Source organism: Pagrus major, chromosome 16 (genome assembly GCF_040436345.1).
Source record: "Pagrus major chromosome 16, Pma_NU_1.0".
Lineage (NCBI taxonomy): Eukaryota > Metazoa > Chordata > Actinopteri > Spariformes > Sparidae > Pagrus > Pagrus major.
The window spans coordinates 15616291-15677238 of record NC_133230.1 but is presented as its reverse complement, the minus strand read 5'-3'; the positions used below and the strand labels follow the sequence as shown (position 1 = coordinate 15677238).

Here is a 60948-nt window from a genome sequence, read left to right as displayed (position 1 = left end):
TTACTGCTGACGGCAAGATTTATTTTGTCAAAGAGCTCAGTCGAAAATAACAATGCCCTTATCATGTTCAAGTATCTGCCAATCTCAGGAGCAATTATTTACTTTTTATACTTTATTTTGTCCTAAATAATGCAGCTGTATCATACTAAAGGAATGTGAATTAACTAGACATGAAAACATGGGGATTGAACTCCTGCTCTTGCATGACACACGACTTACATTTTTAATTGTTTAATAAAAAAAGATCCTGGTCTTGCTTTTGGAATGAAAATAATAATGGCATTGCTTTTGCAATTCAGCTAAATACACCATTTGCATGTGATGCTGCCTCTGAGTTAGTTTAACTTGTACTATTGATACTTAAGTAGCCTAAATGTATTGCCAGAAAATAACTTTTCATACTGAAGTACATGTAATATCAGATGGCCTACTTTAAGACTTTTACTCAAGTATGACTTTTGGGTACTTTTTACAACACTGAAAGTTCACAATATATAAGAAGAAGAAGAAGAAGCAGGATAACTGAACTAAAATAAGGAGAAATTGATGGTATATCTGTTTATCTAGTATTGGTCTATATAAAACTATATATTTAACAGTCAAAGGCAGCGTTTGGTAACATCACAAGATGTGACTTTTGTGACCAAGAGGAGACGGTGGAACGTGTTATACTTTATTGTACAAAATATGATGCTGAAGGAAGGGAACTTATCCATTTTTATTTTATTCATTTTTTTCATTTTTATTATTATTGCTATTATTATTGTTTATTTATTTATTTATTTATTTTTTCCTTTGATTATCAGAATTAGTAAATGTAAATTAAAGTCCTGATCCACACTCCACACCACTTGGTGGCGGTAATGTGCCAACATGTTGGCCAACCGCAATAAAAGGACAAGAAGAAGAAGAAAACCCGGAAGTTAAAATGGAGGAAGACCCGTTTATGCAAATGTAGTAGAAGACGTAGCAGGACAAAACTGCAAGTAATTGTGCACAATTAGTAACAGTCGTGATAACAAAACAAGATAGCGGTTTAACTGTGTGCCTCTTAAACCTTTGGCATTTTTCAGTGCTAACTTCTGAGCTAGTAGTGGGGGCTAGCGCCGCTAACCAAACAGCTAGTTTCAGTGACGACACGCTTAAAAATTATTGACCGTAGCTGAATGAGCGCTACATTGTGGTGAGCAGACTTTTGTCGCTTTGAAGCGGATAATCAGGACACAACAACAGGTAAGCTGTCAGTCTTGGTACAAGTATTAACGCTACGTTTCCAGGTTTTAAATTATAGCTACTAAACTTTCTAAAATGTACAAACGAGCTAGCTTATGTCAAGTGATGTTAATAAAGCAATAAGTCAATACGTTAAACACACTTCTGTATCTTGGTCCTCTCATGCGATGATGACCTGGTGGTCTGTGTCCTTACAGCTGGCTCATCCACTCGTACAGTATGTTATGGGGTGAAATCTCCTGGATTTCAAACCCTTATGTTATGTTGCAGGGATTATGGAGGTGACTGAGATGGAGACGAGAATCTCTCAGGTCCACAACAAGAGAAAGACAGACTCTACAGAGGAAAGAGATGATGATGGTAAGTGTATGTAATTGTGTTAACTGGAAAATAAACATTGTAGTTTTTTAAGTAATTTCAAGCTCAACCTCAATATCCAAAAAGTACATTCTTGGCAAACTGACTTATCAATTAAGTACTTGTCAAATGTCAAAAAAGTAGTGGAAAAAACACAAAGTGATGTCCTTAAGTCATAAATAAAAATATTCACTTTACTTTATATTGATTTTCTGGGACAAACAAGCTCAAAATCCATATATGTTAGTAGCTATAAGCAGCAACTATTTAGAATTTTAGCTTAAAACATGTCTTAAACAAATTCATCCATTAGCAAATTAATTGCAGATTAATTTTCGAGTAGAACACAATCATCTCTGCTGAAGGTTTTTGTTTGTTGCAAGTTCCAACAATGTTTTTTTCTTTGCAGAAAACATGTCTGGGTCCCAATTTGAGTCCATTCCCTCCACAAGTGCCACTCCAAGCAACAAAACACAAATGGAGGACAGTTCTGACTCTCTCAGTGTAACAAAAGAAGCGGTGGTGGTCTTGACCAGACTCCCCGATTACAAGATCAGCGCCCTTCGACCACCAACTCCTCCGCAGTTCTACAGTGAAGACGAATCTCTCAGCAGCTCTGATTCTGATATGCAGTGTGAACCAGAGGGTGAAAATTCTTCCCTTGACCTCTATGATGGTGCATACATGTTTATTTTCCTGAAAATACTCATGACAAGCTATGCGTATTTTCCAATCCCTCAAGCTCATTAGTTTTAATGAAAACATTTTGTTTTTCCGCAGTGTCAGAACCAGCCCCTGTCATAGTATCATCAGCTTTTTCCCATTCTTCGAGTGAAACCACAAAGATCCGGCCTAACTTGCCAGAAGAAGAGGTCAACGTGGACATGATTGTCCTGGCGAAGAGGGGGCCCATGAGATGGCAACGGGGAAAGATTGTGGACATGATAACAAAAGGTAAGAAAATTGTTTAGGGGTAGGAAATTGATCACAATCATATGTAACACAGTTTCAGGCAGTGCAGGAGCAGTGTTTTCTGTGGGACAGAGTAGCTCCCTTTGGCATGGACTTTGGGCTTATTCACTTCGCAGACCTTTACATGCACAAAAATGCAACATAACACAATAAAGGAAAGGAAAAATCCCCAAAAGCATAATATTACCTCTTTAAGTCTGCGTTCAGTGTAATATAAGTGCATTCAAGGCAATTTGATGCAAATAATGATGCAATGTTGATTTTACCAGTTTCACTCATTGACATTTCTTCATTTGCAGAAGACGGACGATTAAAGTACAAAGTTAGTTTTGAAGAAAAGGGGAGGAGCCTTGTGTCTGGCCACCACATTGCCTTTGACACCACACCAAGGTTGGAGCAGCTGTATGTCGGTGCTCGCATGGTAGTCAAGTGTCAAGACAACAATTCCCTGTTCCGGCCTGGTATTTTGGCAGAGCTGCCCAGCAGAAAGAACCGCCTAAGGTGAGCATTTATCCCTTTGTAGCAAGAATTCTTGTAGCAGTGTTCCTTTAAAATGTAAAACATTGTGTGTTCTTGACCTGGAGGTCATGTGAGCAAGAACGATTCACTCATTTCTCAAGATGTAAAATAGTTCATCTGTTTTCTATTGCAAAATTCTGCCTCATCAGGGCCACCGTCATCTGTGAACCAACAGAATTTTGTTTGCATTTTTAGGATAAAATAACATCTCACAGTTTCTTACAGAAAATCCAAATACATGCCTCCATAAAGTTTTGAATTTGTAAAACATCTTTTCGTTTTCCAGGTTCTTGGTCTTTCAGGATGATCACATGCCGGTTTACGTTGGTTTACCTTCACTTCACCTGGTGTGCAGACCATGTAAGTTGAGCTGTTTTCACACTTGTTTCTTTTTCACATACATATGTTACCAATGTTTTAGCTAACATGATGCCAGAATAACTAGCTGGGTTTTATTTAATTTACCTTTTCTAATACAGGATATTTTAATATCTTTTTACATCCCAGTTCTTATGACTGAATATTAAGAATTTAAAGTTATTATTTTTTTTTAAAAGAATGTACTCACATTATTATGCTAATATATCATAATTATATCAGTGGAGTAAAATAGTCTTAAAATTACAGTAATATTGTGTATTACAAGTATTTCTGGGACAATATATCGTCAGACAAAAAGTAGTTTTCTTGAAACCTGATGCTTTTTGGTGAACAACATTCTTTCTCTGTGTTTTTTTTTTTTTGACAGTGGAAAATGTTTTGGACGACGTTGCAAACACCCGTCACAGCTCTTTTATGAGTCAGTACCTGAGGGACTGGCCATACCCACATTTAACCCATTACATCGCGGGACAGAGCCTTAATGCAGAATTAAATGGAGTCCTGCAGAGGTGTGAGGTGCAGGTGGTTGACAGCAGCTTGATACAGGTCGTTTTTCAGGTCAGTAACATTTAACGCTGCAGTTACTGACGTTCTTTTCCTTTTAAAAAAAAAATGGATTTCTGTATTTATAATGAAGCTTGTTTGTCACTCTTAGGAAAATCAACACAGGGAGTGGATCCATCGAGGCTCCATACGACTTGAACACATGTCAAGATTTTTGGAATTGAAAGCACTGCAAGAGTACGAGAGTGACTCTGACTAAAAGTCCACGGACACAGATTTTCACATCATTATTACCTTGAAGTGATGTGCCGTTGGATTGTTTTGGGAATTATGGACTGAAGAATTTCAGGACTAAATAAGACTTGCGGTGAGGGGTTGGTGATATTTTGAATTAGCCGCAGCTTGCTCTGCGTGGGATGTAATAAACGACTAGACTGCGAACATCAAGTACAAATTGTCTTTTTTTAAGCTGCCGGCATGAGACTCGCTTTGGTGTTTCACTTCTCGCTCTCACAGACACTTATTTTTCTGCACTGTCACGACTAGTTGTCTCGATAGCCTGACCTTCGCTTTAGAGTTGTGCAAACCATTAATGAAAGTAGTGGAAAGACTGTATGCAGGAGGCAGGACATTAACAAGTCTTGACTCAAAATCTGTCTATACAGGTTTGAGCGTAAACTGTTCTTTGGTCTTTGACTTATGAGACAAGTCTGTATCAAAACTGAAAGACCACTACTTTTGTTTAACTCACTTTATTACAGAAAATCCCACAACTCACATCTGTCTTTTCCTTAGTTGTTTTGCAGATCTCAATTTTCCACAATATTTGAAATGCTTTGTATAGTATTATATTTGTCCTTCTTTTGTTTCATTTTGTAAGTAATAGAAGTAAAATATGTTTTTACATTGCACTGTATATAAGCTAATCATGTGTCAGTGTCAGCCTAATTTCTAGAGATGTATTGAAATAAATGATTTCTCAATTCTGGTCAACTTTCTCTTCTTTTTTGCTGTGTGTCCCAACATGTCCAAGTCTTGACTCATTGTAGCTTGACTATGCAATTGCCTGTAACTAAACAGTAAATGTTTATGGTTTCAACTCACTGAAATTCAGATGTAAAATTGATTGTCTTGCTCAGTTAGTATGGAAATAGGTTGGTGACTGGACTTTATAGCTTCAAGCAAAGCTAGTAGAACCAGTGTGTACTTCAAGGAAACATACATGACAGAAGAGCTGTAATAATACACTATATATGCATCGTCCTGGGTGAGAAAATCTCTTTGTTTATAACACCGATTCGTACTCCATACCAGCAGGTGGCGGTGATGCGACATTTTGTTGTTCCATGACCGCCATTAATAACACGAAGAAGAAGCAGCGCATGCAACAGGAGAAGAAGACACAAGCATAACACAAGCCCAACATGGAGCTGTGTTTGCGCTAATCTTGTTCAATACACATCTGTAGCAGGGAAAAATTGCGAGTCATTTTGAATAATTTGCATAACGTTACAGCAGTGGCACAAACTCAAGACGACGGTTCATCTGTGTTCCTCTTAAACCTGTTGTTTTTTCAGTGCCAGCTAGCTAGCTAGCGGTGCCACCGCTGATAGCTAGCTTCTGCCAAGACACACTGGATAGTTAGCTACACTTACGTTGTGCTGTGAGCAGAGTTTTTTTCATTTTGAAGCGGATAATCAGGGCACAACAGGTAAGATGTCCGTTTTGGTACAAAAAGCTATGATAAGTAACGCAAAGATTTTAGCTGTCATTGAAGTTTTAAGATTTTTAGCTCACTTGCCTAACACATTAGATCAGGTGAGTCAAAACACATCAAAGCTCCTCTTGTCTTCACGCAACAGTGTCTGCTGAATGCCTTTAAAAGATAAAATTGTTCAAGATTCTCATCTTGACGATTAGCTACCTTTTGTACCTATAGACCTACCTATGGTCGCTATAAAAATATTTTTGCAAAATAAATACATAACACATTAGCAATCAAAATAGTTGTGCAACATGAAATCAGTTTAGTATTTTTATTTTTAATCAGAATTTTCACTAATATCATTGAGTCAGCATGAAGAAAAATCAAACATACAAAAGGGTAATTTATTGATGGTCCCTAAGTCCAGTTTTGTTTTTTTTACCATATAGTGCAGCCCTACCGTTCTTCATTTATCAAAATTGTTGCCAATTCATTTTCGAGTCGTGCACAATAATCTCCGCTGTAGGTTTTTTTGTTTGTTGCAGGCCACAATTTCAACAATGCTTCTTTCTTCACAGAAAATATGTCTGGTCCCAAGTGTAAGTCTGTTCCTTCTACAAATGAACCTCCGAACAAGAAAGTGATGAGGAAGGCAGTGGTGGTCTTGACCAGACTCCCTGAATATAAAGTCAGCGCTCTGCGACCACCAACGCCTCAGCAGTTCTACAGTGAAGTTGACTCCCGCAGCGGCTCTGATTCGGATATGCAATGGGAGCCAGAGGCTGGTTCAAGTGATTCTGATTTCTCAGTTTCAAAGGATGAATGGAAAACTGGCAAACCCACCAAGAGTGAGGCAAAAAGAACACCTACAGCAAAAACGAGTCAAAAAAAGGACAAGAAGGTGACAGAACCAGCCCCTGTAATAATATCCTCAGCTTTTTCTTATGTCTCGAATGAAACCACGAAGACCCGTCCCAGCTTGCCAGAGGAAGAAGTCAAAGTGGACATGATGGTCCTAGCGAGGCGGAAGCCCATGAGATGGCAACGGGGAAAAATAGTGGAGATATTAACAAGGGGTAAGACATTTTGGCAGGAAATTGATCGCAACATTTTAAAACATCACTCAGTGTGTACCCAACACTTGGATTTTACTGAAATATAGCTAAATAAACCACTAACGCGAATGTTGGAAAAAAGTTAATTAGTCATACTTTGTACAAAGAAAATTGTACTTTTTGAAAACACTACAGTATAATCATTTAGGCTGAAATGATAGCTCAATTCATTAATTCTTGGTCCAACGAAACTTTTCTTTTTAAAGATGCAATTTTTACTATTTTGAGACATTTTACAGACTCAATGATCATTTATTCATCAAAAATGTCATTGACAGCTTAATCGTTATCAAAACTAATTGTTAGCTGCAGCACTATATAATTTATATATATGTATATATGTGGGTATAGATAGATAAATAGATTGATAGATATCCCTGACATGCAGAAACTACAGTGTACATCTAGGGAAAACAATGTTTTTACTTCTGTAATTTATTTCAAACCACAGTGAAGCAAAAAATGACACAATGGTGATTCTACTTATTTCACTCTTGCAGAAGATGGACGGTTGAAGTACAAAGTAAATTTTGAAGAAAAGGGGAGGAGCCTTGTGTCTGGCCACCACATTGCCTACAACACCACACCAAAGCTGGAGCAGCTGTATGTCGGTGCTCGTGTGGTGGTCGCGTGTCACGAACAGAGCAACGTGTTCCGGCCTGGTATTATGGCAGAGCTGCCCAGCAGAAAGAACCGCTTAAGGTTTGTGTGTGAATCAGTGTTTATCCCTTCATCTATGAACAGGCATCGTTTTTGGCATTTTTAGAAGAAAATAATACCACACAATTTCTGACAGGAAACCCAAATGCTTTAGTAAAGCTGTGATTTGACATAAGACATATTTTAATTTGACAGGTTCTTGGTCTTTCAAGATGATCATGTGCCGGTTTATGTTGGTTTACCTGCTTTTCACCTGGTGTGCAAACCATGTAAGTTTGGCTGTTTTGGTACTTTTCTTTATTTTATTTCTATTATTTTTCCTCTTCCTCTGAGATATTTTTTATGTAATCAAATTTTGGTCAGACACTTCCATGTTAAAAGTCAAAAAGTGTTAATTTGCTGTTTTAGCTGTTAATGGGAACTTAACATGTCCTCCATGTTTACTTGATGTCTTGATTAATTCAGTGAAATGTAAACTGTCCACAGCACAAAATCCATCATTACAAGAAAATAGTCGTTTCAAACTCACCATTCTGTTGCTCTGACAAAGATACTGTACATTCAGTAATTCCCCCAGATGTTTAACATTTGAAACTTTCATGATAAGGGGGATTATGCCTGTTGAGCTGCTGGGAATCTTTTAATGTGAAACATTATGATGAATTAACTATGTGAGCTATGAGAGTACAGGTACTGCCAGACATTTCAGTAAAAAGAGTAACAGACTCTTTCTGTGTTTTTTGACAGTGGAAAGTGTTATAGACGACCTTCCAGACGGTGCTCACAAATCTTTCATGAATAAGTACCTGAAGGACTGGCCGTACCCACATTTAACTCAGTACAGCGCTGGACAGAGCCTGTATGCAGAGTTTGATGGAGTCCAGCAGAAGTGTCAGGTGGAAGAGGTTGACAGCAGCTTGATACTGGTCGTTTTTCAGGTGAGCATCATTTAACACCGCTGTTACTGATGTTCTATTCCTGATTTCTTTGGTGTAATGTTGATTTTGTTGTCACTCTCAGGATAATCAACACAAAGAGTGGATCCATCGAGGCTCCATACGACTTCAACACATGGCAAGATTTTTGGAACTGAAAGAAGCGAAAGAGCGCAAAGATGCTTCTGAGTAAAGCTGAGCTCAGACTCCAGGAGTTTGTGGACGATTTATCCCCTATTCACCCTCCTAACAATTGCAAGACAAGTCTAATCTTGGACCTCGATCAGTACCGATGTTCGGCCCAGGTTATCTGGTGATGTAACAAGCTTACAGATCCAGTCTTAAACCTCCTGCACTGTTCACAGACTCATCAGGGCCGCCTCAATAAGTGAAAAAATGTTTGATATTTGGGATTTAAAATCTGCATGATTACATCACTACTTTTGAGCGGGACCACAATAGCTGATGAGAAGCAGGTCTCCAAGGAAACGAAAGCTAACGTAAGTACTGGAGCAGCCGAGGGTGTGCCATGCAACAGAAGCACAGCTGTTGATAAGAAGAAGATAAGAAGTTTTTGTTTTTTGTCACTGCAAAGCATTACTCCAGCAAGTTGTTGCATCACTTAAGTGTCCTTTTTTTGTTTTTACATCTGATTCCTACTGAGATCACGTGAGATGGTTGACCCTCAGGTACAATAATCTTTATAATATCCTGTTGGGTGTTTGTTACTTTCAAATCTAGTTTGTGCATGTTTGAGATCGGAGAGAATACATCAGTTAAGTTTCTCCTTACGTAATTGATGTGATATGATTGACAAACTCCTGCGTGTGTGTGTGTTGGTATATGTATATGTACATATGTATATGTATATATATATATATATGTAAAAACAGTTTTATTGCAGACAGCAAAACACGAGATCACGCACAGACCAAAGCCTATGAAAAATGATCTAACTCTTGAATACAGAGTGCCCTCCTTATATTCATCGTTACAGTGATTCAGATGATGGGTGCACATTCAGTCAACTGGTGCGGAATAACATATTTCAACCATCTGTCATGATTTCTTCACACTTGATTATCATTTAGCACAGCAATTATTAAAAAATTACTATTTTACTCTATAGTTTGATATCCATTTATTTCATTTCTCTGTACAGCACTCTGTCAATAAAAGTAAAAGATATTTTAAATTGTATATCAGCTTGTCATTTGCAAGTTTCAGTCTCTTTTCCATAAAAATGTGATTTCTCAATCTTGTTCAACTTGGTCTTTTGTTCTGGTTGTCACAAATGCCCAACACTTCACTCAGTGCACCACAGTGCAGTTGCCTGTAACTTGTTAAGAAATCTTCACTAAGCCAGATGGGTTCAGACATAACCACATGATTCATGGATGCAAATAAACTCAAATAGTCTTCAGAGTTAAATGTAATTAGGTTTTATTGCCATCAGCAGCTTCAACAAAGCCAGGTTTCTGGAAAGCCTTACTCTTCTTACAGTTACTCACATGATCATGTGTGTTGATTGGTCACATGATTGATCAAATGTGGGTAGGGATGAACAAATCCAAATGACAGCCAGTAATATTTTTTTTTTGATTCACCAACGAAATATGTTTCCATGAAGCTTAGTTTTCATCTAATGTTTTCTTCTTTACCTGGCGGGCATGTGCTTCCACACCTTCGTGTGCTGACAGAGGGGAGGGGGCCGTGGACCCACAGTCAAAAGTGGGAGGGGGCGGGATCCGATCCGATCTGGAAAGTGGCTGAGGAAGACGGGACGAGGAGGTCAGAGCAGTGAACGCAGCACCGCAGGCCAGAATGGCGTCTAAAAGCACAGGGAAACAACTTGACCTTCGTTTATTTTTCAAAACGAAAAGCACAGGTGAGCAACTAACTTGGGTTAGATTCCTGTCGAGACAATTAAATATGCATGAAAAGGAGCTACAGATGAACAAAGCATGTGGACACAACATGCAGTGGCAGCCAGTTCTTCCATTTCATTAAAGTTTATGTCTTTACTTTTGTTCAGAGTCGAGTAGTATCAGCTTTTCTGTTTATTTGTGTTGGCTGTTGCTGTGTGCTCGTGGTTGTAAGCAAAATGTATGTAAACAAAAGAGATGTGATCCTAAATCATAGCGAATCGACCACTACCCAGAATGCTATGCGAATACCCAGCCACCTGTCTTGTCCTGCGTTGTTTAGACAGACTTTTATTTTGAAAATAAATAAATAAATAACTAAGCCAAACAAGGTCAAGAAGGAAGTTATATCTCTGTCTCTAACAGAATATATACAGTAATAATATATATTCAAAATCATACATTGAAATGATCAAATAAGTCGTATTTTGGGAATGAAATGTTTACTTCAGTAGCATGATCTGTTATTATTATCAATATAATTTAACAATTGTAGTTTCTACAAAGTGAAAAATACATCATTCAATTTCTCAGTATAATTCTTGTTATATTACTTTTGTACAAACGCACTGATATTGGCATATATCTTTCAGTGCTGGCACAATTAACAACCTGTCATAAGAATGAACCAAAATGATTAATTTATGCAAACTCTTCAGTATTAAACCTGATTTAAGAAAACCATTTGTGTGGTTCATATGTACACTGCTCAAAATTAGTTAGGAATATTGGGATATGTTTATTTTGTGACGTCTGAGTTTTTATTTTGTGTTTTGTTGATATTTTTGGTCCCCAAAAATAATTCCGGCCTTGAAAACAACATTTCATTTGACTCTTTATTGCATATATATGCACCCATATCCCAATATACCTAAGTAATTTGAGTACTGTGTGTTAAATTGGTTAGTTTAAAGGTGCATGATGAAGTTTCGAGGAGGAAAATTTAATCGGATCAGAGAGATTGACTGATTTGGAAAAAAAAAATAAAAAATTTCAAACTCAAAACAAACTCTCTTTGCTTTCATGACTGAATAAACTAAATAAAAAACTGACCTTAAAGGAAAACACGATTTCATACTGTTTTACTTTATTTTGTTTATATTTGGCGGACTCTGCCACCTTTTGTAGCTTCAAACAGCGTTCTGGGGACGTTATTTTCCTGTGAGACTTATTATTACTTATTATTACAGCTTGTTTATTCAGTTAAGAATAAATATGTCTGATTTTGTATTATTACCTTTTATAAATACTGTTAGCATCAATCTCCTTCAAAACTACATAGTGCCACTTTAATATTTCTGTCATGGAACTATCTATTTCTTTTGTTTCTGTGTATGTATAGAATAAGAAAATGTATTGTTTGAAAACAATCAAGGTAATTAAAAAAAGACTTGCTGGTCTTTGTCTAAACGTAGTTTTAATAAAACGTGTCTAATAAACAGTGGACTCATGGTGGTAGTTGATACATCCATGGTTTGAATGGACGCAGGGGGGCAGTAGTGAGCATCTCGCCATCTGGCGCAGCGGAATCAGGCGAAGAAGACGCAGCAGCACAATCGCTCGGAAACTCCAACAGGGAAGTTTTTATCCCTTAGTGAAGGTATTTGCTGACTTAATACTCAACTTTTACAAGAGAAATGCTTAATGAGGAACAACGTTTGAGTTTGACACTCATATTTCGGATGTTGTTCTCCACCACCACCGATAAAGAGCAGCACAAAGCCGTCATGGTGATGTCCATATTGAAGTTTTCTGAGCGGGTGTTCAGGAAAGCCTGCTGATTCGCGTCGATACCTTTTATTTAAAAGGTGCCTTAATAAAATCTATTGTTGTTTTTCGTTGAAGCTGTTCGTGTAGCCAGGATCAGGTATCAACCACATTTAGGAACATCTCTCATTTTTGTGACGTGACCCCGCGAGGATCCGTTGCTCAGAGGAAGTAACGTTGACTGATGATGGTGCGTTTACTGTCCTGGTTATGTATGGAGGACCACAAGTGTCAAATAAATAGTGATTAAAGCATTGAACTAATTGTACAATAAATACGGGCATTAATAAATTAGTTTAAGAATTAAAGTATTAATCTATTAGTAAATAGTGTAAATTGCAAGGGTAATTCATTATTTGATATTTTAACAATAAGTTCAAATTAAAAATTGATTTACAAAAACAACATTAAACAGTACATCATTTAAAAATGCATTAATGAATTCATAAATGAATAATGGAATTTAAAAATCTTTTTGAAAAGACAAATAAAAAGTTGGATTGACAAATATTCAGGCATTTAAAAGGGCAATGTGGCGTCAAAAAAAAGGGAGATTTCACAGATTTTCCCCCCACATTTAGACCATACTGCAACAGGTCTATCCCATAAACCGCTACATAGACTTTCCAAATCTGGATTATTATTTTTATCCCCAAAGTGGGGCCTGAGAGCCAAAGTTGGCCAACCAGATGATTCTAGCAAAAGTAAAAGTTTTGTTTTTGTGCATGTAGCGTGTCTCTTTCGTCAATCACAATTGGGCACACAACAACAAAGTCAAATCCGGAGTGACAGAAGTGAATGACTGTGGCTGAGCAGAATCCGTGCTGTGATGGCAATCCGTTTTAACAATTCTTAGTTTTTCATTACGATTTTGACGATCTAGAATAAAGAGTACAGATATTACATTCAGTCTGACTACTAAAAATCAGTTAGAGATTCCAATAATTCAGTTTAGACTAGTCAAAGCTCTAAAGATATCTAATTACGTTTTAACTTTGCTTTTAACAAGGCAGAATGAAAGTTAAAGTTATGTCCAATTTGAGATATTTCTTATGTCAAGTGATGATCAAATTACGATTATTCCTGATTCCAGTTTGAGATACCTTAAACATTTTGACCATGCATAATGCCAGTTCAAGATGCATCATCCTGACAGGTCAAAACTTAAGATGTGAAGGGCGATGTCAGTATCTTGAATTCATAATATTATTATCTTGAACTGGAATTATGACTAGTCAGAATTAGATTCTAATTTCCTTTTAAATTGGAAAATAAAACTCTTGTTCTGATCACTTTTGGTGATAATGGCCATTAGCTAGACTATTACATTTTGGCCATCAATAGCAGGAGCTGATGAAGACGCCAAAACAAAGGCATAATGGCATGTGACTTTGACCAAGAGCTGGTGATATCCATCTGCTGTGATTCTATATGTCGGCAGCCTTTTTGTACAAAACAAAAAAAATCCTTTTTATGATCAGAATTTATGGAGTACCAGCCCTCAACAAGACCCATGCTGTACAACTTAGCGCATAATTTAAAACCTTGTGTGTTGCAGTAATTATGGAGGAAGATGAGCTCGAGATGACCAAAGGGGAGCTCCAAAAGTGGATCCAAGGGGAAGTTAATCAGAACAGGCTGATCTCAGACATGGTGGAGAAATGCGATCTGCTGCAATCTCTGCTGGACAGGAGGAAGAATCAGGCTACCCAACTCCTGAAGCTCTATGAGTGAGTGTTGTATCTGCTCTATGCTCTTGTTTTCACTTATTTTAAAAGCCCTTTGGACCACGATAGGTCTTTTCATACTGCACGTAGCGCAGGTTTTAAATATTGTTGGAACAGTCTTAGCCCCAGCCCTCCAATATCGTGTTGCATCGGACATGGAGTAAGGACATAATGTGAGAAAGCTGTCACACTGGCACAATCCCGTCACATTCCAAAGTGAGCTAAACCTGACTTTAGCCGAAGGCTTGCTGGCCCTTCTCCAGAACAAGATTAGCCAAATTAGGTGCGTATTCAAACAGATATTTAAGTCGGGCTTAGAGGGTGAGCAGTGTGATTCGTATAGCCCTGGGCTTAGGATAACCCTGGGCTCACGCTGTATGTGTGAAAAGGGGCTAAGTTATCTCAAGTCAACTCCCAGCCCAGGCTATCCCTGGGTGAAGAATTTGCAGTGAAAAAAGTCCTAATTCCAAACAAACAAAAAGTGAAACAACATTAAACTTTGAGAGACAAAGTACCAATTGCCTAGTGTGAGTGTGCCGTTATACACAAGATGCACCAAAGCCAGCAGGTTTAAACAAATCCCAGGCCACTTGTGTAAAAGATGTTTTATTTTCTGTATTAAAGAAGAATGTATGTTTTTTTTTTTGTATTTTTGGCTTGATTCATGTTGGCTTTGTTGTGGATGTCTTTCAGTTCTGTGGCAGAATGTGAAGAAATTGTGAAGAAACAATACTCTTTGCTGGGGTGGGAGTACAGAGACACAGATTCTGATGATGATAGTGCAGAAGGATGTGGTAAGATGCAAGTCAAATACAAGATTTACTTTTGTTTTCGTCCATTCAAACGGGCTTATTTTAATTTAAAGGCTTCAAGTTGACTTGTGCTTTTTTTTATTTTGTAGGAAGTACACCTCCATCCTCACCTGAGTTTCTTCACACTGAGACTTGCGTCCCCGGCCCTCCTCCTTCAATTTGCTCTACTCCCCTGTTACCAAATCCTGAGGACAGTGAGAACCTCTGGAGAGATAATGACAAAAAACTTGTCAATCTAAAGAGACAATTAGTCAGTCTAAAGAGACAACCAGTGGTGTTGTTGACTAGACTTTCTCCACGCAAGAGCTGTTCTTTTCGTCCACCAGCGCCTCAAGATCCCAATAATGAACATGAATGCTTTGACGATTCGAGTTCTGGTTCGCAGTGGGAACCAGAGGAGGACTCATCTTACTCTGATTATTCTTTCTCTAGTTTTAATGCTGGATCAAACAAGAGGAGAAAAATTGATTCAGAAAATGAGGAACCTGCTAAAAGTCCTGCAAGACCCGAAGTCAGCACGTATACTGTTGCTAAAAGCATTGCAGCAAAAAGCTCTGATGCTCAGAGCAACTTGACAGAATATAGTGGCACTAAGAGCAACACAGCAGAAAATACTGGTGCTAAGAGCATGGCAGCAAAAAGTTCTGACGCTAAAAGCAACACACCAAGAAGTACTCGTCCTAAGGGCTTCGCAACAAAAAGTACTGGTGCTAAGTGGAACGCAGCAAAAAGCTCAGATGCTAATAGCATTGCAGTAAAAAGTTCAGATGCTAAGGGCGTCACAGCAAAAGGTTCAGACGATAAGAGCATCAAAGCAAAAGGTTCAGACGCTAAGAGCATCGCAGCAAAAGGTTCAGACGCTAAGAGCATCGCAGCAAGAAGTTCAGACACTAAGAGCAACACAACAAAAAGTACTCGTCCTAAGGGCTTTGCAGCAAAAAGTACTGGTGCTAAGTGCAACGCAGCAAAAAGTTCAGATGCCAAGAACATGGCATCAAAAAGTTCTGACACTGAGAGCATAGTGGCGAAAAGTTCTGACGTTAAGAGCAATACACCAAAAAGTACTGGTGCTAAGGGCTTTGCAGTTAAAAGCACTGGTGCTAAGTGCAACGCAGCAAGAACATCAACACCCCAAGTCAGCGCAAATACCAACGCTAAGAGCAACAGGGTGAAAACATCAACACCGCCTGCAAAATCCAATGGTAATGGTCGTAAAAACACACCATACAAAAACACCCTGACCACTTGAAAAGTTTTTTGTTGAATGAATAACTTTATTTGTGCTAAAAGTTTGCTTCATTGCTTTCATATCACTCCTATTGTGGGGAAAAAACACGAGAAAGGAATATGTTATTTTATCACCACAGCTAACCACGTCTGGGTTGTACACAAATTAATGAACCTGTAGAGGGCTTTAGTAGCGTTAGCATTGACTGATTTAATGTGTCGTGCCAGACAGTCTACTGACTACTTTACTACCTAACATTAAAAACATTTTTTTGGCACTAACTTACAGTATTGTAGAGAATAAGATGTGAACCTTTTACAATGATCGGACAATTTGCGGTTTCATGTTTTGTAACCTAAAGTGGGAATAAGTGCCATCTGAATGGACTACCCACACTGAGACAGTTTTGTTTATAAGGTGTCTGGTTCGGTGGATGTTTAGACATCACTCACTATCAGCAACTTCTAATCTTTACAATTCGAAATAAGAAAATATGTATGACTAGAAATGTATATGCTTAAGTTGATCAATTTAGATATTAAAGCAACACTATATAACTTTCTGGAGAAAGATAGGTGAATGATTGATGAATGTTCTCCCCAAGTTGTCGAATACTGACGCTTTGGGATGGTGGCTTCCGTCAAACGGCAACCCAAAGCGTCAATATTTGACAACAACTCTTTACATAGTTTGTAACATGTTGTGTTCCCTCATCGCTGACAGGAGTAACCCCAGTCAGGACAGAGACAAAAGACCCTCCTAGCTTGCTAAAGATCAGCGTGAACATGAATGTCCTGGCCAGAAGGAAGGGCAGGGACTGGCAACGGGGGAAAATCCTGGAAATGGTAACAAAGGGTAAGTAAAAAAATACAAACCGTATCAGAGAAGAAGACTCGGTTTATTTGTACTTGATCACTTATCTTTTTCAGGTTTTGGTACCTGAAAAAAGAAAATGAGTCTGCTCGTGGAATATAGCCACCACATATTCCTTGTAATGATACGACATTGTTTAAAAAGGGCAACTGGTTTTTTGTTTTTTTGTTTTTTTCGCAGACAATGGTAGATTGAAATACAAGATCGGTTTTGAGGAGAAGGAGAAGAGTAAAAGCCTCGTCTCCGGTAACCACATTGCCTTTGACCTCATGCCACAGCTGGATCAGCTGGATGTCGGAACTCGTGTGGTTATCAAGTGCAAAGGTGAAGAGCCCCGGTTCTGTCCTGGTTTTGTGGCAGAGCTCCCCAACAGGAAAAACCGCATGAGGTTTGTGAATCTAATGGGATTAAAGTGTTTTTGCCTCCTTTCTTTTTTTTTTGCAGTTGCCATAGCCAAAGTATGTTTTGATGCAGACATTTTTTTCATTTTTTAGGTTCCTGGTCTTTTTGGATGATCAAACGCCAGTCTATGTTGGCTTACCTTTACTTCACCTGGTGTGCAGACCATGTAAGTTTGATTTTTTTTAATTGACACACTAACTGTGTTGAATATAACAGATACAAGATTGTCCGCTCTGACAGTTGGACACGTTTGGTCAAGTTTGAAAGCTGTTTTCAAAAAATTACCCGGAAAGTCTGGGGTTTACTTCATGTGAAGTCCAGAAGTGAAGGCTGTGAATGTGTAAAATATGATATTGTGTCTCATCACATAGGCTTTCTTAACACAATGACAATAAAGTCTTGAATCTTTAAGGAATAAAAAAGGACCAAATATGACGCCAAATTGAATCTGAGCCCCACATTTTTACATGTTGAACCACAGTTGTACATTGCACTTTCTGTTATACTGCCAGTAAGCAGAGTGACAGGCTTTGTTTCTTTCTCTTGTGATAGTGGCAGACCCTTTGGACGATATTCCAAATGAAAACCACAAGGAATTTATGAAGACGTATTTAGAGGCCCAGCCTTACCCGCCTCAGACGCAGTACAGGATTGGACAGATAATCAATGCAGAATTTGGAGGAGTCCAGCAGAAGTGTGAGGTGCTGAAGGTCGACTGCAGCTTGATACAGGTTTTTTTTCAGGTCAGTAGTTGTAATCATCGATCTTTAAACTATTTCCAACTGGATTTTGATGTTTTTTTGCCTGGTATATTTTAGAGTATGTTACTCATAGTAGTTTGTCTTCATGGATAGAGAGATAAACATAAGGAGTGGATCTACCGAGGCTCCTATCGCTTGGAGCACATGATGAATATGATGGCGCAGTTGGGGTCGAAAAAGGACGCTGGGCAGAGGAATAAGGCTACCACAGTAAACGGTAAATTAATTTGTTAAACAAATAAAATCATAAAGTGATTCTAGTTATCCCCAATATCTAATTTGTCTCTGTATATCCATGTCTTGTGTACTACAGAGTCATCAAAATCGGCATGATGATGGGACCATGAATGTGTTAAGCTTGCACATTCTGGTTGGTTTTGCAAGGTCCATGGGTTACTATTGTGCTTCAGATCAGACTTGCTTCATATTTGTGACATGCAATTTCAAAAACTGGGGCCAGGATGTCCAGAATCATCTCACAGTCAAGTGGAATTCATACATGTGCTGCTGAAGGTTGTGCCCTATTGGGACAACTGAAAAATGACAAACTGTCCATGAAACCATGAAACCATTATATTATACATGAAACCATTATATTAATGCATTGTTTGTTTGTTGTGTATTTGTATTACAATTTTTAATAAAAATAAATGGTCTCAAATTGTCTGTTGCTTTAAATGAAAGTTTTCTGTTTCAGTACACTGACGTTATCTTACAATAAAACAATAAGGTTTATTGTTAAACTGTAAAATATCCTGCCACTGTTTCATATCTTTGTCACAAGTCAGTTAAAAGTCATTGTAAAAAATGTGTGTATATCGGCTGATACGTATCGATGTCAGACTTTTTTAGTATCATCTTCGACACAAAAATCCAGGAGGGGTCGGGCTCTAGTGCAGACTATGGGAGCTAATTTCCGATAGGAACAGAAAAGCGACACATGAAACGACAATCGAAAATAAAATCATGCAGCTCTGTTGGCTGTCCCAAAATCCCAATTTAGTAAAGGTGACTGGGCCTTTGCAGTAAGAGCCTCCAGACTACCCAAACGTTTAAATCTTCGATTAAAACTTTTTTTTAAGTGTATTTCATCATTACTCTTAACTATTCCTTCTTTTATCCCATGATTCATAATTTTCTGTTTTGTCTGGATTTGTTATTTTTTATCTGCTGTTGATTTTTAATTTTCTGTGAAGCACTTTATAACCTTGTGTTAGAAAAGTGCTTTTTAAATGAAGTTATTATAAAATCAATCATGGCAGGTCAAAATAATGGAATAGTAAGTCATTATGGTGAACATTAAAAGTCAAAATTTGTGATAAGTTATAATATCTAAGGAGTCACATTGTTGACAAAATCAAGAATATGAGATTAGTTATTAAAATTTCTGAAAAGTGAAAATGAGTTGAGTAAAACAAGGCAGAAGTCAAAACCTTTTGGGTAAACCAAGACCAAACATCTGGCTAAATAACCTTTTACATCGTCACATTTTATATGAACCCAGAACTTTGCAAAAATACCATTATGACGACTATCAAATATATCATTTAGTTGTGACTTGCAGGTCGTGTGTATGTTGCTCGCTCGTCTTCAGCGGTGGTTTGTGTTCATGCAGGACTGAAATAACAGTCTCGGCGCAGGGAGGCGTTCCACCAGCAGCCTGAACTAGAACTAGCCGAGCAGGAAAGGCTGGGGGTAAAAAAAAAAAAAAATCGCTGCCTGCTAGCTGAGGAACCTTGAACATCGGGGCTAGCGACAAAATAAAAGAGAAAACTGGAACGCCAACACGGATTTCTTGTGGGACAAACGAACAGGCCTCGCTGCTAAAACGGTAAATATCATATCCGTGTCGTTAAGTGAGCCACATTCAGACTAAACGGTTCGTACGACGGCTAGCGAAAGTAGCTGTTGAGCTAGCTGGCGAACGAAGCTAAGCTAAGATGGCGGCCAAATTATTTATATTAGCTCATGTTGGTAGCAATGCTAACAGCCTGTACGTCGTTGGCTCTTGCGTTCACAGCTTAGGTAGCTGTTAGTTAGTTAGCGCATTCGACTTCAGAGCTAATCTTGTGTATTTTTGAACGTGTTAGTGTTTTTGGAAATGAGAAAAGTATTGAGTGGTAGTACTTAATGTGATAGTGCTTACTGAAATTTACAGCGTTCACGCAGTGCATCGTTTTACAAGGTAGGGAAGAAAAAAAACACATAAGCGACGCTTGAAGAAGGGAACGGTGCTCTGTTATGAATTTAGCGTTAGCTAGCTTAGATACTCAACACTCAACTGAAAATAGCTTACGGTTATCTTAAGCCGTGTGTTTCCAACATTGCAGTCAATGTGTGCATCGTTTACAGTCGTTTGAATCAACGCTGTGCATACGTGAACTAACCAGTTGTGAGTTGTTATGAGTTGCATAGGATCATGCAACAGGGTTATTATGTATGTGATCCCTGTTCTCCTCACATATTTCTAGGCCTGCTTCGGCAGTAGTCTGTCTTGCTATGCCTATTAACTCTCAACTATTTTCGCACAGATCTATAAGCTGCATGCTTCATGACAATGAGTAAAAGTTGAACTGTGTGTTTCTGTGGTTGGCTTTATAGAATTTTTTAAAGCCAAGTTTGTGTCTAACATGCTGTTATTGTCAACCAGCCCCTGTCGATATGATTTTTAAGAAGCTGTTCGTCTTTTCCTAAAGGGAAGCGTTATTGAACAGTTAGCATTTAGCTACACTTCACTTAGACTGTGCAGAGGCAATGTGAGCTTTGATTTGGGGCTATGTAGATCAAATTGACTACAGTACAATGCATTTGCCAAAAAATTACTACTTCAGGTTGCTTATTCAACTAGTTTTGGATCAGATGTGTTCATTGTTGACCACTTCAACTGCACCTCCTACTGACTACTGAGTCCAGCAGTGGATGGCTTGGAAATGGTCTCCCAGATTAAAGCACAATTTAAGTTTTTAACTCAACAGTGCTTATTTTTTTTTAAATCCCAAATGTTGTTTGATTTGTCCTCCCAATAATCCACCAGATGCCTCACACAAGACGTCACTCGTCTTCGGACAGAGACAGTCGAAGCAGCTACCAAGACCGTTACAGAGACAGAGACAGAGACAGAGGGCGAAGACACCGGCACAGAAGATCTCCTACTTACTCCTCCAGCAGTGACAGAGACAGAAGGGGACGGGGACACAGACAGGAAGGAAGCTTTGTACGCTCAAGGAGGTATGTTGTGATTTGTTTGATTTATTTAGCTGAAAATGTATTTTAAAGTACCAACACTGCAGATCTTTATTGAAGTTTTGTTGCTTGTCAGCATTTAGGTTTCAATGTGTGCCTCTGTTCTCTGATTCAGTCGTAGCTTTGACAATCGTTCAACGGAACATCGGCCATTTGACAGAAGGTACTGCGAGGGATACAGGCGCTTGGATCAGAGCCGAGATCGAGACCGTGACAGAGAAAGGGAGCCACATGGAGCTGCTGAAAATTATTATACACGCGACTTCTCCCCAAACGTGTATGACTACCGACGTGGCCGAGAGAGGGAGCGCGAACGGGATGAGTCTTACCGACGAAAAGGCAGCAGGCGTAAGCACAAACGAAGGCGGCGTAGAACCAGGTCCTATAGCCCATCTTCCTCGGTGAGTACAGCCAGACCTGAGATTGTGTTTTAACTCTCCTCAGCCCTCTCCTTCCATCTCTGTCTCTTCCACTCAGCTCCCTCTGTCTCTGTCTTTCTCTAACCATTTCTTCCTCACAGCCCCTGGAATTGGTAAGTAGTACAATCTTTATGATTTGTTTTGTTTTTTCAGAAGGGGTTTGTTTTATTTTTATTATTTTGTTTAAGTGGGTTTTGCTTAAATTGGCATTTTTATTTGGCAGAGCATTTTCATTTTTATCCAAGTACTTTTTCTGTAGTTAATTAATGATTAACCACAAATGTTTTGCTGCTCTTCAGATACACACCCACCACAGCTTTCTGAAGTTTTCCTTTTGAAATCCTAGTTAGATTGGTCCCACTTCATTCATTGTCTGTGGCCCTACCTTTTGTAAAATTTTGTTTTGTATGTTGTCAGTACTTTTAATAATGGACAAAATGCCTGTAGTAGCAGCTGGTTGGCCACTTGTGAACTTTTGTGTAGATGGGCTGAAAAAAAAAAAAGTGAAAATGTTCTCCCAAACACCGTGTAAAATTTAGATTTAAATTGAATGCTTATTTTTGTTAGAATTTATTGGAATTTAAAATGTCTTAGATTCCTTAAAATGCATTTTTTGTGTGGGTCATGTTTAACCACACATGAACTATCAATTTTAAGTGAGAAAGGGTTTTAATTTGATGTAGCATATATGTTGGGAGTTATCTTTAAATATTTCCTGCTTGATAACTTGTGGTCCTCATTTTGTTTTCCGTCTTGTTTAATCTGAAAAGTCAATTTGATAAGTTTTGAAGTAGTTATGTAACTGTCTTAACTAGTTTTTGCGTTGATGAATGGATATGCCAGTTGCTTCCTTGTTTGTAAGCAGCTGTGGTTTAAAGGTAGAGGGGGGAGAGGAGCAGAGGACAACATGTGATCTTTGACTTGTTCCCTTGCACTATATCCCTATCGTTATATATTTCCTTCACGTGGTGTCATGCGTGAATCGCCCCATGACCACCAAACCTACCAACAACCACAACTACATCAACTACCACCCTCCTCCTCCCTCCTCGTCTACCTGTGCCGCCTGACGCTGTGGCTGCGGCTGTCCCTGAAAACCCCCTGTTCCCTCCGGTCGTGTCGTGACCTGCTGATGGTGGTTTGGGTGTGAAAACAGCGGAGCAACAGCCGGACGCGGGCACTGAGTGTGAGGGACGACGAGGAAGGGCACCTGATCTGTCGGAGTGGGGACGTCCTGCAAGAGAGATGTACTCACTGCCACTACTCTATCGTAACCTTCTCCATATGAGTATTAATGCATAGAGCATTTACATGACATGGGAGTGCCTGATGATGCCTTGCTAGAATGCTCTTCGCTCTAGCTGAAATAGCAGGGTGGATTGCAAGAATGTTGGCGATTTGAGAGGGGCGTTAGATACCTTCTCGTTTTTGTTTCTAGGATTTTAAGCTGTGGAGCATTTTCTATGTTTCACAGGTTTCCAAAACGTAGAACCCCATTTGCAGCTGTTTGTTTCTGTTGCGTTTCAGATTAAAATTCAATAACAGTTTTAAAACATACATAATTTACAGCTAGCTATTTTCCACTTTGAGTGTTTCAGGGATTTTCTTTTAATTTTATAAAATAGAACTCTAACATGTACATCACCTATTAGGTCTTTTTCTAGCACAACCAGCACACATGTAGACAGTAAATTTATGAACACGTTTGTCATTTTCGTGATCATGCATCATTTTAGAAGAAGTACTAATCATTTTTCCAGTTTTACATGTTACCTCCGTGTCCTTTTGGGCAAAGACGGCCACATCTTCAAAGGATGTGCCCTTATATTCGATGGCTGCAAATTGGCCATCAAAGAAAGGGAGCACTTTTACATTTGCCCCCTTATTTCCTTCACATGTATCATAGTGCTACGCGTTCAAATATTATAGATAACCTCAAAGTGTTCAAGCCTGCCAGATTGAATAGGCAGCCATTTGAAAAGGGGATGGGCGTTAGAAGTGATTCGCCTGTCTACACTTTTGCATTATGTATTCCTGTTTAAGTCCACATTTCTAATGCACCTCTTCTTTCTTTCCCCGCTCCCCCTCTCTCCTCCTTTTTTCTCTGTGTTGTGTTGCAGATGAGATTGTCAGCACTTTGGGGGAAGGCACCTTCGGGAGGGTGATGCAGTGCATTGACCACCGCAGGTGTGTGCCAGTCAACACTGAAAAACAGCAGCTGTCAGTCTCTCGGGTCCTATTTTCAAGACCCCCAGTAGGGAATACCTGTAGAAATAAGTGTGTTTGTACCATGCCTGTTAGTGACTTTCGATTAGGATAAGAATATTCATCGTTGCTATTGTTAACGACTGTTGTAAATCCCAGTGGCTGCTTTAAATTTAAAAAAGGCTCACTCAAATTGTCCACAGCTTGTTGTTTTTTTTTCTGCTGCCTTTGTCACGTTGCAGTTCACTGGAGGCAAATTGTCTCTGCTGTATCTTACCCTTGTGTAACTGTGGACCCTTGTGAATACCGTGTCCCCTCCCTTGTAGATACATTATGGAAGATAATGTGATAGAAATGGAGACGAAGCGATTTCATTTTCACAAGCAGGGACTTAAGAAAGTGACACTTGCAGACTCTTTGCTCAATGTTTAATGCAAAGAGTGATATCTCAGATCAGAGACTTTGCTGTCATATTCATATTATTAAGTGTTGCGTCTGTACTGTAAACTCAAGTTAAATGTCACTTTAGTATCTGCAATTCAGCATGCACCTACACCTACTCCCCAAAGTGAGATTTAAATAACAAATGTAATAGATTGTTTGTGTTGTATTGCCTCTGTTTTTGGCCTTATACTATCTTGTGTTTTCCAGAGGTGGAGCCCATGTAGCTCTGAAAATTATCAAGAATGTGGAGAAGTACAAGGAAGCAGCTCGCCTGGAGATCAATGTATTAGAGAAGATCAATGAAAAGGATCCTGACAACAAGTTGTGAGTTCTTAGTGTTTTGGAATTGAAAATGTATGACCTTCATACACATAAGTGCCTATCACTGTTGTCTTCATTAATGCTGAATATTAAGTGTCAACTCTTTTAACTCTTGTCCGTATGTACAGTTGCAAACTTCACCCTTTAACTGGAAACTTTCAAGAGTTACCAACATGTTCTGATAATTAAAAGTAAAACTGTAAAAATGTTTGATTAAGCTGTTACATAAGTAGGGCGGTGTCTCCATAAACTATTTAAGTCATTTACACTATGTACTTTACTGCATCACTCTCACACCTCCTGTATCCTGTTTGTCTTGCAGCCTTTGTGTACAGATGTATGACTGGTTTGACTACCACGGTCACATGTGCATCTCCTTCGAGCTGCTAGCTCTCAGCACGTTCGACTTTCTAAAAGAAAACAACTACCTGCCCTACTCAATCGGTCAGGTCAGACACATGGCCTACCAACTCTGTCTCGCTGTGAAATGTAAGTTTTCATTTATGTCCTTTGTTTTACTTAATGTCCCTAAAAAAGTTTTCTGGTCAATGCACTCTTACTCAATGCGGTTTCTTCATCAGTCAGCTGAAAATTTAGTGGTTGGATAAAAAGTCTCTTTTGTCTGTGGTAGACAGCCTGTAGCCACATGAGGGCATTATAGCACACAACGCCAGAGAGCGTAATCTATTAAATACCTTACTAAGCTTCTGAGGAGGAAAGTAATGCTGTTATAGAGAATTCTTGTCTATGTCAGTATCTGTATGTATACTCTGGATTTTTACTGTTACAGATGTTTTTCTCATGTTGTCATTTATTAATTACACTCTGTGACTATCATTATTTTACATTGCAACATGTCTCATCTGATTCAAAAGGGATTGATTAGAAGATGGGTCGTGTAATCTGTCTTTAAGTTCGTGTGCAGTCAAAAGTGAAGACTGAATAATCACTGTAATAATGTTTCCTGTTCCATAGTTCTCCATGACAATAAGCTGACACACACAGACCTAAAGCCTGAGAACATCCTGTTTGTCAACTCAGACTTCACAATGTCGTTCAATGTAGAGAAGGTAAGATGTGGCAGAATGCAAAGACAAAAGGTGAAAAAGATTTCTGGTCTGTAGACTTTAGACTTGAGTGTTTTCTCTTTTGCAGAAGCGAGAAGAGCGGACAGTTAAGAGCACGGCAGTACGTGTAGTCGACTTTGGCAGTGCCACTTTTGACCACGAGCACCACAGCACCATTGTGTCCACGCGGCATTACCGTGCCCCTGAGGTTATACTAGGTGAGGATGTCTATAAGCTCTTGGCCATACATTCTTGAAAACACTACCTCTCAAAAAGGATTAGATGATAATTTTCACTGGTGACAGTTACAATCACAATATGGTTCCGACAGTCAACAGGGAAATCAGTTTGGAGATATATACCCAAGTATTTTTCATGGCACAATTCGGGTCTACTGCAGAGTCATTTGAGCCGGGAGTGAATGCTGGTGCCCCCATTCACATTAAAGACAAAAGCCAGATGTTTTTTGTCCAATGTGAAAGGGGTACAAGTTTTTGAAGAAAAATACTGCATTCTACAAGTTGAACACAATCACAGTGCAGCAGCCTAATCCTAATTTCTCTGTTGTTAAACATTAAAGGTGCAGTTTAAAAATAACATATAGACACATATACACATTAACACGACACCACAACTGCAGATCACTCCTGGGGATCAGTTTGGGCCAGTTAATGTGAGAAGTGCAAATAAACACAGTGGTTGCCCTGAAGTTTCTAATCTTATCTTGGAGGCACATGGTATTGATGCCATAAACTGGATTACCCCATGCAACTAAAATACTGATTAAATTGAGTTACTTTGCATGATGTCAGCAAGCATAACACCTGCCTAGAGTATTCTCCAAATATGACAAATATGTCTGTGTGTTTTCATGTATTCGATCTATGTTTTTGTCTTCCAGAGCTGGGCTGGAGCCACCCCTGTGATGTGTGGAGCATTGGCTGTATACTGTTTGAGTACTACCTGGGCTTCACATTGTTTCAGGTACAGTGGCCAAGACCCTGGACTCAGTTAGACCTCATTTAAATGATAATTTGGGGCCTAACTTTCAAATGATGAGAGACATAGCCGAAGTTATTGATTATAAATTGAATGCTAAATGCCAAATTATCAATATCAAGCAATGAAACATACAAATGTACATGGCTACTCTTTATGTGGTGGGATATTATGACCTTGGTGTCAATTATGAGCTCTGTCTGTTTGACACTGTATGTAGCAGCAGAATCATCTGTTCTTTCTGACTGTCTGCTCTGTCTGTTCCTCCTTCCTGCTGAATCATGGTTGTCTAACTCGCATTTCTTTCAGACTCATGACAACCGAGAGCATTTGGCCATGATGGAAAGAATCCTGGGACCGGTGCCTTCTAGGATGATTCGTAAGACGAGGTGAGAGGAACGCACCAACGTGTTAAAAGTGCCTGTAACGCTCGTAATTGCATTGTTTATGTAGAAATCAACATGCACACACTTGAACATCGCTCACACTGATCTCTGTACCCTCTTAGGAAGCAGAAGTATTTCTATCGTGGCCGTCTAGACTGGGATGAGAGCTCCTCAGCGGGGAAATACGTCAGAGAAAACTGCAAACCCTTACGGGTAAGAGAGGTGAAAGACGAGTGCAAAAGGAAGAAATATGATTAGCAAGGCTGAAAGTGTCTTGTGTTTTGTACTGCAGTTCCTCTCTAAAAAGTCTCAGTATTGCTCTTAATCTTTTTCTTATTTCCTTTCTCCATCATCAGCGGTACTTACTGTCGGAGGCAGAGGAACACCACCAGTTATTTGACCTCATTGAAAGCATGTTGGAGTACGAGCCCTCCAAGAGGCTGGTGCTGGCCGACTCCCTCAAACACCCATTCTTTGAGAATGTGGGTGTTGACGAGGCAACAGGCAGCAAGAACTGGGAGGGCAACCGGGATATCAGCCGGTGACCCATGAGCCTCCAAAGACTGAATGACAGAGGAGATCAAGTCTTTTATATTTGGAGCTGGTGAACTGTTGAGTAAATCGAGACTTCGGATGTTCTGTCGTTTGTCATTAAAGTATGGACACCTTAACTTCTTGCCCCTCCGATGTCCACTTCTGCAGCCACAGGAGGCATGTTTTTGCAGCAGAGAGACCAAAATCACCCACAAAAGACTGGAGAAGAGTCCAAATGAATCGTATCTGGTGGCCACAGCCTAAGAAGTAGCCCTCTATGCAGCTCCTGTCTTCCTTTTTGACTTCAGAAGCACCTTCCTCCTTTCCATCCGTCCGTCTATTACAGCATGTAAAGAAAATAGTTCACCTTTCTAAGGAAATAAGCACTACAAAATCATCCATACAAAAACTCTACTTTGGACAAGAAATGTCTTCCGATTCTGAAGTCGAAGGAAAGGGTAAAAAGGAGATAGAGCTGTATCCAGTGCAAGTCCTCACTGACAATTCTAAACATGGAGACATGCAAGATTTTATATAATGCTAACATCAAATCATTCAAATTGAATATCATCTTTCCTTGGAAATTTAAATATCTCCAACAGAGAGATGCGTCTCAAGTTTTTGTTTGTTTTTGTTAATGTGAGTACTTGCATTTGTTTCTTTTTTTTATGTATAAAAGGATTTATCTCTTATGGAGACTCACCCGTAATCTCCAGTCAGTAGGCCCGTTCTTATTCGCCAATGAGATCATAATTGTGATGGACACTCCACACACAGGCCTCTGCGGGCTGTCTTATCGATGAATATGTTTGTTACGTTATGCAGTGCTTTCTGAGTGTGTGTGTGTGTGTGTGTGAGTGCGTGTGTGTATAGGGGTGGGATGACACGTTCATCTTTGTTTTTCTCAGTGGCTTCTTAGTAGTTCAGCATTGGTCATGGTTACAGTCTCTCATATTTTCAAAAAAACATAAACTGCCTTTTTCATGTGTGATACGGTCAGACCCGATGTCTCTCCATTGAGGTTAAGCACACAGCTCCTGGTGTTAGCCACTGAGCCACACACAACTCCTGGTGACAGTATTTATTTTGATTTCCAATAGGTCATAGTCTCCACCCCCTCACCTGTACATGACTTTTTTTGTATGAAATTAAAGCGTATAAAATTGTATATATGTATGATTGTGTAGAATTAAAGTTAAGTCCTCCTTGCCAAAGGCTTATGATGCTCTCAGTGTCAGTTTGGGCCTCTGGTAGCAAAAGGGAGGCGATCTGTCTTTAAATACCATCACTGTGTCTGAGTCCATCTCTTACCTCACTGATTAATACCACTGCTAGATGGTATGCAGAAAGATCAGAGGGGTGTCTATTTAATATTAAGTCAGTTTGTCTTGACAAAATTACAATCTTAAAGCTTTTTAGGAAGTAGCTCAGGCCAGCAAATTTTAGGTTCAGAGATTCACATGGTAATTTTGCTCTTTTTTTCACTCCTTGAAGGATCTTTAATAGCATTTTTAACTGGAACTACTGTCTTCTCAGCAGTCACGTTTACAGGTATTACATTCTTCTCTTTTTATTATTCATTTGCTGTTAAATGTTCCTGATAAATGTTTCTGTTTGATCTCCTTTCAAAACCTAAGCTCTGCTGTCACCCTGTCTAGCCAGGAAGAGGGAAACTCAGAAGATCTGCTGCAACAGGTGCATCGACGCTTCGTCATGTAAGCTTCCCCCATCTGTTGGTAACGTTGCTTTTTTTAACCTTTTTCCTTCACCTTCAAACCCTTCCTGTGAATGAGAGGATCATTCTGCCAGGGCTATACAGCTAATAATATAACTGCTTGTGGAGCGTCTACATCAGATAATCGCAAAGGACACAACAAAGTTCAAGGATACGGTTGCTGTTTGGCAGTGCTTACAGCTGAATCTGTGTCTTTGTCCTAAATTTGAAAATTTAAATGTTTTGTTTAATGTTGAGATATGTTACGAATTAATTGTTTTTGATTGTATTAGTAGCGTTCTGAAGCACCAAAGCCAAGTGATATGTGGAAGTGTGGATGGACTGGGAGTCATTGAGTGAATATATCAATGAATGAAAGGACTCATTCAACTTTGTGACTCAGGTGCTTAATGTCTCCAGTCAATGAAGCTGACTTTCGAGCCAGGAAAAAGAAAAGACTCATTGCGTCATAAAAGTGCCACCGGCCAATTTTCAGTCTGTCCATCTGGCTATTCATCAGCTGTTACTCAAACATAAAATATACACGCGTCCTATTGAGACTGACTTTTGAACTAGGTATAACCAGCATACTTAAAGTCTGACCATAAACATACATTTATACAAGCTGTTTTGAGGTCAGATGTAAACAAGCAGCTGTTCCCCTGTGCATGTTTGTTTGGAACTGTGCTGTTGTTAATCAGCTAAACTCTTGCGTCTTCAGCTAATCCTGTTTGAGGGCCAGAGATCATCGGTCAAATCCCCATAAGAGCAGACCGCAGCAGAGCAGAGGTGTATACGGAGACACACATTGAAGGACTGGAAGCAATGCAATGAATGGACTATTGATACAAATGATACTCAGCTGATTGTCTACTGGAGGTAACACTTACAGGTGAGTCCCATTGTTTCTTTAAGATATGCACAGTATGTTGTGTTTATTATCATTTTTCAAATGTGAGCAAAGATGTTTAGAAGACTTTAGGTTGACTTAAGATGCTTTGATTGTAATTTTAGCTATATATGTGCTTTTTCAAAAGGGCAACATGAGAAAATAATGCTGTTTATACAAGTTCGCATAATTGTTATTTATTTGTATTTGCAGATAAAAGCCTAATTACTGACACAGACCCTGGGAAAACGCCACCTGATTCACCACAGACAACAGCAAGACTCTTGAAATGGATTCCCTCATGTCACTTGGGGCTCCCCTGAAGCAGTTCACCAGCTGCGTGTCGGGGAAAAGCACCGCCGCCAAGAGGGTGGACAAGAGGAGCCAGTCTGTCCGCAGAAACAGCTTTACCCGCAGGAAGAGCGTCAGCAGCAGGAGGAGAAGCCTTCCCTGCAACACCCAGAAAGTCCCGGACTCCTGGCTCAGACTTTACCAGGATGAACTGAAGAGAGAAAGGTAGGGTGGCTCACAAGAAAAATCAAACTCTAAAACACACATTCTAGTTTTTTTTAAATTGAGATTTTGTTGCAGTTTTTGCTAAAAGTTTGTTCATACTGTTCTGACTTTGTAAATACTGTTCTGACGTTGTAAGACAAGGTACAGAGTCTCCTGGCCAGACAGACTTGGCTTAATTAGGATAAGGCTGTTCCTCACATGAATAAGCTGCTTGCCCATGTGCCATGCCTCATGTTGCTTCTGTCTTGTTTGCCAAAGGAAGCGACAGCAAGCCATTCTTGCCAAGAAGAATGCAGAGAGGTCGGTCAGAAGAACTCACTTCAGGAGCCACCACTGCCTACCAAGGGTAAGTGTGCAGCACAATCAAAGTAACAACAACGATTTATTACTTTGTGTATAGAAATGTAATCATCTCCATCACTCTCGTCCACAGCAGACTACCCCAGCCAGAAAACCCGCCCCAGCCAAAGACGATTCCTTCTTCGGAGCCTTCCAAGGCCTCAGTCTGGATGGACTGATGGGAGGTAGTACTGGATCTCCTGCCGTGGCCGGTCCTGCTGCTGGTGGAGATCCGTGCAAAGTCATGTGAGACCTAACACCTAAAGGACAATCAGACTGTTTAAGTGATCCTCAAGAGACTTGAAGGACAAAGGGCTCACGGTGGAAAGGTGACTTCAGTTAAAAATAAACTGAGCTCACAGCTGAAAATCCAAGAAAAGGCTGGAGGATATGTGGATTAGTCTTAATTTAATTTAGGGAATGTTGCTTGTTGATTTCTTGGTTTTGTTTTGCAGATTGTACTGTATCAATCTTTGCACAATTTGTTTGTCTGCTTGATGAGCAGAACTGTTTTTTGTGAAATATGAAAGTTATAAAATCATGTAAATCTCTAAGTTGTCTTTGTGTGAATTGTAATCACATTCCTGACCTGAAATCATTGGAAATCTAAAGCAGGTAAGCAGATTTCATTCTATCTTTTCAAAAAGAACATAAATAGGAAATTATGTACAACAAACACCAGTCGGGTGTTTGGTGTTTTTATTCACAGTATTTTAATGAACACATTTCAGACATGCAGCTCTAAGAGGGACGGGATGTTGAGACACTAAATGCAAAACCTGCATTTGTACTGCAGACTTTAAATGTTTCTGTGGACATCCCTGAATCATTTTCCGTTCTGTACTGTATTTGCTTGCTAAGTGATCGATAATTACAACCCTGTTCTCTCAGTGAAAATGCCACGTACCTTTAGATACCACCTACCAAACCCTGGACTCAACTTTGCAGAACACTGGTGCAATAGGCTTGTTAAGTCCAAGCTTTATTTAGTTTTAAAAAAAAAGAACAAAAATAATGACAAACCACATTTTTCTCGTCAGTAACAGACGTGGAAGATGCATCATTTTCCTTTCTTACATGAGGCAGGTAGGATCTCTGGGTCCAGATCACAAATATGTACATTAGAAAAACCAAGTACAAAACTACGTTGGTCAGGATGAGGATGTGTCCCGATGATGCAGGCCACACAGCTGACTGGACGATGAGGTGAGGATACACAGAACAGGGGTTTTTACAATAGTGAGTTTAATAAAGTCCAATTTTACAGCATCATTCCCTCTGTTCCATCTTGACTTTTGGGGGCTTGAGGAAGGACCTGTTCTTTTTCTCCTTGCTTTTCTTGCCTTTGGCCTGGAAGGTCCTCCAACTGTCCACACGCCCATCTCTTGTTTCCTGACAAAAAAAAAAAGAGAAAAAAGGTCATGTTTCCACGTTTCCATTTATACAAGGTAGTAACCACAGTCACAGAGGAACTCACCTCAAAGTTTTTCTGCCATTCTCTGTCTCGCTTTGCTTTCTCTGCTTGCTCGATTTCTTCCTCCCTTGCCCTTTTCCTGGTAAATTGAAAGAAATAATCCATAACATTTTGATGAGATAATATCACCATTTATATCTGATTTGGACATCTAAATAAAAAGGGTTAAGTCAGGTTAATATGCAATGTGTCATTTACCTTTCATGCATGTCCTTTGCTTCCCTTTCCTTCCTCTTGATTTCAAGCTCTGCAAACAGTTTCATGGTCTGTTTGTACACTGCTTGCCTGAACTGGAAAGATAAGTTAATCCTTTATTAGTCCCACAACAGGGAAATTTGCATTATAAGGACAAGATGTATGATCATCAACGCATCAATTCAGTTTATAAAAATACATTGTCCAATTGATGTCCAAAACACAGCAGTTAATACCATGACCGACACTATGGCTATTAGATCTGCCAAGTCATAACATTGTCCTCCCTTTTTAAATATTTTAGTCTTTCTTCTTAAATTAACTTTTAATGTAATTTTGATTAAAGTCAGATTTTAATTCTATATTCAACACCCATCCCAGTTTGTGTTTCTATGACTCTGACGTACCATTTCAGGGTCATCCTCTTCTACATCCAATAGTTTCCCATCCTTCTTCAACTGTTTCTTTTTCTCCTTTACCTGTTGGAAGACCAGAATGGCAGAAAAAAACATGTTACAAAACAGAGCTGAGCAATACGGAGTTGATAAATGTTTGAAAGGTAAGGGAATGTATTGAACGCTCACATTATGCTCCACATATTCCTTTCCTGCATGGATCACATCTAAGGCTCTCTTCTTCTGCTCTGGTTCCAGGAGGAGTTTGTATGCCTTGTCCACAGCTTGAACACAGTGAGATATTCGGGTGAAATTAAACTTGTACATGATTCAAGAAGCTGAATGTTGTGATTTACTGTGTTTGTTAACATCCTACATGACATCACAAACTAGGCAACATGATATGAATTCATCAGTTTAATGATATTAATATATTATAATAATATTTTTTTTTACAGCATGTATGTAATCAGAGATGTAAGAGATATACCTTCAAAGGCTTTCTGTGCTCTGTCAGGATCATCCTGATTTTTATCTGGATGGACCAAAATGGACAACTGCAAAGTTAAAGAGACTTAATATTAGGAATTAAGAAACAAAACACAAATAAATCATCATGGCTCTCTCACAGAGAAGACCACTAAAAGGATATTTTCTTTCTTTTTTTCTTACCGCTCTAAATCTTTTCTTCAACTCGTCATCTGTTGCTTCTGGATCAATCTGCAGCACCTGAAATTGATGTGAACATTGGTAGGTTTCTTCTACACAAGTCTCTTGACTAAAGTGTCAATATAATGTAATTATTACGTTGAGATCGATTATAACTATGGGAGTAATGTTGGTTCCATTATCATGCTCTGATGAGCAGATTTGTCAGCCTATTTACTGTAACTCACACAAAAGATCAACATATGAGATAATTCTTTTGCTGTTTTTTTAGGCTGATGCCAATACAGGTATCAGTAACTAAACAATTCTGATAGATGTATAAGCCAATATAATTTTTTTTTGCAATGATCCCTCAAACAGGACAACCAAACGTGTGAAGGAGGCAGGATATTTTACAGTTTAACAATAAACTTTATTGTCTAAAATGACATGGGTGCACTGTAACAGTAAATTTCACTGGGCATTTAATCATTTCAAATTACCCCAGATATCTTTTTCTGCATCATATTGTGTGAAACAAAAGTTTTCATATCAGCCCATATCTGACAACATATACACTGATACCAAGATATCTGTTGTAGGCCAATATCGGCTGATAAGATCAGCTAAACAACAATGGTTGGGCTCTTCTGTTTTTGACCTGTAGAGTCTCCTTTTCTGGCAACTTTATGCAAGTAAAAATACTAGCAGTAACAGTAGAATTCTCACTTCATTCAGAAATTTGATTTCAATTTTACTTCACTGATAAATAATACAAACGATTTACAAACTAAAGATACCAAACATTTTCATCATTTCCAAGGTGTGTTGTTAATTTTTTTTCCCATTTGATGTCATTTTACATCAGTACTCAGGGTTATTTGCCTGTTGGTCAGACTCTCTCGGCTCCAATAACTTGATCCAAAAATATTTTTAACATTTATGAACTGACAAAATTATTAACTACAAACAGAATAGATACTTTGCATGACAGTATTTCACTCAGCACACTTACCTCAAAGGGATTGAGATTAAAGTAGGATGCGCCAGGCCTGAGCAGTCTATCAATCTGCTGCTTGGAGGTTAACACAGAGTCTCTCTTCTCTATCTGCTTCACCTGTCAGAAAAATATGACCATGACAACTGTAAAAAAAAAATACAACCAAAGTCAAACTACAACGTCCACCTGAAGCTGTTCTGTCTTGTATTTGTACAGCCAGGATTAAGTCATGATTTGTGACGAAACATTCAGCTGCTCTGAAACTTTTCTGGGAGCCTGGCCTCTTCTGTCTGTAAATAATATGAATCACAGCGTAGTTAACACGGCACTGCGACTGATAGGGCTGCTAGATATGAGGCTAACAGCTCCCGCCTTGAGAATAACTACTATTTAGCCGATTGTGATTTAGTTTTAGCGACGTGTGGTGGTTGAGAAAAGGAAACGAACAACATAAACGATCTTTGGCGGTGTCCTGATAACACTGGAGAGACGAAGCTGCTCGCAAAACATCTCAGTGAATGTTAGCGCCTTATCGTTAGCCGATGCTCATGTCTGCAAGGCCTCGTAGATGACAAACACGAGAACCGGCGAGTAAACGATTCCAGCCGATGTACGGACAGCAAACGACACTTTTAAAACTTAGAAGTTTGCAGAGGGTTTATCGTACCTCCGAGATAAAGTTTTGGAATAATTCATCCGACGGGACGTGAGTAGAAGGCTCTCCTCCGGCGGCCGCCATCTTCCCCGGGTTTACATGTGACGTAGGTGCGTCACGTGATCAGTTAATTTAATGCAGATCGTTTTTTTTTATCAAATAAATGATAATTTTATGTCTTACTCTGTCTAATCTATCTTAATGTTGTTATTATTTCTATGTGGCATATTTTATCATCTCTGTACTAACGTTTCATGTCTCATCCGTTATTAGAACAGAATTTAATTATGGCCTTAGTGTGTAAATTAGGTTTTTTTTTCTATATTAAAGAAAAACATACAATAAAATCAGACAAATTGTGCCTTGCATAGAGTGAATTTACGTCAATAATACGTTATTATTAATTAAAACGTGAGTTAATAAAAGGGAAACGCTTCGTGTTAGTGGCTATTTAAATATGAAAATTAATATATCGCATACAGCTAATAAAAAAACAAAAAAACAATTGGAAGGACGGAGGATACGAAACTTTACTTGAAAAGGGACGTTATTTCTCGATTTTAAAAATACCCTTGGTAACCTTATTTTGAAAAGTCAGGAAGTAGAAGAGTGTTCACTTCCGCTTCCACAAGAATTGCACTTTGGAGGAGAAAACGCATGATTTTCAGTCCGTTATCAAACTTAGTAAGACTGCCGTTGTTATATTATCAAATTTAGTTTTACAGAGATTTATTCGCAATTCAATGAAGACATTCCGACAAGTTTACGTAGGACTATTGTTGTTACGGTCTACATACGTGCAGCAACATTAGCCTCCAACAACCAGCCAATATACTTACTTGAAGGTTCAATGCAAATATTATAAACGCTCTTTCTGACAACTCCTTCAGGGTCTCAGGCAATTCCCCTCGGCATGTAGCTCATTGCATCAAAAATTAGGGCATTTTTTTCCCAAGTGCAAAATTTGCCCCATATTTAAAGCTTGCAAATACTGCTCCTCCACTGTGTGCTACCTCTAACCTACCTGTGTCCACACAAAGTTTACCCTTTAATGTGATCGCGTTGAGGCAGGAAGGGGCAAGTACAGTTCAGATAACTGGCGAAGGTAGGCCGCCGACAGGTGACAGTGGTCCGCCTATCATGTCAACATGCCCTCCCCCATTTCCATCTGCTAGACTGGTGAAGTTTGCAATTAAAAAAACATGTTTTTCATTGACTGTATGAACCACAAATGAAATTAACAAAAAATAATTCACAAGACCTTACACTGTGAGGACCCACATGTGTTGTCAAGATATTCACCTGCTGTAATGTTTTCTAAGTTAATAAACACACAAGTAAATAAACACACAAGCACACACATTTCCTTGGGTAATAAAATATATTTGACAAATCAAGAACAACACATAATTTCCCTTTTCAGTAATATTTCTGCTGGATGGAGCTCTGGATCCTCATGTCCATCAGCTGTATCCTCCTACACTTCTGCAGTAAGTGAAAAGACATAAAACATTAGAATATAGACAATTCAAAAAACTCTGTATTACACAGGCAGCGTTATAAATGGTCTACTCATTGGAGATGGAAATTTACATTTGCATCACTGACAACTTACAGCATTTTACACAAAACATGTCATGTGTTATGTTTCAATATAAGCAGGCTTGGTTCTCTTTTGAAATGATACAATTCAAGAACTTTCAAGAGTAAATTATTTTCAAAATTAAACAAACAATAATTCATATACCAGTTTAACCCAGCACAGCACTTTGTTAAAAACTGGTGGGGACATAAGGGCCCTGATGAAAAACAAAATTGTAAAAAACAAAGTTGTCCTGACAGGCAATTTTCAGCAATGTATTGAGAGATTGTATGAAGTCAGAGCATATAATTATGGTGGGAAAAATTGCATAATGGTGCATCAAAATTCATTGTCTCATTTATTGGTGTAAACTATTTTTAGTATGTTTTTAACTAATTATGCTCCAAGCAATGCAAATACTACAAGCCAAAGCTTTCTCCAACACAAGTAGCTGCACTAATCTACAATTACTTCTCACCTGTGTCTTCTCTGATGCGCTGTAAACTGGTCAGCCACTTCTTGTTCCCCTGAGTACCAGATCTGAAGTGTACAGTCCAGTAAGTGGTTCATTCCAAGGAATGAGAAACCCTGTGATGGTTCTGGCCCGTAGCTCGTGGAGAACAGTCTCCTGACTCAGCACTAGAAAAGGGCCACACAGAAAAGGGCATGTTAATAAATCTTGGTCAATTTTTATCAAAACCAACAACATGACCAGAAAGACAGCTTATCATCTTTAATATGAAGGAATATATCTAACGACTGAAAAACGTATATGCTAGATTTGTGACTTGATGCTCAGTTATATTCTGAAAAGATAACTTACAAATCTTACTGACTCTGGGAAGTAAATAAATTGTAAGGAGACAACTCAGACATCAAACATTATATTTTGAAATATGACAAAATGTAAAAAATACAAACATGTCGAGACTTTCTGAGCATTAGTTCAGATAATGAACAATCTTACCAATCAGTCCCTTCCATTTGTGTAAACTCATTCACATGGACGGAGGGCAGCTCCTTTACTGCCTGCTGACAAGAGGCAACATATAAAGACACAGTTCTGACATGAGAAAAGGACACTCCAGCATTTGATGGCACTTCAAAGCAAAACCAAAATCAGTCAATAGAGTGAATTAAGCTCGCTGCTGCAATACTGTGCTCCCCATTTCAGTCTTACCTGTGCAATGTAAATACTGCCATCATGTGGCTTTGAAGGGTACAGACATCAGTTTTGAGGCACAGCCATTGTTCCAACATCAGCCAATTTTACCCTCTTTTGATTCAGTATCACCACAGCTGTTTGAATACATTTGGAAAACAGCTCATGTAGTCAATATCTACCTATCGATCAACACCTTTCCAGCTCAGAAAATAGCCAATAAATGCAGCGTCGGATAAAGGAACAATGGACCACTAGTCGATGCTGGTGTGGAACTGCTACCTCTAGCGGCGTAGGAGGGGAATTGATCACCACCACCTTCCATTCATAGAATGCGTGCAGACAGCTGAGGTGATTTTGGTGCAGTAAACCAAGACAGGCAACAGGTGTTTGCAGGATTCTGGGGTTTATGGCGCTTACCAAATCCTTGTCTGTCTGCCCTTTGGCTGTTTAATTCAGTCTTAACAAACTAAAAAACTAAAATTGTGCATTTCTTTTGGAAAAATATGTCTGTGAAGGAAATGTGCACCTCTCATGTGTTCCCATTACTCCAGAAACATGCTGGTAACAAGATTTTAATAATTCCAATGATTCTTCAGTCAACTTTAGTGACTTGTGTTCTTCATTGCCTGGGAAAAAGAAATCACACTCCAACTATATAAAATAAAGCTTGATTTGTCGTACAGTATATTAGTAAAGAAACAATAAAAAGTATAATTATGGCTAGTGTTTCTCCAGTGATTACAATTAGCTACAGGAGAGGAGACAGTACTCTGTGCAAGGCTAGCTCACCCTTGAGTACCGTTCAGGTGAGTTCCTCATTCTAGTGGTGCCGCTCTCAATGCTTCTCCACCTAGGCAGGTTGGAATAAGAGGACAGACACCATGAAACAAAATACAGTGATACCATGGTACCAAAAGGCACAAGCTAATAAAAAAAAAAAAAAAAAATCTATGGTAAACAAACTGAAAGGTGATCACTTGCTAAAGCAAAAGGCATTTTTTAAGAATTTTAACCCTTTGGATGATCAGATCCTTGGTGTGTCTTCAAAAGGAGAGAACGGATGGATGAGATGGTGTGCAGATTTTGGAAATTGCATACAAATACAAGTCCATTCAGTGTCAAATGTGTTGTTCTGACTGTTGGAAGGATGTCAGTATCAGGATCATATCAGTGCAAGTGACATCTCACCATTATCCAAGATTGTCCTCGTCTTTCAAGTGTGTGTGAACAGGTGTACACGGTATATGCTTCAGTACAACAACACTTAGGTTAAAACACTCGAGGTGCAAAGCAAAAGGGAAATGTACACCAATGCAAATACCGCCTTCTTTTTACTTCTACTAGATTACTATTACAATAAACTACTGCATTATTATCCATTTCCTTGGCTGCATCCAAAACCCTTTTTTTTGGCTAGCTTTGATTAGATGTGCTATGAAGGAAGGGGTAAAATTACAGACAAAAGTAAAGTAAAAGGGCTGTACTAAAGCAATAATTTTAGCAAAATGTTAGTTATAGTTAATTAAGCATCTATAATTTTCACAAAATAAAATACCTAAGCTGTAGTTTACTCAAGCATAGACTGTTTACCTGTGCACACACACATCCTGAAAGATAGATACGATCTTGAGTAATCGCAAGAAGTCCTCTAGCAGTTGTTGTTATTGCTGCGATATTTATTATATCAATTCTGGTTAAGCAAATGACTGCAGTCTGATGCAACATGCACTGAAAATTAAAGGGTTAAAATCCTGTTGAATCATTTCATCATCCAAACACCTTCGAAATTCTCTTGTCCCGTTGTCTGACTGCACAATTGACTTGGAAAAGAAGGTCTTCATCCAAATAAGAGAATTTGAGGTAAAATTCAAATCAAATACTGAATGACAACACTCAATTTGAGTATCTGACAATTGACTGATGCTCAGCTGAGTTTTATTGAAACGGAACAAACGTAAAAGTTATAAATACAAAGAACATCAGAGAACAAACTGCTATGGCTCTTAAGGTAAGCCAAACCAAATTCTATTGGGCAAGTTCAAAGAAAACATGGGAAGTTATGGTATCAGTTTTAAAAAAAAACACAATTTGTCTACCTCTAGAAATGCTAGGCATACACTTTGAACATTACAAAACTTTGATTTCTTCCTTCCTGTGGATTCTTTTCTCCACCATTGCAAAAAATGACGTATGAAGCTCTAACCATATGCATTTATTTACAAGCAAGTCCCTAAGCAACTATGAGAAACCACAAATAAAGGGAGTACAAGAAGGGGAGGGAGGAAAGGGGAATGGACAAAACTTCCTGCAAGGCAAATATCGTTATTTAATGTCCTCTCAGACTTTTGAGAATGAATGTCCACTTTTTTTGTAAATGTTCATTGTTGGCTTTAAAAGAATCAGGAACAAAATGTAACAATAAAAGTATTTTTTGTGTTTTTTAAAGACACGTGTCCCAATGTAACCGTAGGAGTAAGAAATGATTCACCACAACGGTTACGTTCACTTCTTCAGCCAAAAGGCTTTCCAGCCAATCATCTTGAGCCAATTCTGGGGTCTGTCCATTTTTTCTGAGATATATACAGATTTTTTTTTTCATGAGGGATGACGAATAAAAAGTCAATCAAAAAATTGTGGCCAATCTCCTGTTTTTTGTTTTTTTTTGTCTTTTTTCTTGTTTTTCTCTTTTTTTGTTGACACTTTGCCAAATACCTTTTGGTGCATCTACTTCCACTGCTGCCCATAAGAATCCTGTGAAAACTCCATGGTGTCATTACTGTAACCATAGTTACCGGAATAGTCGGCCCCTTGCTGCAGGGGCTGCTGGGCGATGGGCTGGGACCCCCAGTTCTGTTGGTTGTTGGTCTGGCGGCGCTTGGAGTCAGGCTGGTTAAACACGTCTGCCTTCCTCTTTCCGCCGACGTTACCTCCGCGATTGCCTCTGGCTCCACGAGGACCGCGGCCCCTCTGTGGCTGGAAAGGGGCTCCCCGTCCTCCTCGGCCACCCCTTGGACCACCAAGGGGTGGACCTCTTTGGGCATAGCCACCACGGCCACGTGCCGGTGGCGCCCCACGAGCCCTCGGTGGAGGAGGCCCCCCCCTGCTGGGACGAGTACCACGGCCCCTCATGCTGTACACATCGTCGTAGCCGTAGTAGGGGTCTTCATAGCCACCACGGTAGTCATGATAGTCGTAGCCATAGTAGTCATCATAGTAGTCTTCATATCCATAGTAATCTGGTGGATAGGCATAGCCGCCTCGGCCACCACGACCCCTGCCTCGGCCTGGTGGGGGCATGCGTGGAGGTGGGTAGTAGTAGTAGTCATCATACCTGCAGAGAGGAGGATAGTGTTACATATAATGACTCCCTCATATGAGAATAAGTTGGGAAGTTGACCAGTCACATGTCCCTTTCCCTCACCCTGAATTCCTGGTGGTCTGCCGAGCTGCTTGGCGCTCTTTCCTCTTCTTGTCTGGGGGCTTTGCCAGGACGATCTCAATTTCCTCTCCTCCCAGCTCTTTCCCATTCATCTCATCCATTGCCTAACCGAACAAAACAGCCCATTAATGGAATGCACAGAATCATGAGACATGCATCAGACATCCTGTCCAAAGCATAAAATTCCCACCTTTACGGCAGCATCCCTTTCTTCAAAATGGACAAATGCGTAGTCTTTCAATTTCTTTACTCGCTCCAGCTTTCCAAACTGAGAGAAGGTCTTTTCAAGAAGCTCTTCAGTCACTGCAGTCGCCAGCTTCCTTACAAAGAGCACCTTGACCTACAAACACACACAAACAAAATACACAATGTTTGTTACCCTGTAGAACAGAGGCATGCTTGTCATGTTTCTAAGAGGAAGACATGAGACTTGCTAACCTTGGCCATGACCTCCGGGTCTGGCTCGGCGACAGGGTCAGCCCACTCTACAGTGACAGGATTTCCCCACACCTTGACCTTGCCACTCATCAGGCGGCGGCGAGCCTGTGCTGCAGACTTGTGGTCCTCGTACTCCAGGAAACAGAAGCCACGGTTCTTCTTCTTGTCATCTGGCTGGTGGTACAATATGACCTCTTGGAGACCCTCTGGAAGATAAAAAAAAGAAAAAAAAACATCTCTTAACTTCCATATGTCTTTTATCCTTCATATGACTGCACAAATCCACCTCTGTGCACTTGAAACTAACCTGTGACTTTGCCAAAGTCTTCCAATATACTTTCTCTTGTCTTGTTTTTTGGAATTGATCCGACAAACAGACGATTGTTTGCAACAGATATACACACTCCCAAGTACTTGCCAGGGCGGATTTCATGGTTATCACACTGAAAAATAAAAAAAGAGAGGCCGCTCTAAATATTACAGTTGTTCTGTGGTTTGATATTTTTCTTACAATGCTCTGTCGTGCTACTTACAAGCTTCACTGCCTTTTGGGCATCATCCTTATTGCAGTATGTGATGAAGGCATAACCTCTATTCTGACCAGAGAGAGGGTCCATCATTAACCTGAGGTCCCAGATGGCACCAGCAGACTCAAAGAGCGGCACCAGCTCATCTTCATACAAATCCCTTGGGATTTTTCCGACAAACACCTGATGAGGAAGAGGGAAACAGATGTACAAGTGTAATAGATTTGTAGAGCCCAATATATAGGATGATATTTAAGGCTATTTATTAAGAACATTGCAGCATAAACCTAACAACTTAATACTTCTTGTCCAATTAAAAAAAATCAGAGCATTGAAAATAATGAGAAAAAAAAAAATAAAAAAAATATCACTTATCTACCTCAGTTCCAATCCCTGGTTGTGTTCCTTTAAACACATCCTCAGGTGGGGGACCTCCATATTTTCTCTGCCCCGTGGTGACATCCAGGGTGTATCCAGTCCGCTCCAGTAGCGCCTGAAAAATGCAAAAAACAAAACATTAACTGAGCTGCATGGCCGCAGAGGCATGTTTAGATGACATTTATTCTGACTTTCTACAAAAGAAAGTCTTTGTTTACCTTTATTTTTGCCTCATCCGGGCCCTTGGTGGACTCCTGTACTTTACTTCCTTGTTTTTCTCTCTGTCTGTAAGTCTTCATGACTCCACAAAGGAAAGCGCTTTTATTCTGAAATAAAAAAAGGGGGAAATTATTGATAACAATCTGCATGAACATAAAACTCCTCCCAAGACAAAAAATAATATAAATCCATCCATGTTGTTACCTGTACATGGGACAGGTCGCTCTCTTTGAATTGCTGCAGCACAGTGAGAGCTCCCTCCTCATTGAACTCCCGCAGTGCATCAATGGCCCTTTCGTCTAGGTCAACATAGGCCACCAAGCCTACAATAAGAAACATATTCACCGTCAGGCTCAGTTACAGTGGACACCATTAGTACTCCAGCACAGCTTGTTAATTAAATTTTAACGCTTTCTGAGCCACAACAACCATTACCCACCTGTCTGGAAGATGTTATCTAGACTTTCAGCCACTTTCTGGGGGAGCCCTGCATCGATGAGCGTCTGGTAGTTCTCTGTGTGTGTTGTTGTCACATCCATGGGCTCTTCTTCCTCCTTTGCTGGGGCAGAGCTACCGTTCACCTCAGCGGCAGCCATTCTCCTGTCAAAGAGGGCAAGAAAAACTTGTGATTCCACAATTCATATTTAGGAATTTGTTTTTCCCTGTTGAGGATCGATCAATAAAAACCCAGGGTATCATTATCTGAAAGTTAAAGTCTGCTTTAATAAAAGATAATCTGTTAACAAATTGTTTACAAATCGATTGATGTTGTAATTTGAATTTGTATCTGCTGACCTATGTAACTTTAACACCATTACTTTTTTTTTTTTTGAAATAATGATACGGGGCGTTACTACAGTAAAAACAGTCAATAGGGAATAGCATGTGCTCGTAATAATACTGTTAGATGACTGAAACTGAGTGTAAACATGCGGGTACAGTACGGTAACCACAACCCGGTCACTTGAAGAAACCACCGTCCCGCCCCCCTCACATGCAGCTTGCTAGCTAGCGAGCTGGACAGATTTTTATCATATTTACATGCTTACTAGACGAACTATTTTCTCCAGTCAGATGCATTTTACGTTATTTGCAGCAAAACAGACTTCCAAGATGTGTTTTTTCTCATCTTGAACTGACCGTAATTGTGTTTAGCTTGCTGGCTGGCTGGCTAACGAGCTTATACGAAGGCCTCGTCGTGCAGAAAGACACCTTTCACAAATTAAACACACGTTGCGCGCAACGTGCAAACAGATAGTTAGCGAAACTTACCAGACTAATTCGGGACACTAAAGACGACGTGTGTTAAAATGCGGAACGAGCGGCTTCGCGGACGTACAAAAATGTCTAATATGAAGAAAACGTTTGAATCTAACACACGAGACAAATTTCCAGACAGCTACGGTCTCGTCGTCGGCTCGCCCCGAACAACGCCACCGCTCAGCAAACATCGCGATACTTGGAAGGAGGGGGGAGAAAAAAAATAACACGCAGTAGGGGCGGGTTCTTGTTTTGACGTCTTCTTCTTCGTTTTCTAAAATGGCGAATTAAAACATTACTGCCACCAACTGTAGGGTTACAGAATAGTCTAAACTGTTGACTAATCCTATTTTATGGTGTTCAATGATAAATTAGTTGTTTTGTTTTTTTATTTTGAAGACGAACGAATATGACTTGATCCACATTCTCCATTTTATTACAGACGATACAAGTCTAATATTAAGGAACAGCCACTCTTTTTTGGATTAAATTTAGGAAAGATGAGCTTGTAGCCTATCTTTAAAACAGTACAAAGAGACAAAGACAAAGAGATAAATCTATTAGCTCCCAAAGCAGTGACATCAAACATCTTATAGTATTGAAAACTATTTTAAAAAAAAAAAATAAAAAAAAAAATTATATTTCTCCCTTTTTTTTTTTCCAAATTGAAACATTCTCTGCAAAATATGATTTAGCCTACCAGTGTCTGGGTCATTTTGTTTATATATACACACAGTTGCAATCAAAATTATTCAACCCCCCACTGCAAATTAGGTTTATTGGCAAAATGTACAAACTAGCAGCTGTTTGCAATAAACAAATCAAACAAGAACAATTTAAATAGCTCAACACAACTAATATTACAAGTGGTTTCTCCAATTTCAACACAAAATGCCACTTTATTATTTAGTAGAGCACCCTTCTGCTGTTATGACCTGCTACAAACGTGATGCATAGCCAGACACCAGCTTCTGGCAGCGTTCCTGAGGAATCTTGGCCCATTCCTCATGGACAAAGGCCTTCAGTTCACTAATATTCTTGGGTTTGCGTGCTGCAACCGCCTTTTTCAAATCCCACCAGAGATTTTCAATGGGGTTCAAGTCAGGCAGCAGTGATGGCCACTCTAGTATCTTCCAGGATTTCTTCTGAAACCAAGCCTTGGTGGACTTTGAGGTATGCTTGGGATCATTATCCTGTTTGAAGGTCCAATGATGCCCAAGTTTCAGCTTCCTCACAGACGGCATGACATTTTCTCCCAGGATTTCCTGAAACTTGATTGAATCCATCTTGCCCTCCACATGCTGCAGGTTTCCAGTGCCAGAGGAGGCGAAGCAGCCCCAGAGCATCACTGAGCCACCACCATGCTACATTATAGGCAGGGTGTTCTTTTCAGCGTATGCTTCATTCTTCCTCCTCCAGACATATCGCTGATCCATAGGCCCGAAAAGTTCCAGTTTTGTTTCATTGCTCCACAGAACAGAATCCCAAAACCTCTTTGGTTTATTTATATAGTTTTGAGCAAATTGGAGCAGACTTTTCTTGTGCTTTTGGGTCAGTAGTGGTGTACCTCTTGGAGTTCGGGCATGGAGCCCTTCAGCGTTTAGTATGCGCCTTACTGTGAAAACTGAAACCTCAGTGCCAGCTGCCACCAAGTCTTGCTGCAGGTCTTTTGCAGTCAATCGAGGGTTTTTGACCACCTGCCTCCTCAGGACTCTGGTGGCAGCCGTTGATAGCTTCCTCTTTCTGCCAAGTCCAGGTAGTGTAGCCACTGTTCCTTTAACTTTTAACTTGCGAACCATGCTTCCAACTGTATCTCTAGGAACATTCAGTGCCTTTGCTATCTTTTTGTATCCTTTTCATTGTCTGTGCAAGGCAATGATCTCTTCTCTGAACGTTTTGTACAGTTCTCTTGACTTAGCCATATTTCTAACATGCAATGAAACGTCACCGTCAACAGTCCAGGTATTTGAGGTGTTCTATCTCAAGCACACCTGATGGAACTAATGAAGCCCTTGATTGGCTGTATCAGGTGTGCTTGAGACCACACCTGATTTGCAAATGTGTGCTCTTATGAGGAATTCTATTCAGGGGGTTGAATATTGACTGCAGTAGTCATTGAAAGTAGGATTTAGTGTTGAATTTGGATAAAATCCTTGTAATATTAGTTTTATTTAACAATTTAAACTGTTCTTGTGTAATTTGTTTATTGCAAACACCTGGAAATTTTTTAATTTTGCCAGTAAACCTAAAATGCAATGGGGGTTGAATAATTTTGATTGCAACTGTGTGTGTGTATATATATATATATATATTTTATAAAAATAAAAGAGAACCACACCACCTTAAGGGGTAGAGAGATAGTATATAGCAGTAAATTGTATATTCAGCCTGAGAGAGCAGTGCAGTGTCAGAAAAAGAGCACCTCACCATCAACTGTCCAACCATAGAGGTTGAACTTTGAATGGCACAACTTCACCTTTCTGTACATACTACATTCACGATCAGCCTTATTTGTCTTACGTAGTAATTCGACGCACAGTCAATAACTGACATTTATACAACAAACAAGAAGGATGAGCAATGACTCACACGCATGTTCCAAAAGTAAGCACTTTATTTTTATATTAGCATTTGTGTCATCAGTATGAAGTTTCATACTGGACCTGACTTGACAAGCGGTAAATCATTTGATATGTGATCAGCATTGGACTAGGCAAATAAAATGGGCGGACTCTCAGAGGAGAACAGGCTTCCTAGCTTCAGTCATCATGTTTCAGCTTTCTGATTTTGCCCTTGTGGCGGTCGATTTCTTTCTGCAGGCGCTCAATCTCTTTCTTATGGTGCTCTATCTCCTCCGCGTGGTGCTTCCTCAGCGCCTCCATCTGCTCCTTCTCCTTCTGCCTGCAGGTGGAAACAAGGTGGAGAGAAACCGGATTAAAAATCTTGTGGAAAAAACAATCAATATACAGGCATGAGCTTCAGCTGTTGCATACTTCTCACCTGAAATACCGCTCCTCCTCTGCTACCTGTCGCTTTCCAAATGCTCCCCCTGCTTCCCTCACAGAGCCTCCTCCACCTCCACCTTTGCCTGCTCCCTTACCCAACTCGCCAAGCTGGGATAAACAGAGGAAATATATCGTCACAATTCACATACAAGAAAGTGCATCACAATGTACATGAGCTATTATTCCATGACTACCTTTGGTTGGTTTTGTCAGACAAAAACACATTTTATCATAAGTATTTTCTCATTGTGTACGCCTAAAATAAGATCAAAGCACCTCTTAATTTCCTGCTGATGTTTCTTTGATAGATGCTTTAGTAAACTATTTAATTTCTCTAAGTACATACGGTTGATCCAATCCTTTCATACAACAGGATAATTAATGACTGTGTGTTCTTGATTTATAAATATCACATTTCACTATCAGACAAATTTTAAGGCAGTAAATGTAAATTTACATTTTTCTCAATTGACTTGAACAATATGATGCAACTCTTAAACATTCTCTTTAATAGCAGGGTGAAAAAACGATATTCGTATTGAACTACATTTGATTTTTTAAATATTATTTCCTTTTTATGCCATCTCTGCTCCAAGTTACAAATCTATTACTGCTACTAAACTGTAGACTTGTGTTTAGTTGTACGTCCCTGTTCTGCATTGTACAGTAAATGATCAATGGGTTAAAGTGCATGTTTCAATGTATGTTATTGCTTAACACTGGAGCTCACGTATCCATTAATACAGGAGTTTTTGAGCTCAGCATGGCTCATAAGCTACATGTCTAACGAAATATGCTACAGCCTTTACATGCATAACGTTAAATCTCTGTTAAATTTACTTTATTACGACGACTATACAAGTTAGCCACTACCTAGCATTGCTAACTTCGTAAGGCTAACAACTTTGCTGACATTAGCAAGCTCATGCTAAAACTGAGAACGCCAAATGTCACCAGTGTTTACCTGTTCAGATGCCATTCTGACGTTCATCTGAGTGAAGATGCTTCTCCTCAGGTTTGCTCTCAGAAGAAACCGTGACATTATCGGATGCTATTCGTTTAATTGTTGCTACTGTTTTGTTTCTAGTGTTTCTACTGTGCCTTGCTCAAATTGCGGAAATTTGAAGAGGAACGCCTTCGATGGGCGTGGAGCCTAACAACCTCTGTGACGTGTCGGCCCGCTGCTGCCACCGCGCGGTGAGGGGGCAAAACTGCAATGGTTTTATGTGCAGCTGTGCTCAGTGGTGGAGGAAGTCAACACAGTGCAAATATCTACCTATGGAAAAAAAAACAACAACAGTGAATGTAATTTTACAGCCAGTGAAGAGTTGGCTGTGTAAGAAATATAAGTAATGTAATATCTCAGAATTTTCTAAATACATGTCATGAATAGCAAAACTTTCACAGTCAAAACGTGTCTCTGGAGCTATATTCAGCAAGGAGGAGGAAGAGGTAGGTAGTCTAATTAAAAAATTTAAATTCAGTCATTAACCCTCGTGCTGATGGAAAGTTTCATAGTCCACAAAACACTCATAGAGCTTCAGAGCGTAGCAGCATTCCCGTAAACAACTGAAGTAGATGGTGACTTGTTTTAAAATGTAAAAATCAACCGACAGAAAATATAAAATGGCTCCAAGATCCCAAACTGATTTAAAAAGATATTATTTACACCTGTCTTAAAGCTGGAATCTTCACTGTAGCTGCTAAGCTAAAAATGTTAGCGCACACTTTGTCAGAGGTGGGCGCACAAGGGGGGAAATAATGGATGGGATCTTGGGGCTTCTGGAGACTTGGATTACGCCGGATGAGCCGTGAAGCTACAGAAATGTTTTGTGGACTACCAAATTTCACCCGTTTCAATGTTCATTTTTGGGTGAACTTATCCTTTTAGAACTTAGCAGCATACAGAGATCCACAGATTCACTTCGGCCAGGTCTCAAGTCAAAGACGGATTAATAAAGAACCTTGCAAACCTCCATCTTCCAGTGATTTGTAAACCTGTCTGGAGCAACAATACTTTCGACAATACAATTACTTTTTGATCATTTTTATCTTGATCACCAGTAAGACGCAGCACAGGTCAGACTAAATAATTTAATTTCAAGCTTATATTCTGTAACTACCGTACACCAATTTGACATCCCTGTGCTGCTCAAAAGGATGAGTCCCGGTGCTCATCTCTCAAGTGCTGGATGAGACACACTCAGCAGCACAAAGGGAAGCTTTGCACAGTAAAGAGAGGTTGTGGGTGTTTAGTACAGATGAGTCATCAGAATGGAATCGCACTGTTGAAGAGTCCTCCCTGCCAGACAATGCTCAACCCAGCACAGTGCTGTATGAGCTCACCATCCCTGACTCTCCCTCCTTCATTGTCTGAATCTAGTCGAGGTGACGGTCAATTGGCGAGTGTGGGCGCGGCGTTGTTGTAGTGACGTGCTGCTTCCTGTCAAGCTGTCCATGACCATGATGATCTGGAAGCTCCTGTGGAAATGAATAGCATGCAAAAACCTGTTGCGTCACTGTGCTCTGTAATGCAGCATCCTTGGTTTGTACAGATAGAGAGAGGAAAGAAAAGGGTTCAAAGGCTACACAATGTGGAGATTGTGCAAGACAGTAAGAACGGGGTCAATGAGAAAACACTTGCACTGGCTACCTTGGAAACAGAGGTTAAGGTTACACTTGAGGATACACTCTGGACATTATACTTTTCCACATCACTAAGAGGAAACTGAGGTAGTTACAGCTTTGCAACAAATGGTGGCAGTGTGCTCTCGTACAGATGGAGAGCATCTGCTGTGCGTTGCAATAAATATGGAACAAACTACCACTCATATGGCAGTCATGTAAAATAATTCCTTCTTCGCCTGTAATGGACCACAGCAAGTGTTCCTCTCATTTTGCTCCGACTGAAGATGGAAATTGAGTATCAGATAGAACAATGAATGCTGCAGTGCAATAATCATTATGAGCAGAAGGCTCCAATATTCACAGAGGAAACTGATTCTGCTGCATTTCATCACATAACATAAGTTAGAATGCAAAATATGATACTGATGAATCCTTCAGAAAGGATATGACACATGTATGTATATTTCCATGAATGCACGTTTAAAAGGGTCATATTGTATATATTTTCTTTATTTTTATGACTCATTGTCAATTTGTCTGATTTTCTGTTTATGCTTCCTGACTTGGTGTACTTGCTTTTTATCTTTCTTTACATCTTCCTACTCGTTATGTTTGTTGTCATGCACCAAAGCACCAAGACAAATTTCTCTTGCCAATATTCGTGATCCTGATTCTGATGATACAATAAATCGTGCTGAACTGAACCGGAAGTCGTTTTTATATGTTCAGGAGAAAATATCTGATCAAACTGAACTTTGAGCGCTGTTTTTGTGCTCGTCCCTGTGTCTGTCTGTGCATGCCTTTCTATGGACTTCCAGTCCGCAGGATACAGAGCAACCGGTTATCTGGATCCTTTCAGAGCTGCTCACCTCGCCGGCTCAAGTGTTGCCATTGGAAATAGTATCCTGGCAACAGCACTAACCTGAGCAAAGACAAAGTAAGGTCATGCAGACAACAAGATGTGGTATGGCGTTCCTGTACGAACAATTCATTTTCATAACCCTAGCTTGCAAGGACGTTCATCACAAATTCGTCATAATATCCTTTGAGCAGTTTTGCATTATTATTCTGAAATGACATTCAAGGTGAACTCACATTATATTTGCATGGCACAATTTAACAGCCTTCTTTTGGTGCAGACTTTCATAAATATTTGGATGTCATGCGTAATGCCTATAATCTGCCTCCTTCTACCGATGCAGTATCAATAATTGCATGAAATGGCGCTCTCATCTGAAATTCATTCACACCTCTGAGGGGAAAAGCATGCTGATATACCTCTGGGGATGTAACGAAAGCTTTTGTTCAGGATTTCAGCACATATTTATGAGGTAATAGCACTGTGTTGCCATGGTGTCACTTTATTAAGGCACTGAAATGACAAATAAATTCTGTCTAGGGGAGAACATTTATTAAGCATGCTACGAACAGAAGTATAGACCTTGGTTGGCGCTTTAGACTTTCTGAGTTTTCTTTATGTGCATTCAGCTCATCTAATTCTCTAAATGTGCTGCTGCTGGATCTCCATGTTGCTAACAGCCCTCATGATGCCAGTGCTGCCATGAATGGGCTTCAGATACTTTGTGCACATTCAAGGTCCTTTGGCCAAGAAACAGTGGCAGGCATTATTTACTGGGCTCACAGGCAGCTTGGCAATAATTAAAGGGGAATTGACTCACTTACTAAGCTGATTACAATGTCAAGGGTGCAACCTAAAACAGCCAATTAGCTCTTTCACGTCACTTTTCCCCCAACTGGGCAGCACAGACTCAGACTGCCCTCTCATAGTACGGTTGTAGCATTCACCAACAGCTGCTTCACAATGCAAAGGGCTTGACTCTGTTACATGATCACTGGCCACTTTGTGCAATCACAGAGTGGTTTGGATTAGTGACACGCACATCTATATTCTGTACGTAATGTGAACTAAATGCTAATGTCAGTATGTCTGTCAGGTGTAATGTTTACTGGTTTTAATTCGTTAACTACCAGTAAACACAAAGTACAGCTGAGGTTGACAGAGATGTCATTAGTTATCCGGTTTAGCAGTCGGTTTACTTGAATGGGGATAAAATGATTCAACTGGTGGCTCTTGGAGACTTTCCAAATGTTATCAGACTGAATGGCATTTCGCAGGGGTTGTGTGTTTACAGCCGCTTCCTTCACAATGTAGGCCTACGGGAAAAAGTATTTTTCATTTAGCCACTACGAAAGTTGGCTTCAAAGCCTGCAGCTCTTCCTGGGGGCTTGGGTTAGCAGCTGTCCGTCTTACTGTTAACAATTTGAAAACAAACTCCGAGCTGAAACCAAAACACCGGCCACCTCGCAGTATGTCACCCATCAGCGGGAGTGTTTATTGGTCCGGTGTGGCGCAGTGCATTCCAGTTGTGGTAGGTTTTCTACCTTTTGGACAAAGGGAATACCACTGCCTTGTCTGTTTTCTCTCATCATGTAGCACCAATTTTAAATAAATGTATGGCTTTTTACTGTATAGACAGGCTAGTTTTATGCAAGGGCCATCTTTCAAGCGGTGAGATACTTCTTTAATGGATCACCAAAGTGATTATAATTCATCCTGAGGGTAGCATGAATATATGTGTACAACATTTTCTGGCAATCCATTCAAAAGTTGTGGAGACATTTCTCCTCGAAACCAAAAATATTGACCTCATAGTGGTTGGAGGAAAAATCCGGAGAAAACCAAATAGGGTACATCATCCTGGGACCATGAAAGTGTGAACACATTTTTGTGTCAATCTAGCCAGTGTGCTCCAGGAAAAGTCAGGGAATTAAAAGTCATTAGATTTAATCCTCCTTGAAAGTCTGTCCAAAATGTCATGGCAATCCATCAGGTATAGACATTTCACTAAAAGCCAAAAAATGTTTGTGAATGTCTGTCCATATATTCAATGCAATCCATTTAATACTTCTTTAGATATTTAATTGGGGACTCAAGACCTACAGCCACGCAGCTAGCATGTCAAAAATGACATGTTCTCTTCATAAAGAAAGTCCGTTTTCCATATCTTACTATTGACTCGTCCACTTGTGACCACAACGAGCCCCTCTCCAGCTGATTTTATCGTACAAAATGTCCTATATGATTCAACATGATATCAATTTGCATTCCATCAGTACCAAAGCTGGTCATTTGCCTTCCCTCGTCCAGTCAACCCCCTGGGGTTAGCATACGGTCTGGAAGTAAGACAAGTGGCAATACCCTCCAGGGAACCACTCTCAAGAGACTGCTGGCATTTAGCTATGACGCACAAACACAGTTGTAATCCACCACATCTGGGTTTTAGTCATTCAGAGGTAAAGAAGCCACATGGAGGCAGGAGGCAGACGGAGGGTTTATGGCACAGCTTTCCTTTATCAATCCCAATCAGGAGGGAAAGTGCAAGAGAAGTAGAGGGCGTTGTGTGATAGTGTTTATTCCTAAAGTGTTTATTTCAGAAAATATAGTATTAGCATCTACAGTCCTCTACCTCATCCCCACTCCAGAGTGAGCTGTGATTGCTTTAAATATGTAGACATTCAAGAGAAATTCTGAATCAGAAAAAGGCAAGACGGCTGTTTCAGTGTCTCACAGTCTTGCCTTCGGATCTGTTATGCTCTGAAAGGCAGGAGTATCATTTGAGCTGAAGGACACGCTGTGCCACAGCTGAAGACAATGCATGCAGCTAATCTTCAGAGCTGAAGTTTTGTTCCCAAGTAATGACTTGAAACCAGCACCGTTTTGCAGCAAAGACACAATACATTCAACGTAAACAGTGTAATCAGTATTTATTATTGGATGTGTGTTGTTTCCAGAACAGCTACAAAATGGACCTAGTGAAGAAATTTGAATCAAAACAGCTGTTTACCACTGTTATTGCTGGAATTGTGTATTAGTTCCTGCTGCACAATATCTTGACAGGTTGCAGGGGGACTAGTTGAAAGACATCCAAGGATTTGATCCACGAAACAATCCTTTAATTGTGTAACAGCCTCTCTAATCACCGCTTCTTTCCAGTATCTAAGATGAAATGTCACATTACAATGCCATACAATATTTAGGTGACAGCATGCCAATAGCAGCATAGACAGCCAAAGCTACTTTAACTCCTTCCCTGCTCTCCTCAGCGTTTTCTTTTCTGTTTGTTATATAATATTTGGTGCTCTGCGGAGAACTTCTTAACAGCAGAATTACTGAGAATTTTACTGAGAATAAAAAGCAAGGTTTGTTACACTTAGTTAGGAAAGCATGATTTGGAGATTCAGTGCTTTTATTATTTTTTTTTACTCCTCCACAGCTACGCCAGAGCACAGCAGAGATATCTGGCTCAAGGACACATTAGCTGGGTGGATGCCTGGAAAACTCAAAATCCTGGTTCTTCAACAGGGGGTCCGCAACCCCAAGGGGGTCCTCAGAGTTAGGGAGTTAGAGGGCCTTTGAAAGTTTTTATTTTTCAGAAATGTAAATGTCTATGAATATTCACGTTAACATGAATCCACCACATTATTCGCACGATACATTCATTAAAAAAACCCATTTGATTTACACAACATTGATGATCTACTATCTATGCACACCTATCCATAACGGCGAACTAGTCTGTTAACTATGTATTATTGCAACATATTGGCTAGTTATCTGTATTATTATTTCAAGTGTACGGACTTTCTTGTGAGCTGTAATGGATTGTTTGTTAAGTTATCAAGCAAGAGACTCAGAAAACCACCAGAGAAATGACTTTGCCTTGTTACAACTCCTCCGTCTCTCTATCAGCCAAGTGAGCCTTGTCCGGAAAACCGTTGAATATCCCTGCTCTTATGTATCAGCCTGTCATGTCCTTGACAATACCATTTTTTAAAACTGAAAGGTCCAGTGTGTAAGATTTAGGAGGATCGACTGGCAGAAATGTGAAATCATATTCATAACTATGTTTTCATCAGTTTATAATCACATGAAACTTAAAGCCAGCGTGTTTTCATTACCTCTGGATGAGCCTTTTATATCTACAGAAGTTGCAGGTCCTCTTCCATGGAGTCCACCATATTGCATCACCATGTTTCTACGGTAGCCCAGAAAGGACAAACCAAACACTGGCTCTAGAGAGAGCCTTTCACATTTTTAGCATTAGACAAAGGGTATTTTGTTGGCTAATATCTGCAACCTCTCTCATGGTTGCCACTAAATTCTACACATTGGACTATAATTGCTTATTTTATGAAAGCAAAAGCAAATGACAACATGAAAACAATGTGACAGTGTGAAAGGGGTTGCTCAAAGTGGTCAACATACACAGAATTATCACCAGAATCTGCAGCTCCACTTGATTTTATGGGTTCTTTGCATGAATTTTAGGTCATTGTTAAGCTGTTGGCAACCTTTTCTGTTTCAGTTCACTCTCACCACTCTCATAGTTTTGTTTTCAGACGCAGCAGGCAACATTTTTTTTGTGAAAAACCTCTTACACCCACCCCCCCCCGTACACCACCTGCTCAGCACAAAACAGCACACAGACGCAGCTAAAGAGCCAGATATTTCCCTCGGGAGATGTTAGAGACCAAACGCAGAGCTGAAAGAGAGCTAATATTGGACTTTGGCTACATTTAGAGGCCAGACACACAACTGCAAATGGATGATGAATGATGAAAATAAGCGAAGTTCCAAAAAAGTCAGTTATCATATCTTTTAGCTCTTTAAGTAGAGTTATTGTAATACTTTAACATTTATATCAGTTTCTAAATTAAATATATTTAATACATGGAGTCAAAAAAATATTTTTTTTGGCTCCGTTGAGATGAGTCTTCCGCCCATAAAATCCCAAACTGTTATTCAGAATTTAAAAAAAGACAGTGAAGTTATTCTTTCTCCTCTTCTGTTCGCTGGATTTCATTTCCTAAAGCTATGAGAGAAGAAACACAATTCAGAGATGACCTTGCTGCTGCTTCACTCTTGATAATCATATTAATTTCATTCGCTGCTGACGATCATTAAGAAGACATTACTGCCTGGGGAAAGAGATGGCGTCGACTCTCTCTGTTCTCTCACTTCTCTTCGGGAGTTTAAAGACCTTCTCTTCTTCGCCTATCTTGAGGATTAGCATCTGCTGTTTCTATAGCAACAGCCTTCAATTAAGAGACAGCAAGGACCACGCTGTTACTGCCAGCAAGGTGCTAATTGATACTGGATTTCAAGTCAGGAGGGATGGGGGGTTGAGATGAGAAAGAGGAGCTGCTGCTGCTGTGTGTATGAGTGTGTGCGTGTTGTTGGAGGGTGGGGGGTGGTTAGTCATCGACAGCTTTAGGATGTTATTAGCATTTGGACGTGTTTTTCACACACAAAGACAGACACAAGCATCAGGATTTACACATTATCAGCATATAGTAATTATTGTCATTTTGATTGGATTTATTTTGTTTACGGCTCACGAGGAGAGAGAGGCTGCATCCTTATAGATACGAGTTAAAGGATAAGTTCACCCACAAAATGAGAATTCAGTCATTATCTACTATGCTGACGGAAAGTCAGATGAAGCTTTGTAGTCCACAAAACATTTCGACAGAGCTTCACAGCAAAACAGCGCTGCAGCATTCTCCTAAACAGCTGAAGTAGATGGGGACTTGCAGAAAATGGCTCCATACAACTCAAGCATAATTCAAGTTGCTGGAAGCCCTGAGATGCTAAATTGAATTAGACGTTATTTACACCCTTTTAAAGCTTTTTACTGTGGCTGCTAAGCTAACCGTGTTAGCGCAGACCTCATCTGAAGTAGATGCATGAGCTCAACTGTCCGTTCAGAGTATGAATAATGTTTTTTTTTAATATCATTTTGGGATCTCTGGGTGTCTGGAGATGCCGGACAAGCTGTTGAGGTTTTATTTACATTTTAAAACAAGTCCCCATCTACTTCAGTTGTTTAGGATAATACTGTAATGCTGTTTTGCTGTGAAGCTCCAGAAATGTTTTGTGGACTATGCAAATGTATCCAACTCTTTTATCGGCACGGGGTTGACTATATAATGACTGAATTCTCATTTTTGGGTCAACTTTCCCTCTAACATTACATCGTCTGGGCTTTTTTATAGCTGCAAACAAACTGTCTGTATGTGTTTATGTGTGTTGCCTTTAAGTAAAGTTGTGTATAATGATGATAAAAGGTGCAGACAGAAGTTTGTATCGACTTTGTTTGTACTGTATTTGAATATGAATATGAATTATAGTAAGGATGTCGCAATATACCAGTATTGACAATTATCGTGATATCTAAAGAAAGAAAGACTGGTATTGTGTTCATCATACGTATATGCATTGGTGGACTCAAAACTGCCCTCCTGGATGCCCCTATGGTAGATAAAACATGATAATTGCCCTCTAGGGTGCCCTTCCAGTGGACAAGACGTGGTGAGGTGCCCTCTCAGGTGCAGCACCACAAACAGCTGGTGCCCTTTTTATTTCTTTTGCCCCTCGAGCAGCTCTAGTCCGCCACTGCTTATATGATAATATTGTGTAAATAATCCATTATTTTTTAAAACATTTTCGTTTCTGGCTTTGCTAACCCATAGTAGGTGGTGGTTTAGCACCTTAAAGCTGCCATAAAATTAAAAGAATCATCAAGGAGTAAGACTCTCTCCACCTCCCTACACTTAAAGATATTGTACTTTGAGATATTGTGATAACATTGTTATTGTAAGTCAATTTGTCCTCTTTCTCACTGATTGCAACTATGTGCAGGTCATGACATGAAAGAAAAAACAATACTGTGGGTCATTGTGGCTCCTTTGGTATATTTTTGGAGGCTGCATTTCAGATGTTGCCAAATTATCTCCAACATTACAGCTCTTCATGAGCAGACATTGCACAGATGACTCTCTGTGTGAAAATAAATTAGCACAAAATGTTCCACAAAGTAGAAGAATTGTTCAGACGGCACAGAGAAAATGGTGCATATCACGTGGCGTGGTGACAAACATGAAATGCAGGGAGAAGCGGCACCTACAGTGAAGCACCATTTGCAGACAGGCCAGTCTGCTCTCCAGCTGACCCCATAAAATGAGCAGCGCTCAACAAATGGATGATGTAAATCTCCTTTCGGTTATGCATTGCAGCAGGATTTAGGCACACCGGCTCAATTAAGACAAACAAGAGCTGATTGTGTTGGAGAGGAGAGAAATACTGCAGACAAAGCAGCTAAAAACTAAATTTAAACTGTTGAGAACATGTCCTATTTTTAAAGAGGTCATAAACATATTCTGGCCCTTGTCAAGTTTGTTTGTTTTCTCATTTCTCAACTTCATAGATCTTTTTTTCTGTGATTTGTCTTCCTGAAAAGCATGAAAATAGAACAGAGGAGAATTACGCTTTTATCATCTTAAGAGGTGTTTTTGTACCTGCAAATCACACCTATATTTAGAGAGCGAAGTGTGTGCCAGAGGCTTTAATGCACAAGTTCAAAAATCCATGTCTCTTGTTCTATTGCAGTATTTTCACTACTGTGTTTTTTTTACATCTGAACTTTTATTTTTAGGTGCAGATTTGTTTTAAATTGCTGTCAGACTTCACGCCAGTACGACTCTGCGGGGTATTTTTGCTTGTTCAGCTATTCTGAATTAGATGATTGCAAGACTTCAGAGGACACGAGATTTAAACTGAGGACACATTTCTTCATGTAATATAGATGTGTTTTTATTAGAAATAAGTCACATTCATTTTGTGCTGTGAAAACTGTACATTTACAGGAGGTAAAACAGAACATAAAAAACAAAGTCGAGACAAGAAAATACAAATGGGTGTTCAGTACATGTAACTCGAGGTATGAATCGGGCTGAGGGCGGGACAGAGGAATTGGAAGGGACAGGGGAATTGGCTGGTAGTACATACTACTGAGTTACTGACAAGGTTATCAAAAACACACCGTTACAGAAGACATGAGGTTCATTTACCCACCGCTATACAGCGGAGAGTAAAAACAAATATCCTGAAGCACAGTTTTAGATATTCATAGGCTATCATTCATTCTATATAATGTTTGCTTTATAGAAGTACAATTATCTACCTGTCACAGAGAGCTCCAAATATGGAGTCATGTGCTAACAGATCTCTAGTGAATAAATTCCTTGAATTACTAATACAGATTTGTCATACAATATTCTCATAAAGCATCTATATGAGGAAGATGGTACAAAAGTTTTGAAACATTGGTAAGAAAAAATTCTGCCTAAATCATATTATCAGTCTTGCTTGAGCATCAAGCACCCATCATATTGCACTATTTCACACTGATGGCTGAAAACACAAATGTGTTGAAGTCTCGAGGACCTGGCGCTGAACTGGAAGCCGCCAGGAGCCTCTGCTCGCTCCAAGAGTCCTGCAAGGCTGAGAAACAAAAGGGCGATGATGAAAGGTCTCTCTGACCCCTCGGATCCACATGTACGACATGGAAGAGCCTGCATCTTGTGCCAGCTGAGAGAGAGGGGGGTGGAAAAAAGAAAAATTCCTCCACCTCCTCACTAACCATCCAACGTTTTCCCAGAATGCACTGCTCTTCCTGTGTGAGAGTCTGTGTTCATCCTGGTGCTGGTGTTTTGGTATCGAAGCAGAATGCTGGAGAAACCAGGAAACAATGTGGCTAACCTGCACCTCCATCACCACTCAGTGTGTTTGTCCCGATGCAGTCCGTATGGGCCCACAACACATTACTGATGCATTGAATCATTTTCTGGAGCCTATTGTTCTAGTTCACAGTTATAAAGCAATAAAACTTGTGCCTGACACTTATTAGAGGGACGGAAAATTAAAATATCGGCTATTAACTCAATAATGACGATAACACTGACAATAATCATTGTAATAATAATAATCATAATAATAACCATGGCGATAATAAGAGTAAGAAGCACTGTCAGCATGATTAAGCCTAAGTTCTCAGCACAGAGTCTCATTTTAGGCTTTTTGAAGCAGTTCCAAGTGAGAAGCAGCGCAAACAAATACAGAAAAAAATAAAATAACCCACGGCACAAAAACAAATTGTGTGCGCCCATCTGTCAAAGTGTTGGACTCCAAGCATGAAACTGGTCCCTTCTGCTCTCTCGCCTTGTCCTAGTTTGGAAGGTAACTTTGGCTGGAAGAGGAGCAGCCAAGAGTTCCGGTTGTTCCTCCCAAGAAGCAGGGAGGACGCACCGCCTTTATATCATTTTATTTTTCTCCAAAGTTAAGTGAAGGAAAAAAAGAAGCACAGACATGTTGACCACATCTTCTGAACCCAGGCTTGAAGGGTTCAAGAAACTCCCAATGAAGCATTAATGGAACCACAGCCAGTCCTGGTCCATGGAAACCACCGCTCGCTGCACTAACCCCTTGACCTTCAGAGCACTCTGACACGAGATGCTTTTAAAGTCCACACAGAGAAGCTACATTAAAACATCCCATCACCACCACCTCTACATCTCCTTCTCTCCCACTTCCTTCTTGCTCTGGCTGAGGGTTTGAAGACATCGATTCTGGGACCAACTTTCTTACTTTCTTGGTTTCCTCTACTCTATCCATACAGGATACCATTCCCAAACCAAAAAAGGCGAACAAGGTGAAATCAGGTGGCTTCGCGAGCCCCCCTCCTCCCCCTCAGACCTCTGTCTGCAGGTCGATGATGTCCTGTCCCACCAGAGGAATGGTGGTGCCGGTCTTCTCCCACTCAACAGAGTGCAGCTCCAGAGGTGAGGCAGCTAGGGGCTCCAGGTCTTTACGGACCCATGCGGGGGGTGACTGTGGGATCCCCCGGACTCCCTCCCATGGCCTCTCCATGGTACCCTGCTGTTTGTCCTGTTGAGGTTACAAAGAGGAGCCACTTTAGAACTGGTGTCAATCATCAGCCCTGAGCAATTCCTGATTTAATCAAAATGAAATGGGTTTCATTACATCAGAGGTGATTTTCTAATAATGAAAGTCATATTGTCATTTGGGGACATTATTCCTCCGTGAGGCGTGAAGTGTACAATCTGAT

At 39.7% G+C, this 60948-nt stretch overlaps 9 protein-coding genes across 16 annotated transcripts in view; 5 read left to right on the top strand and 4 right to left on the bottom strand.

Moving 5' to 3' along the window:
- The first annotated feature begins 920 nt into the window (after positions 1–920).
- Positions 921–4954, top strand: LOC141010602 (histone-lysine N-methyltransferase SETDB1-B-like). 2 transcript variants are annotated; one of them, XM_073483643.1, is made up of 8 exons: positions 921–1233; positions 1504–1593; positions 2000–2266; positions 2371–2544; positions 2862–3063; positions 3368–3441; positions 3830–4020; positions 4118–4954. In XM_073483643.1, exons 2-8 carry the CDS (start codon positions 1509–1511, stop codon positions 4223–4225), a joined length of 1101 nt encoding a protein of 366 aa, XP_073339744.1. In that variant the 5' UTR covers positions 921–1233; positions 1504–1508; the 3' UTR covers positions 4226–4954. The 2 variants fall into 2 exon arrangements, with proteins under 2 accessions (XP_073339744.1, XP_073339746.1); XM_073483645.1 differs by having other exon boundaries at positions 1142–1233; positions 2000–2236; positions 4118–4307.
- Positions 4955–5375: 421 nt separating this feature from the next.
- Positions 5376–9581, top strand: LOC141010586 (histone-lysine N-methyltransferase SETDB1-B-like). The gene is made up of 6 exons (XM_073483622.1): positions 5376–5677; positions 6250–6747; positions 7287–7488; positions 7642–7715; positions 8194–8384; positions 8467–9581. Exons 2-6 carry the CDS (start codon positions 6255–6257, stop codon positions 8572–8574), a joined length of 1068 nt encoding a protein of 355 aa, XP_073339723.1. The 5' UTR covers positions 5376–5677; positions 6250–6254; the 3' UTR covers positions 8575–9581.
- A 2240-nt stretch (positions 9582–11821) lies between these two features.
- On the top strand, positions 11822–18537 carry setdb1a (SET domain bifurcated histone lysine methyltransferase 1a). Its single transcript, XM_073482775.1, has 10 exons — positions 11822–11906; positions 13632–13803; positions 14494–14594; positions 14702–15814; positions 16564–16695; positions 16894–17101; positions 17208–17281; positions 17668–17858; positions 17970–18093; positions 18190–18537. The coding sequence occupies exons 2-10, from the start codon at positions 13637–13639 to the stop codon at positions 18207–18209; spliced, it is 2130 nt and encodes a 709-aa protein (XP_073338876.1). The 5' UTR covers positions 11822–11906; positions 13632–13636; the 3' UTR covers positions 18210–18537.
- Positions 18538–19518: 981 nt separating this feature from the next.
- Positions 19519–28662, top strand: clk2a (CDC-like kinase 2a). 3 transcript variants are annotated; one of them, XM_073482771.1, is made up of 13 exons: positions 19519–19707; positions 20911–21104; positions 21235–21520; positions 22695–22785; positions 23659–23725; positions 24395–24511; positions 24831–24997; positions 25484–25578; positions 25664–25793; positions 26477–26559; positions 26884–26963; positions 27083–27173; positions 27317–28662. In XM_073482771.1, exons 2-13 carry the CDS (start codon positions 20911–20913, stop codon positions 27503–27505), a joined length of 1590 nt encoding a protein of 529 aa, XP_073338872.1. In that variant the 5' UTR covers positions 19519–19707; the 3' UTR covers positions 27506–28662. The 3 variants fall into 3 exon arrangements, with proteins under 3 accessions (XP_073338872.1, XP_073338870.1, XP_073338871.1); XM_073482769.1 differs by having other exon boundaries at positions 19619–19707; positions 27083–27182; positions 27317–27595; XM_073482770.1 differs by lacking the exon at positions 19519–19707 and adding an exon at positions 19992–20061 and having other exon boundaries at positions 27083–27182; positions 27317–27595.
- A 298-nt stretch (positions 28663–28960) lies between these two features.
- LOC141010011 (uncharacterized) lies at positions 28961–31506 on the top strand. 3 transcript variants are annotated; one of them, XM_073482773.1, is made up of 6 exons: positions 28961–29045; positions 29132–29209; positions 29930–30100; positions 30311–30613; positions 30872–30959; positions 31047–31506. In XM_073482773.1, the coding sequence occupies exons 4-6, from the start codon at positions 30387–30389 to the stop codon at positions 31200–31202; spliced, it is 471 nt and encodes a 156-aa protein (XP_073338874.1). In that variant the 5' UTR covers positions 28961–29045; positions 29132–29209; positions 29930–30100; positions 30311–30386; the 3' UTR covers positions 31203–31506. The 3 variants fall into 3 exon arrangements, with proteins under 3 accessions (XP_073338874.1, XP_073338873.1, XP_073338875.1); XM_073482772.1 differs by having other exon boundaries at positions 28962–29045; positions 29153–29209; XM_073482774.1 differs by lacking the exons at positions 28961–29045; positions 29132–29209; positions 29930–30100 and having other exon boundaries at positions 31050–31303.
- Positions 31507–31913: 407 nt separating this feature from the next.
- Positions 31914–35412, bottom strand: dnajc8 (DnaJ (Hsp40) homolog, subfamily C, member 8). Its single transcript, XM_073483509.1, has 9 exons — positions 35332–35412; positions 34680–34781; positions 33689–33745; positions 33507–33573; positions 33206–33300; positions 33029–33100; positions 32625–32716; positions 32430–32505; positions 31914–32344 (listed from the first exon to the last, which is right to left on the bottom strand). Exons 1-9 carry the CDS (start codon positions 35401–35403, stop codon positions 32222–32224), a joined length of 756 nt encoding a protein of 251 aa, XP_073339610.1. The 5' UTR covers positions 35404–35412; the 3' UTR covers positions 31914–32221.
- A 1269-nt stretch (positions 35413–36681) lies between these two features.
- LOC141010383 (heterogeneous nuclear ribonucleoprotein R) lies at positions 36682–44528 on the bottom strand. Of its 3 annotated transcripts, XM_073483322.1 has the most exons (15): positions 44340–44528; positions 43507–43667; positions 43272–43390; positions 43067–43174; positions 42850–42963; positions 42477–42653; positions 42251–42386; positions 41944–42149; positions 41696–41845; positions 41488–41609; positions 40859–41397; positions 38856–38916; positions 37869–37930; positions 37380–37540; positions 36682–36804 (listed from the first exon to the last, which is right to left on the bottom strand). In XM_073483322.1, exons 2-12 carry the CDS (start codon positions 43661–43663, stop codon positions 38882–38884), a joined length of 1863 nt encoding a protein of 620 aa, XP_073339423.1. In that variant the 5' UTR covers positions 43664–43667; positions 44340–44528; the 3' UTR covers positions 36682–36804; positions 37380–37540; positions 37869–37930; positions 38856–38881. The 3 variants fall into 3 exon arrangements, with proteins under 3 accessions (XP_073339423.1, XP_073339424.1, XP_073339422.1); XM_073483323.1 differs by lacking the exon at positions 36682–36804 and having other exon boundaries at positions 37454–37540; positions 37869–37933; positions 44340–44424; XM_073483321.1 differs by lacking the exons at positions 36682–36804; positions 37380–37540; positions 37869–37930; positions 38856–38916 and having other exon boundaries at positions 39985–41397; positions 44340–44515.
- Positions 44529–46919: 2391 nt separating this feature from the next.
- LOC141010447 (ATPase inhibitor, mitochondrial-like) lies at positions 46920–48448 on the bottom strand. The gene is made up of 3 exons (XM_073483420.1): positions 48297–48448; positions 47328–47440; positions 46920–47228 (listed from the first exon to the last, which is right to left on the bottom strand). Exons 1-3 carry the CDS (start codon positions 48372–48374, stop codon positions 47087–47089), a joined length of 333 nt encoding a protein of 110 aa, XP_073339521.1. The 5' UTR covers positions 48375–48448; the 3' UTR covers positions 46920–47086.
- A 10226-nt stretch (positions 48449–58674) lies between these two features.
- The window catches only part of LOC141010632 (adhesion G protein-coupled receptor B1-like), an 18515-nt gene continuing 16241 nt past the window's right edge, over positions 58675–60948 (bottom strand). Inside the window, exon 31 of the mRNA XM_073483683.1 lies at positions 58675–60767. Within this exon, the coding sequence (XP_073339784.1) occupies positions 60570–60767 (198 nt within the window). The 3' untranslated portion in view covers positions 58675–60569. The remainder of the gene's footprint in view (positions 60768–60948) is intronic.

Bases quoted from the DNA above. Each gene is read 5' to 3' on its own strand.
- LOC141010602 (XM_073483643.1), top strand. From the start codon at position 1,509: ATGGAGGTGACTGAGATGGAGACGAGAATCTCTCAGGTCCACAACAAG. The intron at 3,064-3,367 runs GTGAGCATTTAT...TTCGTTTTCCAG, and splicing joins AGCAGAAAGAACCGCCTAAG to GTTCTTGGTCTTTCAGGATG. The intron at 3,442-3,829 runs GTAAGTTGAGCT...TTTTTTTGACAG, and splicing joins TCACCTGGTGTGCAGACCAT to TGGAAAATGTTTTGGACGAC.
- LOC141010586 (XM_073483622.1), top strand. From the start codon at position 6,255: ATGTCTGGTCCCAAGTGTAAGTCTGTTCCTTCTACAAATGAACCTCCG. The intron at 7,489-7,641 runs GTTTGTGTGTGA...TTAATTTGACAG, and splicing joins AGCAGAAAGAACCGCTTAAG to GTTCTTGGTCTTTCAAGATG. The intron at 8,385-8,466 runs GTGAGCATCATT...TGTCACTCTCAG, and splicing joins TGATACTGGTCGTTTTTCAG to GATAATCAACACAAAGAGTG.
- setdb1a (XM_073482775.1), top strand. From the start codon at position 13,637: ATGGAGGAAGATGAGCTCGAGATGACCAAAGGGGAGCTCCAAAAGTGG. The intron at 13,804-14,493 runs GTGAGTGTTGTA...GATGTCTTTCAG, and splicing joins CAACTCCTGAAGCTCTATGA to TTCTGTGGCAGAATGTGAAG. The intron at 15,815-16,563 runs GTAATGGTCGTA...CATCGCTGACAG, and splicing joins ACCGCCTGCAAAATCCAATG to GAGTAACCCCAGTCAGGACA.
- clk2a (XM_073482769.1), top strand. From the start codon at position 20,911: ATGCCTCACACAAGACGTCACTCGTCTTCGGACAGAGACAGTCGAAGC. The intron at 21,105-21,234 runs GTATGTTGTGAT...TCTCTGATTCAG, and splicing joins AGCTTTGTACGCTCAAGGAG to TCGTAGCTTTGACAATCGTT. The intron at 25,794-26,476 runs GTGAGGATGTCT...TTTGTCTTCCAG, and splicing joins TGCCCCTGAGGTTATACTAG to AGCTGGGCTGGAGCCACCCC.
- LOC141010011 (XM_073482773.1), top strand. From the start codon at position 30,387: ATGGATTCCCTCATGTCACTTGGGGCTCCCCTGAAGCAGTTCACCAGC. The intron at 30,614-30,871 runs GTAGGGTGGCTC...TGTTTGCCAAAG, and splicing joins GATGAACTGAAGAGAGAAAG to GAAGCGACAGCAAGCCATTC. The intron at 30,960-31,046 runs GTAAGTGTGCAG...TCTCGTCCACAG, and splicing joins GCCACCACTGCCTACCAAGG to CAGACTACCCCAGCCAGAAA.
- dnajc8 (XM_073483509.1), bottom strand. From the start codon at position 35,403: ATGGCGGCCGCCGGAGGAGAGCCTTCTACTCACGTCCCGTCGGATGAA. The intron at 33,746-34,679 runs GTAAGTGTGCTG...CATCAATTTCAG, and splicing joins TTAATCTCAATCCCTTTGAG to GTGCTGCAGATTGATCCAGA. The intron at 32,717-33,028 runs GTACGTCAGAGT...TTATCTTTCCAG, and splicing joins AAGAGGATGACCCTGAAATG to TTCAGGCAAGCAGTGTACAA.
- LOC141010383 (XM_073483321.1), bottom strand. From the start codon at position 43,663: ATGGCTGCCGCTGAGGTGAACGGTAGCTCTGCCCCAGCAAAGGAGGAA. The intron at 42,654-42,849 runs GTAGATAAGTGA...CTTCCTCATCAG, and splicing joins AACCAGGGATTGGAACTGAG to GTGTTTGTCGGAAAAATCCC. The intron at 42,150-42,250 runs GTTAGTTTCAAG...TTTATCTTCCAG, and splicing joins AGACTTTGGCAAAGTCACAG to AGGGTCTCCAAGAGGTCATA.
- LOC141010447 (XM_073483420.1), bottom strand. From the start codon at position 48,374: ATGTCACGGTTTCTTCTGAGAGCAAACCTGAGGAGAAGCATCTTCACT. The intron at 47,441-48,296 runs GTAAACACTGGT...TGTTTATCCCAG, and splicing joins TCAGAATGGCATCTGAACAG to CTTGGCGAGTTGGGTAAGGG. The intron at 47,229-47,327 runs GTGAGAAGTATG...TTCCACCTGCAG, and splicing joins GAGGAGGAGCGGTATTTCAG to GCAGAAGGAGAAGGAGCAGA.